We start from the raw sequence: 72,089 nt of genomic DNA on the forward strand, positions 1-72,089 counted from the left end.
GGGCAAACAATCGCCTAAACATCGTTTCCAAAGCTTGGAAAAGGCCTACCGTATGCGGTCAAGTCTGTAAAGACGCATGATGAGCCTAACAAATTAAGCAAGAATATAACTAGGAGCAATTATTAACCAGCTACAAAAATCAGTGGCGGCCACCACAATTAGTAAGGCCCTTTGAATCCCTTCGTGATAAAGCAGAATTCCGGAAACTGTTCGGCAAACAAATCGAACCGCTGCCTTACGTTCCCCTCAAAGCAGCTTCCACAGTTATGATTTTAGTCTGGGCACTGAAACAGCTCATATGAAATAATATGATGAAGGACAGCTTTGAAATTGAAAGTTGGACCAGTTGGACTGTGTACGGCCACCGGTAGATTGCACACAATGGACGAGAACTTGATGCATTTCTTAAATTTTTCACCAAAATAAACGGGAACGATGCATGCATGGGAATAATAAAGGGTAACCTTCACTGAACCCGGGTTCTTTATCACATAAAAAAACTGTGATGAAGGTTAGACTAGACTCCGGGTGCACCACTTCGCTCACTCGATAGCACTGTTGTTCAATCTCACCAGAGTCGTGCTTATCGGAAGCGGCCTCGTTCTTGACGGTTGAGTGGACCGTCTCCTTAGACAGGCTTGTACTTCTGGTGGTGTCGGACTGTGTTTCCCCATGCGCGACAGCGCTAATTGTGCTTAATTTGTCCGACAGTGAAATCAGCTACCCTGCTGCTCATGCCGCTGGTTGCACAAAAAAACACAAGGCTACTGGCACTGGTTAGGCTACGTCAACGACCAAGCTGCCAGAAATGTTGCCAGACGTACGTTTTCTCGCCAAACTAAACAAAGAAACAGCAGATCGGGTGCCGGCCCCGCGGAATTCCGCTATAAACATTCAGGCGAAACAATTTTTGCCTAAAATTTCGTCTGTTGCAGCCGATAGTCTGCTCTAGCCGGGTCCGTTATGAGAGGAGTGGAATCCATTTTAAATGAATGTGGACCAAACAAACCAACAGATGGTCTGTTGTAACTGAAAGTCCATTGTTGCCGGATCCGCTGTAACGAGCATGGACTGTATGTAACTGTATATTTATGCACGTATTATTGCAGGCAGCATGTGTAGTCTAAGTGCCAAAAGCTTGTGTGATATGCAGACATTACTTATACTTTACTCCTGGTGTTCCACCAAGTGTCATGCATGTAAGCGGTGAGAACGCGCACATCACATTGCACACAATGCAGATGTTAGGCCATCAGGAAGCAGAAAAATTAATTACAATCACTGTGCATAATGTTTTGGTGACGCGTTATTGCCCCTGTCCTGCAGGACAGTCCTCGCTACTTGTGACTCTATATGATTGCAGTGCAGTAGCCACGCATTGGGAGAGCCAAACTACATGGATTTACACAAGCCGCAGAAAAATTATTGGGTGAACTTTTTAAGAATGTGAAAGCCTACTTGGGACTTTGTTGAACTGTTGTTGAAATTTGCGGCTGCAATCTGTCGCACATATTGCATTTTCCAAAGGTCGTTCCACGCAATCTCTATTGCCAGGAGCCTCCTTGTTTGTCTCCATCGATACATTTACCCTTCAAGGCGGCTTGTATAGGATGTGTGGCAGCCCCCCCCCCCTACTCCTTCGGTGTTCCACTTTCTTGGGGCGCCTTCAATTCCTCCTTCTCACAGCCCTCCTCCAAACCTCCTCCTGCACTGCTATTTCCCTTTCGTGGTACATGATCACCAGCTTGCACTTGCTCTGCCCATAGCTCCCACTTTTTGTACCTACTTTTTGGCACTTCACGCCGTGTGTGCTTGGTGCAGAGATATCTAAAGCTTTCACACTAATAAACCGTCAGATAACGAGTAAACGTTAGACTAAAGCTTTTAACAGTTACTACTACACGATCTGTGAGATGTACATGGTGCAAACTTAGATGAGTGCCTAGAGTGAGAGCGTTGTCTGGTCAAGCGTGGTGGTTATTGCTAGTGACGGAGTCAGCTCGAGTGTTGTAATGATGGCCAGGTGGACAATGGTTGTTCTGAGGTTTCATGCGGCCAGGAAGCAGCTCCTAGGTCCTGGTTAAGGTGGGAACGCATGGCCTCTCTTTAGTGTTACTGGACTCGAAGTTTTAGGACTGATGAAGAAAAGGCCCGCATGTGGTCATTGGAGGACTAGACTCAGCACATTCCAAACACCCGAAGGCTGTTAACTTTTATAAACCACTCCTTATTGTACCAGAATTATTCGTCTCCTCTTCACATCTCACTTTTGCGCCCAGGGACTGGTGCATTTCAGTCATCCCAGATTTTTAAGACATGCGTATACTTCTTACATAATATTAGCCCCCACATTTTTCTGTTTCATCTCCAACAGTGCACAGCAGGGGTGTAGCCAGGAGGGGGGCAGGTGTTGTGCTGTCAGAATACCCCCCAAAATTTCTGGCCTTAATTTTGTGCCTGTTTGTACCCGAGCGATGAACGTGAAAAAACAATACAAAAAGAGGGCACACAGACACAGCACTGGAAAAAGCTCTGTGTGTGCCTGTGTGCCCTCCTGTCATGGACCACCTACAATCCATGCCGCTTGCAGGCACATTTACTGTGCACTTACACGTAATTTTAATGTGAATGTGCAATTTTTTATGTTAGAAATTCTAGTGCGGGAAAGTGTATGTAATGGGCAGGTATACCTGCTCGAAAACTTTTGAAATCTTATGATTAATGATACGCAGCTGCTCCGGTGAGCACCGATTTGTATTCACAACACTGTAATTCCGCATTAAGGAACAGCAAGAGACAATACAGGATGGCTACCCATTACCAAATGTACTACATAAAAGAGTAGAAATTTCATAAGCGTGACCTGCACGTGGGTACCTTATCTGGGGTATGTGTAAACATGGATGCATACAGTGCAATAAGGGAAAAAAGAAAGCCACCTAACAATCTACACGAGGCACGGGGCAAGGGGTCAATTGAGTGAAATATACAGCAAAAATGACAAAGGCTGAGTGAAAGAGGTCTCTTTAATGCCATCCTAACCTTTATGCGTTGCGTATTTCAATCATGAACACGGGCTGACTTGAAAATGATATCACAAAAAGATCACGCACCCGTATATATTTCAGAGATCGTGTTTCTAGCACATGCATGGTCAGAGAAATATAATATGTACCTTAGAAACCCAAGCGTGTTTGAGAAACAAACTGAGATAGACACTAACAAATGAATAAGTGCCCTTTGCATTTTGGCATACAAGAATGATTTAAGATCACCCAAAATCTTACGTTGTCATCAGGAAGTCTGCGGCTTGGGATTATGATGCAGATTAACACTGCTCTGAAGCAGGCCTGGGTTTCTAGATTTTTTTCCCAGTAACCAGCTACATTCTGGTTGCGGGAGTTTTACAATGAACTTAGGGGTATAATCTTTTCATAACATCATAAATAGACATAAGCACACGTTTTTTGTCTTTTCACTTGTCCCCATCTGTCGGCACCCTGTGTGCACCATCCTTACAAACATATTCTGAACCGCAAAGGTAACTTGCCCATTTAAAATTGCAAACTCACATTAAGATGTACATAAAGTGTCCTATTTGCTTTTTACGTAATTAGGTTTCACTATTGAGATTGTATACGTTGAAGTAACTAAGTTAAGGGTGCATAGTAATAGAGGGTAGCAAATTAATGTAGACCACATGGGGTGGGAATCTTTAACGTGTGCGAGATTTCAAGACAGGTATTTTTGTTCCACACCTGCATCCCAAAAAGAGCTGCGGCCCCCGAGAACCGATCACGCGACATGTCGAAAGTCTTGGCTCCTGAGCCATACTTACCCGAGTAGAATTACATGTGCCATAAACAATTATGCATCATAAAAATTATGAAACCAACACTGAAAAACAATCACTGTTAATAAAATTATCATACATGCCCTGCTATTAATGTTATCCAACACTACTATACTTACCAGCAGAAATGAAACTGTCCAAAAATTTTTAAAAAGATTTTTTTTATGTTACAACTACTTCGTAAAAATTGGTGCAGATGACAATTAAGCAGCTTAAAATAAACTTAATTACCGCAAAAACGAAGCCCCGTAACATCTACGCTCTCATTTTTTCTTGGCTGCGTCAAACCCCAGCTACAGCTTTCTCGCATAACCTGGATGCTTAGCGGTGAAGGCTGAGTCAGGACGCAGCAGGGGGAACAAAACGTGCAGCTTGCGTAAAGGGCATGCTGCAACACAGAACGCGCTATCCAGACTACTGCATCAGAACTTCCCACAACGCAATTGTTTAATTAATTTCGCCTCGTAGAGGCTACACTCGCGAGTAAACTAAGCTGCCTCTTGTTCGCTGCCAACTGGCTGTTTACAAGCTGCGTATACATTATTTACAGTAACGTCATGCTCTTTATCTCAAGAGACGCGATGCGCCAGCGCATACCTTATTTACTATAACGCCGTGCTCTTTATCTCAAGGGACGCGATGCGACGACAGTCTTACCTCGCGGCTCCAAGCTGCCTGCGCGAGGGTTAGCTCGCGACCTACTTCAGTCAATGGTTCGGCGGCATTAAAACGCTCGCGAAATCGACAATGTACACCAGCCAAACAATTCGAAGTCATCCACGTTCACGGGAGACTTCTTACCGTTGAAGAAGTCTCGTTGCTCCAGCGTTTGCAGCGGTCAAACAAATCCCGGAACCATACGTCGTTGATGAACCTCGCAGCCATGGGGCCCGCAAGCACTCCGGAAGGCACGGACGCCGCGAAACGTTTTTCGTTGGGATGTCTGCGCATGCGTGCCTCGCTCCGCGATCAGCGGCGCGGCGCCCGCTTGGTGCTCCGGTCACGTTGCGCCGAGAAGAAAAGTAGGCGTGAGAAATTTGATGAAAATGTTGCCGAAATAAAGTGAAAATGCTGGGTACGGTGCTCACACGCTATGGCAATGTCTGCTAATAACTGAATGAAGCAGAAATAAGGTGACGGAAGGCCTGAACGTCCGTATTTTGAAGATACGCTACGGTTATCCTAAGCGGGAAAGTACGGTTTCGCGGTGCCTACGGCGCATTTACGGCTACAATGGCGTAGTTTACTGTAATTTTGCGGTGCGGTAGCGGTTCGGCCGGCTGAGCAAAATCAAGGCCTACTGCTCTCGCCGCGGCATTTGTAAAGCGCGAGCGTGAAGTATAGCCACTCCATACGCGAACCAAGGAAGCGATCAATAATAAATAAAAACACTCGGTGGGGGGGAATTGAACCGCCGACTACTCCACGATAAGCAGAGGTGAACGCACCACACCAAATCCAACGACGTGCAGCGAAGTCTAATCAGCGGGTTTTGATTCCGTCTGGACGGACCGCGGCACGCACGGCGGCACAAGGTCGGTCTCGCCTGGACGAAAATTTATAGCATTCCTTATCGTTTCATACACACGGAACGCTAGAGAATGACTGACTTGAAAAACTTGAAATTAATAAAAAGTTGCACTTACGCGGGTTAAAAGTCACGAAACTACGCCCCACACGTGAGGCTCACTTATTGCTATGGGTTATTAAAAAAAATAATAAGGCCACTGTTCCTAGTTTCTTGCTCTGCGATCAGTGCTATAAATACTGAACCGTACAGGTAGGTTTCGGTGCCCGTTTGTAATCACGCGACATGTGCTACGCGTTGTGCAAAGTGTTCGTATACCTGTACTATGCCTCATCCGATTGTTGTCCATTGTATGCGCTGTGTGTTGGTGTATACGTTGTGTGTTGGTTTAATGCCTACAATACAGTGTATGCTGCTGTTATGTTGTGCTGTGTTATGTTCCTTCCAACACTGTGCGCTCGGCAATGTATGACTCGTACTGTATACAGTGTATAGAAGCCCGTACTTACGCAAAAGGAGTGTTGCTTGCGTGTAGACATAGAGAAAAACGCCTCCACGAAGGCGCCCACTGATCATGATGCTTAGTAGCTGCGACTCTTTTCTTTTTTTTTTTCGCTACTTTTACCTCACTCACGGTGTAAGAATATTTAGGTGTGGACACTCGCCGGCCGCCGCGGCGGAGAACGCGGCCGGATCGTGTTCGCCCTTAGTACATGCGCAGACCGCAGCGGCGCGGGGGCGCTGCGAATGAGGGGCCGGCTATCGCATGCGGAGTAGCGGGCGCAGCTGCGGTGGATGCGCGACGTGCTTGACTTTCCGTGTCATTCACGCTGTGTATCTGTGTTTTGTGCTGGTAGAGTGAGGAGTAGACATTATGATTCAGCTTCCACGTTGTGTTCGTCACCGATCACTGCGGCACCAGCCGCAGTGAGCGTTGTGGAACTCACGCGGTACAGCAAGGCGATGCAGTGCGCGGATACCGCGGCCCATGTGCTTTTTTGATGGCAAATCCCTGCGAACGGCACTTGTAATGCATTGTGTCTTCTCCAGGAAGGCGACTTGTGTTTAAAAATGTGTTTAAAAATGTGTTTAAAAATATTTTTTTATCTTTATGCTGAATGTATACATGGGTAATCAGGGGCCTAGACAGAGCAATGCTATTAACACACCGAATCGTTATATTAAAATGTAAAAACAAAGATAACAAGAGCGTTGGTTTGTTTAGAAGTATGGTATCTTCAGAGCCATGTACGTACCCGTATTTTAGTGCAGATATTACGTCGATGAAACAAATAACACAGACATTACTAAAGCAGAAAAACTAAAATTGTTTAGCCGCAGGATCTATTTCTTTTTATTTTGTTACCTGTGGCGTATAGCAACCCCCGAAAATAATTTCTGGATACGCCACTGTGGGAAATAATAGACACCGCAATGCAAGGCTTCAAATTTGGACCAAATGGGATTATTCAAATCATACAGAACACACGCACCAATCGAATTCTTTCGCTGATGCCGCAGTCACTGTTACACTCCAGACTTTTGATATTGTGATCCCTGATCAGTAAAATCTCAAGATATCAAAAGCCTGGGGGTCGCAAGGTCCACGGACGAAATAATTGAGGCTTCCGCAAATTTTGACAAAAAAAAAACCGTGCATAGATAAGGACAAAGAAAGGAAATACAAACACGAGATCTTGTACATTCCTTTATTCACCCTGTGTACGTGCAGTTTTTTGTCAAAATGGGCGAAAGAACCAGTTAGCCCAAGTTCCAAATTTATTAGAAATAATTGAGGCTACCGATGCTGGTATCTTCCATGTGTTTTAAAAGAAGCATTTACACAGGCACACCACATGCCGTATGCCATGGGAGCGATGTGGTTAAGTTTATACAGCCATCGCGGGCCCAGTTTTTACTCGCTGCACATTTTGGTTTAAGATAATACGTTTATAAAGCTGTATAATTTGCCGTGACCCTACTAAGTTCGGTGGAGAATTTTGTGGTCCAGGAAGTCGCCTTACCACGCCGACTGCAGTTATTCCAAACTGACATCCGCCAATCCCAGTTTAGAGTCGCGTCAGTATTTTATGTCTGGGCGTGCACGCCTGTGTTTCCGTGAGATAGACAACCGGTCAGCACCGTCGGTATCGTCGTGAAAGCTGCGCTTGATAGAGAAACACTTGGGAAATTTTCACTGACCATTTTCGCGTCGACTAGGCAGCACAGCACTGCAGTACCTTAGCCATTAAAATGTTGCATATGTATTGTCTTGGTTTAGCTTCGTTCCGGGCCCTCGCGCGTACAACGGCGCAGGCGTCCCGCTACACAGCAAAACAGCGCGGGTTGTGTGCCTAGCTATGGAGGTAGCATTTCTGATACAGGCGAAATACGAAAGCGTCACTGACGTCTCTGGACAGGTTAAAGAACCACAGTTGGTCGAATTTTACCATATTCTCTACACGGCGGGCATTCTCTACACGGCGGGCTTGGGCGATATACACCGCTCAATCAACATTTTATGCTACGCGTAGGCTCTTCGGCCCAAAATAGCGAGTGTGTGCGTTTGAGACAACTTTTTATTTTAAAAGGCCGCAAAGTAACTACACTCTCGTGAGTCGTGCGGATGAGCGAAAAAAAATTATTCGCAATAGAAGCGTTTCGACAACGATCTCGGAAGGGTCGCACGACCGCGTTCTCGCTGCTGTTCCGCGGACTGCTGCAGTTTCTGTGAGTAAAAATGAAAGCTGCCCAAAATTATTTGCTGTCGACAGCATTTTCAATCTGTCTGCGCCTATCTGCAATTAAAAAACTTGACGTACACACCGCTCCACCGAACGATCCAACAGCACCTGCATTACGGCTGCCGTAGCTCGGCGAGCAGACAGGCCCTCGTGGCGGAGCGCACTCTGGCGGCGTTCCGGAGAAGCGCCTAGAGCGGCGAACAAGATCTGGCCGCGCCGCCGCGCGCAGTGTCAACACCTAAATATTCTTACACCGTGACCTCACTAGATGGCAAGCAGTGTCATCTATGCGTCATCATTCTTCTATTATGTAGTGACATTCTGAGCCCGATGAATCCGTGAATCCGTTCTGCGCGCCGCTTTTTGCGCTGAGATTTACGATTGCAGACGATCCGCGTTTTGATGCATCGGTTGTAGCAAGGTAAGGCGACTAACAACAACTGGTTGTTCTCAAACGGCCGCATTGGATGCTTGTGATCTCGTGTGCGGTGAACGGCGGGGTTACGAGCATTTAGGAAATAAAGGCGGCATTTTGAAAGAAATCGGTATGACTTCTACTATGTTTACGGCGGCGCGTTCGCTCTGAACGCGTAGGCGGGGCGCGCAGCGAGACGAATGCATGAAGTCGCGCATATAGGATTGGCGGCATCGCGTGCTAACCGCAGTTCTGGTGCTCGGTAGATAATTTCTTGGTTATTTTAGCGCATTTTAAGCGCACACAACCACAGTAACTTACGTATTTCTACTTCCTCGATCCTCAAACCGATCAGCTCGCTAGGCCTATCTCGCATAACGAGCCTTGCTCGGTTGACGCTGCCACGGTAGGAACGCTCCTCCATTAGCTCACGAAAGGGCGAAATCTTCCTGCACTCTTATGGGTAGAAACGCGCTCCTCCCTCTTAAAGGGCGAATCTTTCTACCTCTTAGGGAGAAACATATGATACATTCCTGTTTCACCCCTAAGGTAGAAACTACCACACCCTTTTTTCATAGAGTGTAAGCCATGTCGTCATGGGGGTTCATGGGAAGACCTCCCTTTTTGGCTTGGGCTTGGCATGCCAATTGGATTCTTAAGCGGTTTTCGGGGTTTGCATTCTTCACTATGCATTAACACGTTTACGAGCTAGAAGTGAGCCGAAATCCTCCCTGTTCTGCGGTAGCCGTGTTCGGTGAAACAGCATGCAGTGCGTGATCGCACCTGAAGTTGCTCATGCCGCAGTCGAAGGACGCATGACTGAGCGGGTAATATGCCCCGCGAATATTGTAGCCGACGAAAAGAAGAAACAAAACGTACCTCGACGAAGACAAGATACGACCACGGGGATACGACAGATACGGGCGCTTGCATGCGTCCAATCCTGTCATCATGCACGACTGTTTAACGCCACGTTTTCTTTTTTCTTGTTCAACTAGTTGGCGGTCGGTGCACCGGTTCACCACGAAGGCAATGTTTTAATAGGCACGCTCAAAAAACTTTCCAAACTCTTCAAGCAATTCCATATTTGCAATAATGGTAAAATTAATAAAATCAGAGTCTCTAATAAGTTTCCCTCCCAAATATTAACCTTGTTCGTAACTACAACCTGCCCTGCGGAATAGCAGGCACAACCATTCCGGCAAAAATACGCTTTACTTCCTTTTTCCTTAGTGGAGGGCGCTGCGGTCGCCACGGCGAGCAGACGTGTGTTGCGTAGGCTCCGTAGATTATGCCCATTTGTGCAGTGCGCTTTCATCTCATCGAAGAATTTCCGCTACAGAGCAACGCGCATTGACCCAAGGAATCGACTGACACCAAATTCGGTGAGGTGCAACGAATTCTCTTCTCTCCACCGACGAACAAAGTTTCCCAGGCGCGGACGGCCAGCTAAGCCTAACCTAGGCCTAGCGCGAGCTCGGTTCGGGGCACGCCGGCGGCAGCCGCCGACGCGACGCAATGGACACCACCCCCCAAGAGAACGCGACGATGGACACCAACAACAACACGGAGACCAAGCACGACTCTCAACCATCGAACGTGATCGTGAACTATAACGAGGGAAATACAGCGGTGGCGGTCGCCGGCACTGACCTGGCGCTAACCGACACAGAGGGCTGGCAGGTGGTCGGCAGACGCCACCGACAGCGCGCGGCCGACGCGGCAAAAGGTGAGCCGGCCTCAACCACTACTCTCGCAGCCCCCGCGGCGAGGCAAGCAAAATTTGTTAAAATGATAACCACTAAGAATAGCAAGGCAGCGCGCATGCCTCGAACGCTGCCGAGAGAGGATATCAAAGTAGTCATCAGGCCCCGCGGCGGACTTAACGTGGGACGTACTGAGGTCTCAAAGCTAATGGCCGCAATTTTCGCGGCGACAGGCACAACACTCCAAGAGTCACGAGAGGATACTATATGTACTAATGTAGCACAAAACATCATTGTAGTAAGCACCCCGCAAGAGGCAAGGGCCGACAGATATGCACGAATCAGTCTACTAAAAATCAGAGACAGAGAATATGAGGTCCACGCATACCTCTCGGCACCAAACGGCACCACTAAAGGGCTCATTAGGGGCATATCGTTAACCGACTAACATCAAGAAATTCAGGACAATATAATACATGAAGCCAATCCGCTAGCACTAGAAGCACATAGAATAGGGAACTCAACCACGGTCATTGTAGCTTTTGAGGGCACCAAAGTGCCCAATTATGTAAAATACGGTGCAATGCTAGTCAAGTGCAGCCTATACCGCCAGCACTTTGAAGTATGCCACTGCTGTGGCAAGGTAGGACACAGAACCGATGTATGCACCTTCCCGGGCACAAAGGTATGCTTTGCGTGTGGGGCGCCAAACCCAAGCCCCAGCCATGAACAAGAATGCAAATCGCACTGCAAACTTTGAAACGGAGCACACCCCACCGGAGTCGCGGGTTGCAGGAACCGCTATAAAATCCCCTACGTGGTGACGCGCCGCCGCTGGGAGCGGAACAACAGCCGCCATTAGGTTTCGCGCAACTCCCGCAGCTGCAGCCGAGCGGCGCAGGGGCACAGATTGCGAGCGCTGACGTCCGCGCGGCAGCAACCGGCAGCGCTCCAATGGCAGACGGCGCAGCCCATCCGGACAACAAAATCACTTGCAAAAGCCAATTCGGGGAAGGCGCTGCGTCGTGGGCTGAGGTGGCGCGATCGCGAACGAATCGAGGAGCCGCGCAGCACCAACAGCGGGCGGGCGCACCCCAAGCCAGCCCCGTAGTGCTACAACTTCGTAAAGAAAACGAACATTTAAGGAAGCAACTAGAAGAGCAGGACAGGCGCCTACAGGAGATGAATAGAAAGCTTGACCTGCTCCTCTCCAACCGAGGCCAAGAACAGGGATCAACGCCGGCGCAACGCCAAGTGACAGTGCAAACGCTCGAGCAGCCCACCGAAACACCAATTGAAGAGCCGCTCGAAGAAGAAACGCAAGAGGAAACCGCAGCTGCCGCACCCGAACCTAGAGCGAAGAGGAGACGAGCGACCGGGGCGGAAGCTCAAGCAAATGAGACACGCCTTCAACATCTCGAGGAATGCTTCACCCACACAGAAGCCTCCCTCACTGCAGAAAGAGAATCGACCAACATAAGACTAGCAGCACTAGAGGCATAAACGGCTGACATCGCTACCCGACTGACCCAAGTGGAACAAATGTTCCAGACAGTACAGAATACACTACTCAAAATACAAGCGGCCATGGCAAGGCAAATAGTTGTACCCACCACCAGCACCCAGACCGCCGCCCGACATGGCCCGAGCAACATCAACGCATGAGCTAGCTGTGTGGCAGTGGAATTCGAATGGTCTGCGCGGAAAAAAAGCACTACTACAACAACACATCATACAGTCCAGCCGGCGACCAGACATAATCCTATTACAAGAAACGCACAGCGAAGATCCCCCACGCCTGCCGGGTTACGGGTTACCGCTCATACGCTAGCCCACCCAGCGCGCGAGCGGTTGGGAAGGGCGCTGGGCAGGAAGTGTGTACTCTAATAAGGAAAGGACTTAACTACATCGAACACGATCTACCCAACAACAGCGCTCTCGAACTCCTGGCAGTCGAAGTCGTCACAGGACGAAAACAAAAGCAAAGCACTTTCATCTTCAATATCTATAGCAATCCGAAGCAGCATCAACAAAGATTTCGGACCTTCATACACAAGGTGGAGCAGCTAGCAGAGGACCACACCGTGCTACTGTGCGGAGATTTCAATGCCCCACACAGCATGGGGATACTCGAAAATTACAGCAAAAGGACGTAGCCTGCTTGAGGAAACCACTGAAGCAGGCTACCAACTCCTGAATGACCCATCAGTACCTACGCGACATGGCACGTCCGTGCAACGCGATACAAACCCGGACCTGGCGTTCAGTAAGTCAGCCGGCTTTCAGTGGCGAAACCCGGGCGAAACCTTGAGCAGTGACCATTGTATCCTAGAGATCACAATACCCCTGCACGGCAGAACGCCAACAACCCGCAAACAGACCGTAACAGACCGGCACAAATACAGAGAAGCCCTCACTGACCTGCCGACGGAAATCAACGACATCAAGACATGGACGCGCGCTCTCAATGCGTCAGCGCGAGCAGCCACAACAAAAGTGGAGACAGACGAAGATACCCCGCACGTAGACAGTCGATTGGCACACGTAATGGAAGCAAGAAATTCACTAAAGAGCAGATGGAAACGTAAGCGGCACAACCGCAAGCTTCGCAAACGCATCGCTACGATTAATCGGGACATTGGGAAGCATCGGGACTCTGTAAGCAACAGTGGCATGCGGTCTGCCAAGAGGCGGATGGCCAAGTGCACAAGAGCCGCACTTGGCAGCTGCTACGCCATTTGCTTGACGAAAATAATACGAAAGGAACGCAACAGCACGCCCTAGCACGCACTCTATACAAAGCACAGAAAGCGCTTGGCGAAGCAGAGGTCTGCAGACGCCTAAATAACAAATACCTCCCGTCCACCCCGGCGGACCCCCTCCCGAACTACACAGGTGCCTCAAATGCTCAACTGGATGCAGGCATCGAGGAATGGGAGGTCCGCGCAGTGCTTCAAACAATCAACTGCAAGTCAGCACCGGGGCCAGACGGGGTAACGAATAAGGTGCTACGCAATCTCAACGACGCTGCGGTAGCGGCGCTGACGGCATACTACAACACATGCTGGCGCACCGGCAAGCTACCCAGAAGCTGGAAGGACGCAAGAACAGTGCTGATTCCGAAGCCAGGCAAACCACCGAACATCGAGAACCTGTGACCCATTTCTCTAACATCCTGTATGGGGAAAGTGATCGAACACGTGCTAATGAATCGCTGGCAGGCGTTCTTGGAAGCAGGACTCTACCCAGATACGATACTCTGCTTCAGGGCCAAGCTCAGCACACAAGACGCCATGCTCCTCAATCAGCATGAAGTCCTCGACCGACCAACACACACCCTGGACAACCGCGCCGTGCTGGGCCTGGACCTACAGAGCGCGTTCGATAGAGTTCATCACTCAGCCATTCTTCGACAAGTATCACAACTAAATATGGGAGAACGCACCTTTGCCTGCATTAAAGACTGCTTAACGGACCGTACTACAAGCATCATTGCTGACGACATAGAACTCCCAAGCAAAAGCCTCGGAAGCATCGGCACGCCGCATGGTGCAGTGATCTCGCCGCTGCTGTTCAACCTGGTCATGATCAGGATAGCTAAACGCCTCCAAAGCCTCCCGAACGACATCACTCTCTGGATGACAGGAGGCAGCGACGGCGAGATCGAAGCATCGCTGCAGCAGGCAATAGACGAAATAGAAGACCAACTCCAGGGCACGGGACTCGTATGTGCACCGGGTAAATCCTAACTTCTCATCATACCACCACGTGGAACAACGGCACAACATGGCCAACCAGATATCAACCTACGGACGAAAGACGGAGGAAACATCCCGCACGTTAAAACACTCCGAGTGCTTGGACTCCACATTGAAGCTTCACAACATAATGGCACCAGCATTGCCAAAATCGAAACGAAGATATCCACGGCCTTACGACTCCTGAGGAAGGTATCCACAAGACATGCAGGCATGAAGGAAGCTACTCTGCGGAAATTGGTGCAGTCGTTCGCAATCAGCCACGTAGCCTACGTCGCGGCCTTCCACAACTGGAAAGCGGCGGAGCGCCGGAAGGTTGACGCACTCATACGCAAAGCATATAAAGTAGCATTGGGCCTCTATTCACACAGAAGCACCGAACGACTCCTAGAACTAGGAATACATAACACACTAGCTGAAATCGCAGAAGCACAGCGCACCACGCAACTTGCTCGACTAGCACTCACCAAAACAGGTAGATCTACACTATTCAGACTAGGACTCTGCAGGGGGCTGCGGGAGAGTGGGGGCAGGTCGCCGCTGCCGTGCGGGCTGCTGCGCTCTTTGCAGGTCCCACCGGTTCCACGACACATGGACCCAGAAGCGGATCGGGAGCGCCGGCTAGTGAGGGCCAGGACTCTCACGGCCACACATACATCAGACATATGCGCCTACTATGTCGATGTCGCCACCTACCCGGGTCGGCCGGGTACGTATGCTGCGGCCGTGATTGCGGCGACTTCCGGGAAGCTGTGCACGGCTGGCAGCGTGCGGGCACGGGACCCAGTACAGGCCGAAGAGCTAGCCATAGCGCTGGCGCTCGCGAACCCGAACTGCACAACGATACTGAGCGACTCGAAAAGCGCGATTATGAACTTTGCCAAAAACAACGTGTCTCCATGCGCGGCCAGGGTGTGCGGGGCCCTCACACAAAGAGCAATGCCGGTGGTGCTTAAATGGTTCCCGGCGCACATGGGACCAATGGATACAGGAGAGAACCGCAACGAAGGGGCAGATCGGGCGGCGCGTGCTCTCACTAGCCGCAGCGCAGACCACAACCCCCGACCCGCGGAGGAAATCAACGACGAAGACATGGAGCCAATTACCTCCTACAAAGACGTGATGAGCGGGTACCGTGAAGGTAGGCAGAAGTACCCGCCGCCTCACAAACAGCTCACCAGGCAAGAGGCAACGATGCTACGGCAACTACAAACTCGCGCAATGTGGACACCTGTAATCGCAAAACATGTGGGCCCGGACTTATACACAAGCGACGTATGTGCCGTGTGCGGTGCCGATCGTGCCACTATGGCGCACATGTTATGGAACTGTGCAGTAGAAGACAGTGCTACGGACGTGCTACCGCCACGCCTAGCAAGTGCTGGAACACATACCGATCTTAACGCACAGCGGGAGGCTGTCCAGTTAGCGCTGGCGGCCCTCAAACGCCAGCAGCCGACGGCGCTGCCCCCTCACCGGGGCTCGGGCGCCTGTAGGTAAAGTGCAGGCCTTAATAAAGTTGTCTCTCTCTCTCTCTCTTTTTTCCTTAGTTTTAAAACAGCCTTTTTTTATTTTCCACTTACGTAATTGCACACTATTCATCGCGTTTTTGGAGCACTTTGTTTACATTTGCGGTCACTAAACGTTTCAATCCAAGCCAATGATGAAACTAAGGCGAGCGCGATGTATAATGGCGGTCCATGAAGACACAGACGGCCTTGATGTGAGCCGCATAGACGCTAGCGCCAGATTTCTCTCTAGTGTATATTGTAAGGAACTCTATCGTTTCAGGCAGTGGGCGTGCGAGCACTCCGAAAGCGGGAAATTTGACATGCGTTGAATTCGTCAGGGGAGGAGTGAGACAGGGAGGCGATGAGCGTGATAGGTGGTAGCAGCACGCGCATAGCAGCGCCACAGCCCATTATGGCGAATCACTGATCTGCACTTCCGACAGCTTTCACGTTAACTGGGACGGCTTTAATTTTTAAGGCGGGATCTTTCAGAAATTTCGGCCAAGACAACCATTGCCTCTTCACACTGTTGACGGTGAAGCCTGGCACATAGCTGGTCTGCCCACTTTTCCTCCGCGTCGGGGCCATCAAAACGAGCAGGAATGTACAACACAGCATGAATAACAGACGTCTTACTGCATGAATTTATAAAAAGAACAATGCATCCTCGCGAACTCGGCGGCGGGACTGTGCGGTTCGGGTGGAACTGGTAAGGACTTGAGTTTTTGTTGAGGGACGTGGAAAGGGGTGAAGCATCTGAAACTGTTGGTTGCGAACGGTCGGTGTGGCATTTGTGCGGCAGTAAGATCGGAATGGACGTAGGAACTGATCTTGTGACTGATATGGGCGGCTGTGTGTGCGGGATTTTGTGCTTTCTTTTGAACCCCTTTGTGGGGGAAGGGACTTTGTGCGTGGGGGGGAGGACGGGTTGTAACTTCGATCTGTGGTTAGAGGGGGCTTTATTTAGATATCGTGTGCTGTGGACTTTCTGCATGCACAGGGACAGGACATTTCCGTGAGGGCGTAGTGGCTTTTGTGATGCTTTTGGTGGATGAGTATGAGGCACCGGACTTCCTTTCGCTGTGGAGTGGGGTGTGGGCCGGTTTTGTGTAGGGCTGTTCTCAGCAGACCGAAGCAAGGGCCTCCATTTTCTTTATTTCTAAAAGACTTTGGAGCCTCGGCTCCCTGTTCATTTATTTTTAATTGGAATTATCCTGCTATAGCTTAGCTGATGCAGGTTTGTTCCGGTTAGGGAACGTTTGTTAAGGAACGTTTATTTCTTAGTTCTCAGCCGAGCCACAAGCGGCAAGGGAAAGGGCGTCTGCACCCTGGTGAGGAAGGGACTGAACTATGTGCAGAGGGAAGGCAACAAGATCTCGCTGATCAAACACACGATTATCAAAGTAACAACCGGAAAGAAGAGAAATGAGAGCACATTCTTCGTGAACGTTTACAGCAGCCCAGAGTACAGCAAACAAAAATTCAAGGCAATCCTACACAAGGCTTGTAATACCGCCGGAAGCAAAGACAACCTAGTCATCTGCGGAGACTTCAACGCTCCGTGGCAGGCCTGGGGCTACGCCAAGACAGCGGCAAAGGGACGCGATCTCCTGACCGATGCCACGGACGCGGGCCTTACCGTCGTAACAGACCCGGCGCACTCGACGCGGATCAGTACCTCGGTCAGCAGGGATAACACCCCGGACCTCACCTACAAGAGGACGCCGAAGACGGGCCGAGAGCCCGAATGGACCAACACCGGCCAAGACCTGAGCAGCGATGAATTTATTATTAAGGTGACGGTGCCACTCAAGGAGACATCGGAAGAAAAGCGGGTCCACAAGATCACGGCATGGGACCTCTACCAAAGCCTGTTACCGGCCGAAGAAGAGGAGATCCGGGACGTGGACGAGTGTACAAACGAAATCTTACAGGGACTTTAGGGGGCAACCAAGCAAGTTCAGACCGAAGAGGATATAGACAGAAGAGGAGATAGACAGAATTGACAGCCGCTTAGCGCACTTGCTAGAAGCTAAAAGATCATTTCAAGAACGGTGGCGAAAACAACGCACCACCTGCACACTGCGGAAAAGAGTGCCCGAGCTGAATCGGTGTATCGAAAGCACTGCCACACGCGTTGCCGGCAGCAGTGGTACCAGATGTGCAACGCAGCCGACAGCCAAATGCACAGCGGAAGAAAGGGGGCCATGCTCCGTCACTTGATCGACGAAACGAAAACGAAACCACACCAGAGGGACCTACCCTAAACAAGGCTTCCCGAGCTACGAGAAGTACGCAACCGAATTAACAACCAGCACCTGCCAGCAAGCCCCAAGGAGTGGCACCCAGACTATCGGGGACCAGCAAACGAACGATTAGACAGGGACATGGCGGTCTGGGAGGTGCAGGTGGCGTTACACAAGCTCAACTGCCAATCCGATACGGGCCCGTACAGGATCACCAACAAAGCACTCAAGAACCTAAAAGAGGCAGAGATTGCGTGCCTGACGGCCCTCTTCAACAAATGCTGGAGGGAGGGAGGTTACCCAAAAGGTGGAGGACGGCGAAAACCATGTTCAAACCAAAACCCGGGGAAGACTCCGAGCATGAAAAACCTCCGCCCTATCTCCCTGACATCTTGCATCGGGAAGGCGCTGGAGCACGTCTTGAATAACCGCTGGCAAAAGTATTTAGAAGACAACGACTTGTTCCCAGAGCCGATGATCGCCTTTAGAAGCACGTTGAGCACACAGGACGCTATGATACAGCTCAAGGCTGAAATCGTCGACGACGAGACGAAGACGCGTAAAAACAAGTCCATCCTGGGGCTAGACTGCAGAGTGCATTCGACAAAGTCAAGTGCGTGGCGGTTTTGTCCCACATCAGCGAACTAAACACGGGAGTACGGACGTACAACTACATGCGCGAGTTCCTGTCAGAACAAACGGCAGGAATCCATGTTGGCGACATGACGCTCCAAGAGAAGGAACTCGGCAGCGCCTGGACCCCTCAGGGTCTGTGATTTCACCGCTGCTCTTCAACCTGGTGATGATTGGGGTCAGCCGGCGCCTGAAGGCGCTCGCGGACGTGCGCTACACTATCTATGCCGATGACATCAAGCTGTGGGTACCGGGTATTCCCAAAATTTCACTGCCAGAGCATCCACGTGTCGTGTCTCTTCACTCGATGAAGAACGGTAATTTACCGGGGTCACTGCCTGCGTCATTGGCTACCAAATCACCATTATTAACAAAAACAACGCGTAGATTTGAGCTTAGAAAATAAAATATACACTTAGAAAAAGAACTTCAGCAATAACAAAAACTAAGAGATAGACCTGCTGGGGGTCGAACCCAAGCCGTCAGCGCCAGTACTGAGTACTTTAAATTGAAGCCACAGAGCCCCAACGGTGGGCTCTTTTTAGAAGGCGCTCAAAAGAATAGCGCCCGCAGTGACATCACACATGTCACGTGGGTGCTCTGTGTAGCGAAGCGTTTGGAAACAGGAATACAGGGCGGCAGCAACGGGCACATAGACTCTTCACTACCGCAAGCGTTGGAAGCCATAGAGAGCCAACTTGACGGATCGGGACTGGCCTGCTCCCCGAGAAACTTAGAACTTTTGCCGTTGCCACCGAAAGGCGCAAGAAGGAACACTGCGGAAGATGAAGCCGCGGCAAAAGACAAGATCGTCATCCGGACGAGTAACACAGGTGATCCTTGAGGTCGGGAAGGTCTGAGTGCTGGGTATGTTAGTTGAGGAACATTGCACGAACGGCGAAATCATCAATCCCCTCACGGCCAAGGTCCCCGCGGCCACATGGCTCATAAAGAGGGTCGCCAACAGAAAGGCTGGCATGCGAGAGGATAGCCTGCTACGGCTAGTTCAAGCGTTCGCCATGAGCCACGTGGCGTACGTCGCTGGCTTCCATAACTGTCGGTTGGACGAGCGCAACGAGATCAACGCGATGATAAGGAAAGCCCACAAGACCGGACCCGGACTTCTCGACTGCAAGACCACCAAGAAGTTGCTGGGACTCGGCGTGCACAGAACGCTCGAGGAGATCAGAGAAGCACAGCGAGCCGCCCAAATCGAGAGACTCAAGGAAACCAAGACGGGCACGGCCATCCTCGCCAGGTTGGGTCTAGACCCCGGTACGAGCGAGGAAGAGCTATGCGGACAAGAAGAGATACCCGACATCAGGAGGGGAATGTGGGTCTACCCCATTCCCCAGAACGTGGACCCTGAAGACAGCGGGGAACGGCGGAAGGCTCGAGTCAAGGCCATGGTCGAGCTGCACGCCGGGAGTCCGGGCACGAGGTACGTGAACGCGGCAGAGTATCGAGACAAGAAGACGAACATAGCGGGGTCATCGACGCCAAGACTGCCTCAACAGTCACCGCGGCAAGTGTCCGGCTACGTGAGGCGAGATTCGGCGAAGGGGTGGCTGTAGCCTAAGCCATTGGGGACCCAAACACCAGGACCATTCTCACGACTTTAAAGACGCCGTGCGGAACTTCGCCAGAGGAAGAGTGTGTCGTGAAGCAGTGCGGTTGCTTGCCTCGCTGGACTCCGCGAAGAGAAGTGACAGTGCAGTGGTTCCCTGCACACAGGGGGAGCGAGGTGTCAGAACAATATGTGAACCACAACGAGATGGTTGAACTCTACCGCGTGAGTGTTTACGGGCCGCGCGGCTGGACGTAACCTGTCTGCAGAACTGTGGGGGAACAAACGGCAGGATGGGAAGATATGAAAAAATCACGACACACTATAGGATGAGAAGGAGAGAAATGGCGCCGCCGAACCCCGGCCTGGCCAGGGAGCAAGCGGTAGTACTTACGCAGTTGCAGACGGGTTCGTTACTGACCCCGGTCATCATGAAGCACGTGTCCCAAGAACAATACGAGGACGATACGCGTAAAGTGCGCCAAAGTGCATGGGCTACGATGGTTCACATCCTGTGGGACTGGTCGGCAAGACCTACAGAAGCGTCAATAGAGAGAAAGGTCTCGCCATGGTACCTGACCGCGGCGCGGAGCAACGACAGGGATGTACCAGTGCAGGCCGCCCAGCAGATCCTGGCGGCACTTGAACAGGAGCGTCCGAGCGAAAGCACAGAGGGCCCGGCCGCCCAGCGCGGGCAGGCGAGAGGACCTCGAGAGGAGTAGCGAAAGAGCGGCCTAGTAAAGAGCCCAGCCGGGAAGACGTAGGGCCGCGTCACGGCGCTTCAGTAACGGACGCCGCCTGCACGCGATTATATTGAAGTCTTCTACTCACTCACTCACTCACTCACTCACTCACTCACTCACTCACTTACTCACTCACTGTCACTCACGCAAACATGGCCACCGACGCACCGCAATTATTGATGTGACAATGCAATTGCCGCGGCCTCAATGGCAAAATAGCGGTTATTAACAGCAAATCAAATGCGCCAAGAACGTACCGGGTGTAATATAACTACAAGGAACCCTCACTGACGCTACGACACTTCCCTGATACAAAGCACACACAGGCCGAACCGCGTCTGCAAGCTCACGGAAAGCGGCTTCCTTTCATCGTTCCCGAGCTCAAAGGTACCAGGATACAACATACCTTCCTCGAACTCACCCCCGACAAGAAAAGTCGATACAGCATATTTATACTCAGCATCTACAGCAATCCGCGACACAGACACCAACGCTTCAAGACGCTTTTACACAAGGAATGCAGGACAGCGGACCGGCACAGACTCCTAGTCGGAAGGGACTTCATCGCCATGAACCCGGAATCGGGCTGGAAGCTCACTACGGCCAAAGGCACAAACCTGATGCAAGACGCGCACGAACTAGACTTCGTGCCCATCACGGGCCCGACGCACCCGACGAGAATCGGACACTCATTATCGGGGACAGCACGCCCGACCTAACGTTCATCAAAAAACTGGCACACACCCGGCGACGTGGTACAACATGTTCACCGACCTGGGCAGTGACCACGTGATCATAACAGTACGAATCCCCACACCGAGGTACGCCGAACTACCAAACGCAAGATGAAATGTACGGATTGTGCCGACTCCACAAAGCTACACGACTCGCACCAAAACGATGCCCCGGAGCGAATTGCGGACATCGACGCCTCGCGCCGATTACTTATGAGCAACGTCGAAGCCGCAACTAAAGTGGTAGATACCGAGCTAGTAATCCACAGAATGGACAGCAAACTGGCACACATGATAGAAGCCAAAATATCCCTGCTTGAGCAATGGAAAAAATATCCTCAACCGCAGACTTCTCAAGACAATTGCGGAACTAATTCGAAGCATGGAATAAAACTGCCGCAAACTTTCCAAGCAGCAATAGAACGCATTCTTCAACGCCATCGAAGGGCAGATGCAGAACGGGAAAGCGTAGTGCATACTCAGGCACCTCCTGGACGAGACGAAAAGCAAGACGCACCAGGCAGACAAGCTCTTACTCGAGAAAATGATGACGCGAGGAGAAAACGATATTCGAGCACACCTCCTGAACAAATGCTTACCCTGCACATCATCGACACAGCGTGGCCTAAACGCCGGAACAGCTACCGAGCTCCTAGACAGAAACATATGCATCGAGGAAGTCAGAACGGCGCTTCAATACCTCAATAACAGACCGGCACACGGACCTCGCCGCATGACAACCAGGTCACTCAGAAGCCTCGATGGCCGCTCGATAGAGGCGCTATCAGAATACAACAAATGCTGGAGAGCGAGTAAACGTTTCCGCCAGTGGAAGAAGACCAGGATTATACTAGTAATCCCAAACCTGGCGAACTCCTGGACCCGGATAACCTCAGACCAATCTCTTTGACGTCTTGCGTCGGCTAGGCCCTCGAACACATCCTCCTCAGCCGATGGAGAGCGTACCTAGAGCCAACCGAAACCTAGCCCCCTCACCCTATCCTCGGCATCACAGCGCACATGGGCAACCAGGACGCCATGCTCCAACTCAAGCACGAGTTACTAGACGGCCGGACCAACGACACCAAAGCTGTACCCGGACTATATCCCCAAAGCGTCTTCGACCACATAGACCACACAGCAATCCTGAGACAGGTCTTGGAACGCAACCTTGGAGAGCAAACCCAGAACTACGTCAAATACCTTTTGAGCAGGCTGTCGAACAGGAACCGGAACTGAACCGGAGACCGGTACCGAACCCGAATTTTTCCGCCATTTTGCAACTGAACCTGAACGAGAACGAGTCTAAGGAACCGCTCCGAACCGGTTCCAGGCTTGAAAAATAAGTTTTAGTTTTTGATTATAGTTGTCTGCCTTGCGTCTGAAGATATTTTTACCACTCGCCCGACAGCGCCACCAAATATTATGTATTGTCTGTAGTCCCACAACCCGTCAGTTTTTCTTCCATTATTGCCCACAATTTATTCTAAATTTGTCGGTATATACTATCAGTTTGTGTTATATACTGCCGATTCGACCATTTCCCCCAATCTTATTTTGCATTTAGAAGAAGTCAAGCTTGAACGTACATTCCGAGGAAACATACCATTGTGGTTCCCATGTACAGCCTTCCAAAGTTTTAATAATATAGCAGGAGCGACTACAGATCGGCATGCCAGCGCCTTATCACGGTGTTCACCAGCAAAATAGGCGAGGGTACGCGCATGCGCAGGCAACTATCTGTTCTGGGAGCGTCGTCGGCTCCGCTGTTCTACTCAGGGCAACGCACCCCCTGTTTTTCTTACCTAGCAAGGCCGTTTTGCTACCGCCAAAATAGCGTGGGGCACAACGTCATTCAGATGCAATGGCTGAGGGTGTGCCACTCTCAAGGAAACAGCGGGGCAGACGACACTCATACAGCAGATGGCCCTATGCGCGTGCGGGTACTCTCGCTTATTTCGCTGCTGAATACCGTGATAAGGCGCTGACATGCCGGTCGGTCATCGCTGCCGCTGTATTATTAAACATTTCGGAGGCTGTACGTCGTGTTTAATATTGTGGGAAGTCTTCAATGTGTTATTAATTCGAATGCATCCCAGCCCCTTTATAGAGGCCTTCAGAAACATCATCAACTGCTGGAGTGTTTTGAGCAGGGCTTGTTGGCACTGTTTCCTGATGGCTAACAGCGAAAAAACTGGGCGAAGACAGAAAATGGGAGGACACAAACAGGCGGTGTTGTTATTCGCAAATTCTTGTGCACTGCTCTCAAACCCTGCTCACAGAACATACCTACCAGTAAAACAACGCAGTGGTCCTCTTCTTCTTACAAAAGAAATTTCAGGTCATTGTTCCCCAGATAGTCCACCTTGCTATTCCAGCTGAAGCTTTTTTCGGGCCTATGTAGACCGCACGGCGGCATCCGTGCCTTCCCCGATGTAGCTCTGCTTGTCACCCTCCAGAACATGACGAGTGATGGAGCGGACCACAGGCAACCTCGGATAGTGAGCCTACAACTACGTGAGAGGCCTGACCGACAGAGTCATTTTTCTAGTTCCGGGAGACATAACAAAAGGTAGGAGTGTTGTAAGGTGGGCCAGTTGGTACTGTTCCATTGCGGGTAACAGCGCTAAAACTGGACGAAAACACCAAAAGGGTGCGACACAAACAAGCGCTGACTTTCAAGTGACTTTATTGAAAAAACACACAATTCTATACATATGTCGCATCATCACAGAGCATGCGCGAAACGAAAAGAGAAAGAAACACGCTAGCTGCTGAAACGGCAGTACGGAATATAAAAATTACATTTCAACCTATGCCCAGATAAGAAATCTCTTTTTCATGCAAAAGAACAGAAGACTGGCTGACACAATCCGTCGACCGATTAATAATTTGCGCTGTCTCGACCAGCCTCTATAGAAAGCCCACTGACAGGCATCAGTATCTGCACTTCGAAAGCTGCCATGTTAAACACAATAGAACTAGTATACCATACAGCCAAGCTCTTCGTTTCAAAAGAATATGCCCTGAGCAATCAGATTTTGTTGATAACTGCGGCAAACGCCGGGAATGTCTAATCAAGCAAAACTACCCTCAAGAAATAATTGACGATGCTCTGAAGCGCGCGGACTCCATGGACCGCAAAACGCTTCCCGAACCCCAGAATAACACAACGGCTGATTCACAACCCAATCTCGTTCTCACCCACTCTGCGTCTGCGCCGAAAGTCACAGGTATTTTAAAGAAGCATCATAATATCCTTATGCAAAGTCAGCGACTTAGAAGCAGTTTTAAAGAGCCAGCGCGCGTAGTCTATCTCCATTCAAGAAACCTACGGGGCATGCTGACCTCTTCCACGATCGCATCGCCATCTTCGCATGGATGTTTTCCTTGCCAAAAAGCTCGTTGCAAAGTGTGCGCCCATATGACCACGTCACTAACGGTAAACAGCACAGCTTCTGACTTTTCCTTAAAAATTAAAGGCGATTTTAACTGCGATACGTCGAATGTAGTATATCTCCGAGAGTGCTCAGTCTGCGCACTCCAGTATATCGGCCAAACCGAGACGTCTTTCAGGCTCCGGGCGCACCACCGGGCGCACGCACGTTCCTCTCCTGGGCTTCCTTTATCTAAGCATGTAAATATTCCCGGTCACTCTTTCGAAAAAATTAGGGCTACTATACTGGAATCAGGTTTCCGTTCGCATCACGAAAGGGAAGTAGGGAAGTGCGTGAGTCTTTTTTAATTCATAAATTTAACACAGTCAAACGCGGTATCAATGAAAGTGTAGGAACGTTAACGTGCCTCTTGCCCTTATATGCTGGCGTCATTGCATTATCCCTATTGGAACCGTAGAAGCAGAGCCACCATTTTCAATGCGGCTTTACCGATTCATTTGTTTGATTACGCGAACGGAAGCGATATGAAATCTTTCCAGAAACCATGACATCTTTTCTTTTTTATACTTTTCTTTTTCATACTGATCCTAATGTGTTTGCGTATTAAGTGCTAAGGTGTAATCCCCGAACGTTATCATTTTCTTTCTAAAGGGTAGTTGTTGATCCTCCCTGATCCATTCCGATATTCCGTACAAGTTCTGTATTTGAAAACGTCATGTTAATTCACACGTGTACAAACACCGCGTGTGTTCTTCTTATTTTATTATTGTTGATTTGTATCTGCAAAGTGGCAAGACTATTCGTCAGCCTTTATCATTTCGTGCCGATATATTCAGCGCGCTCAATTTTACTCTGACGAAGACCGGACCCCGGTCGAAACGTTAGTTCAATCATCGTTTTCATACGTGTGTCTACACTCTCGTATATATATATATATATATATATATATATATATATATATATATATATATATGGGAACTGGCCCACTCGTCTCGCGGTTCCATTTTTGGCCGATGTCGGGGAAATGGGGAGAAGAAGTTAGTGGCTTCTAATCTTATAATTACTGCCAGGTTGACCTCTTCAGAGTTCGGGGGGTCATCTGCTTTTGTTAGTTTGCAGGTGGTGGTTTAAAAGGTTTTTTCTATTTTAACACATGTTCCTCTGTCCCCGTCTTATTTCCCTTCTTGTTGCAAAAAAAATTCTCATTTTTATGCTGGGTAAGGAGTTTCTTTTCAGGTTTATTTTTTTCTTCTCCTTCCAAGAAATATTCGTCACACTTTTTCTGTGGAGGGGGTTTTCTTTTGTGTTTTCTTTTCTTTCTTTTTTTTGCGTTATCTTTTGAAGCTTTTTGCCTGCTTCTGTATATATCTATAAATAGGGCAAAATGTTGGCCTCTTGTTTGTTTGCAGGTGGTGGTTGAAATTGGCTTTTAGGTTTGAGCACAACTTCCGGTTTCTTTTTTGCTTTTCTTCTGTTTCTAAAAAATATTCGTCACACTTTTTTGTGTGAGTGTGTGTGGGGGGGGGTCAAATTTTATGTCCAGCCTTGACTTTCGCTCCCGTATATAGGTGATATGAAGACTAACAAAACGAAAGTTACCCAGCTTGACAACCATCGTTTGTCAGCAGGCATGCAAACAAAAGATCAAAATATTCAAAAGCGAAAACACAGAACAAAATCACAAATCCCAATACAGCGCCGTCACTTAATTACCAAAAATTAAAATAGATGTATTAGAACAAACAGAACGGGCAAACTAAATCTAATATAAAGGACTCACGTAATTAGCTGCACAAAGAAAAAAAATAAGATACGCTGTCTGGCTGGCGCGTTCCTCGAAGCTGACAAAGGAAACGTTACGGGTGGTGAAAAAAAGGAGGAGTGTAAGAATGTTTCCGCATAAAATGAGAATTATACAAGCGTCTGTACTCTTTCATTTGAACATGATAGACGAAAAACGTAAATTGTGACGAGTTGGCCGAGGCTCAAGTTGCTCTAGGTTACGAGTTTCCCTAGTGCGAGATGGCCTATGACGACTGGCCGTATGGGACGAATTTACCTATGACGAGTTGGCTGCGACGAGTTCTCCTAGACCCTATATATATATATATATATATATATATATATATATATATATATATATAGATACGGGACGAGGGACTCGGTAAAGATACATATCAAGGTTGCAGTCGTCATTGCCAGTGCTATTCGGCTTTTTTCGAAATATTTAATAGGGCCGAATGACGTGTGCTTGTCACGTTTCTTTGATTCATTGATAAATAAGCGAAAATATAAGTCGAGAAAAAATCCGCCGTTTTTCCGGGAGCGGGACTCGAACCCACATCTCCGCATAACCGGTGCGGTGCGTTAACCAATTACGCTATCCCTGCAGCGGCTTCTCTCTCGACTTTTAAAGCGGGGGTTTATATTTACAAGAGCTCTGAGGCCGGTCAACTAGCGCCGCCCCTCGACTACCGCGGGAGACGTAGAACGTCTTCTTTTCCCAGCGGCCGCCACGTAGAACGTGGTCGGAGGTCGGGGTTAGCAATTGGCATATCCGAACTGCTGGAGCCAGTGCCTCGTAATGCATGTAGCAGAACAGAGAGATACGGGACGAGGGACTCGGTAAAGATACATATCAAGGTTGCAGTCGTCATTGCCAGTGCTATTCGGCTTTTTTCGAAATATTTAATAGGGCCGAATGACGTGTGCTTGTCACGTTTCTTTGATTCATTGATAAATAAGCGAAAATATAAGTCGAGAAAAAATCCGCCGTTTTTCCGGGAGCGGGACTCGAACCCACATCTCCGCATAACCGGTGCGGTGCGTTAACCAATTACGCTATCCCTGCAGCGGCTTCTCTCTCGACTTTTAAAGCGGGGGTTTATATTTACAAGAGCTCTGAGGCCGGTCAACTAGCGCCGCCCCTCGACTACCGCGGGAGACGTAGAACGTCTTCTTTTCCCAGCGGCCGCCACGTAGAACGTGGTCGGAGGTCGGGGTTAGCAATTGGCATATCCGAACTGCTGGAGCCAGTGCCTCGTAATGCATGTAGCAGAACAGAGAGATACGGGACGAGGGACTCGGTAAAGATACATATCAAGGTTGCAGTCGTCATTGCCAGTGCTATTCGGCTTTTTTCGAAATATTTAATAGGGCCGAATGACGTGTGCTTGTCACGTTTCTTTGATTCATTGATAAATAAGCGAAAATATAAGTCGAGAAAAAATCCGCCGTTTTTCCGGGAGCGGGACTCGAACCCACATCTCCGCATAACCGGTGCGGTGCGTTAACCAATTACGCTATCCCTGCAGCGGCTTCTCTCTCGACTTTTAAAGCGGGGGTTTATATTTACAAGAGCTCTGAGGCCGGTCAACTAGCGCCGCCCCTCGACTACCGCGGGAGACGTAGAACGTCTTCTTTTCCCAGCGGCCGCCACGTAGAACGTGGTCGGAGGTCGGGGTTAGCAATTGGCATATCCGAACTGCTGGAGCCAGTGCCTCGTAATGCATGTAGCAGAACAGAGAGATACGGGACGAGGGACTCGGTAAAGATACATATCAAGGTTGCAGTCGTCATTGCCAGTGCTATTCGGCTTTTTTCGAAATATTTAATAGGGCCGAATGACGTGTGCTTGTCACGTTTCTTTGATTCATTGATAAATAAGCGAAAATATAAGTCGAGAAAAAATCCGCCGTTTTTCCGGGAGCGGGACTCGAACCCACATCTCCGCATAACCGGTGCGGTGCGTTAACCAATTACGCTATCCCTGCAGCGGCTTCTCTCTCGACTTTTAAAGCGGGGGTTTATATTTACAAGAGCTCTGAGGCCGGTCAACTAGCGCCGCCCCTCGACTACCGCAGGAGACGTAGAACGTCTTCTTTTCCCAGCGGCCGCCACGTAGAACGTGGTCGGAGGTCGGGGTTAGCAATTGGCATATCCGAACTGCTGGAGCCAGTGCCTCGTAATGCATGTAGCAGAACAGAGAGATACGGGACGAGGGACTCGGTAAAGATACATATCAAGGTTGCAGTCGTCATTGCCAGTGCTATTCGGCTTTTTTCGAAATATTTAATAGGGCCGAATGACGTGTGCTTGTCACGTTTCTTTGATTCATTGATAAATAAGCGAAAATATAAGTCGAGAAAAAATCCGCCGTTTTTCCGGGAGCGGGACTCGAACCCACATCTCCGCATAACCGGTGCGGTGCGTTAACCAATTACGCTATCCCTGCAGCGGCTTCTCTCTCGACTTTTAAAGCGGGGGTTTATATTTACAAGAGCTCTGAGGCCGGTCAACTAGCGCCGCCCCTCGACTACCGCGGGAGACGTAGAACGTCTTCTTTTCCCAGCGGCCGCCACGTAGAACGTGGTCGGAGGTCGGGGTTAGCAATTGGCATATCCGAACTGCTGGAGCCAGTGCCTCGTAATGCATGTAGCAGAACAGAGAGATACGGGACGAGGGACTCGGTAAAGATACATATCAAGGTTGCAGTCGTCATTGCCAGTGCTATTCGGCTTTTTTCGAAATATTTAATAGGGCCGAATGACGTGTGCTTGTCACGTTTCTTTGATTCATTGATAAATAAGCGAAAATATAAGTCGAGAAAAAATCCGCCGTTTTTCCGGGAGCGGGACTCGAACCCACATCTCCGCATAACCGTTGCGGTGCGTTAACCAATTACGCTATCCCTGCAGCGGCTTCTCTCTCGACTTTTAAAGCGGGGGTTTATATTTACAAGAGCTCTGAGGCCGGTCAACTAGCGCCGCCCCTCGACTACCGCAGGAGACGTAGAACGTCTTCTTTTCCCAGCGGCCGCCACGTAGAACGTGGTCGGAGGTCGGGGTTAGCAATTGGCATATCCGAACTGCTGGAGCCAGTGCCTCGTAATGCATGTAGCAGAACAGAGAGATACGGGACGAGGGACTCGGTAAAGATACATATCAAGGTTGCAGTCGTCATTGCCAGTGCTATTCGGCTTTTTTCGAAATATTTAATAGGGCCGAATGACGTGTGCTTGTCACGTTTCTTTGATTCATTGATAAATAAGCGAAAATATAAGTCGAGAAAAAATCCGCCGTTTTTCCGGGAGCGGGACTCGAACCCACATCTCCGCATAACCGGTGCGGTGCGTTAACCAATTACGCTATCCCTGCAGCGGCTTCTCTCTCGACTTTTAAAGCGGGGGTTTATATTTACAAGAGCTCTGAGGCCGGTCAACTAGCGCCGCCCCTCGACTACCGCGGGAGACGTAGAACGTCTTCTTTTCCCAGCGGCCGCCACGTAGAACGTGGTCGGAGGTCGGGGTTAGCAATTGGCATATCCGAACTGCTGGAGCCAGTGCCTCGTAATGCATGTAGCAGAACAGAGAGATACGGGACGAGGGACTCGGTAAAGATACATATCAAGGTTGCAGTCGTCATTGCCAGTGCTATTCGGCTTTTTTCGAAATATTTAATAGGGCCGAATGACGTGTGCTTGTCACGTTTTTTTGATTCATTGATAAATAAGCGAAAATATAAGTCGAGAAAAAATCCGCCGTTTTTCCGGGAGCGGGACTCGAACCCACATCTCCGCATAACCGGTGCGGTGCGTTAACCAATTACGCTATCCCTGCAGCGGCTTCTCTCTCGACTTTTAAAGCGGGGGTTTATATTTACAAGAGCTCTGAGGCCGGTCAACTAGCGCCGCCCCTCGACTACCGCGGGAGACGTAGAACGTCTTCTTTTCCCAGCGGCCGCCACGTAGAACGTGGTCGGAGGTCGGGGTTAGCAATTGGCATATCCGAACTGCTGGAGCCAGTGCCTCGTAATGCATGTAGCAGAACAGAGAGATACGGGACGAGGGACTCGGTAAAGATACATATCAAGGTTGCAGTCGTCATTGCCAGTGCTATTCGGCTTTTTTCGAAATATTTAATAGGGCCGAATGACGTGTGCTTGTCACGTTTCTTTGATTCATTGATAAATAAGCGAAAATATAAGTCGAGAAAAAATCCGCCGTTTTTCCGGGAGCGGGACTCGAACCCACATCTCCGCATAACCGGTGCGGTGCGTTAACCAATTACGCTATCCCTGCAGCGGTTTCTCTCTCGACTTTTAAAGCGGGGGTTTATATTTACAAGAGCTCTGAGGCCGGTCAACTAGCGCCGCCCCTCGACTACCGCGGGAGACGTAGAACGTCTTCTTTTCCCAGCGGCCGCCACGTAGAACGTGGTCGGAGGTCGGGGTTAGCAATTGGCATATCCGAACTGCTGGAGCCAGTGCCTCGTAATGCATGTAGCAGAACAGAGAGATACGGGACGAGGGACTCGGTAAAGATACATATCAAGGTTGCAGTCGTCATTGCCAGTGCTATTCGGCTTTTTTCGAAATATTTAATAGGGCCGAATGACGTGTGCTTGTCACGTTTCTTTGATTCATTGATAAATAAGCGAAAATATAAGTCGAGAAAAAATCCGCCGTTTTTCCGGGAGCGGGACTCGAACCCACATCTCCGCATAACCGGTGCGGTGCGTTAACCAATTACGCTATCCCTGCAGCGGCTTCTCTCTCGACTTTTAAAGCGGGGGTTTATATTTACAAGAGCTCTGAGGCCGGTCAACTAGCGCCGCCCCTCGACTACCGCGGGAGACGTAGAACGTCTTCTTTTCCCAGCGGCCGCCACGTAGAACGTGGTCGGAGGTCGGGGTTAGCAATTGGCATATCCGAACTGCTGGAGCCAGTGCCTCGTAATGCATGTAGCAGAACAGAGAGATACGGGACGAGGGACTCGGTAAAGATACATATCAAGGTTGCAGTCGTCATTGCCAGTGCTATTCGGCTTTTTTCGAAATATTTAATAGGGCCGAATGACGTGTGCTTGTCACGTTTCTTTGATTCATTGATAAATAAGCGAAAATATAAGTCGAGAAAAAATCCGCCGTTTTTCCGGGAGCGGGACTCGAACCCACATCTCCGCATAACCGGTGCGGTGCGTTAACCAATTACGCTATCCCTGCAGCGGCTTCTCTCTCGACTTTTAAAGCGGGGGTTTATATTTACAAGAGCTCTGAGGCCGGTCAACTAGCGCCGCCCCTCGACTACCGCGGGAGACGTAGAACGTCTTCTTTTCCCAGCGGCCGCCACGTAGAACGTGGTCGGAGGTCGGGGTTAGCAATTGGCATATCCGAACTGCTGGAGCCAGTGCCTCGTAATGCATGTAGCAGAACAGAGAGATACGGGACGAGGGACTCGGTAAAGATACATATCAAGGTTGCAGTCGTCATTGCCAGTGCTATTCGGCTTTTTTCGAAATATTTAATAGGGCCGAATGACGTGTGCTTGTCACGTTTCTTTGATTCATTGATAAATAAGCGAAAATATAAGTCGAGAAAAAATCCGCCGTTTTTCCGGGAGCGGGACTCGAACCCACATCTCCGCATAACCGGTGCGGTGCGTTAACCAATTACGCTATCCCTGCAGCGGCTTCTCTCTCGACTTTTAAAGCGGGGGTTTATATTTACAAGAGCTCTGAGGCCGGTCAACTAGCGCCGCCCCTCGACTACCGCGGGAGACGTAGAACGTCTTCTTTCCCAGCGGCCGCCACGTAGAACGTGGTCGGAGGTCGGGGTTAGCAATTGGCATATCCGAACTGCTGGAGCCAGTGCCTCGTAATGCATGTAGCAGAACAGAGAGATACGGGACGAGGGACTCGGTAAAGATACATATCAAGGTTGCAGTCGTCATTGCCAGTGCTATTCGGCTTTTTTCGAAATATTTAATAGGGCCGAATGACGTGTGCTTGTCACGTTTCTTTGATTCATTGATAAATAAGCGAAAATATAAGTCGAGAAAAAATCCGCCGTTTTTCCGGGAGCGGGACTCGAACCCACATCTCCGCATAACCGGTGCGGTGCGTTAACCAATTACGCTATCCCTGCAGCGGCTTCTCTCTCGACTTTTAAAGCGGGGGTTTATATTTACAAGAGCTCTGAGGCCGGTCAACTAGCGCCGCCCCTCGACTACCGCGGGAGACGTAGAACGTCTTCTTTCCCAGCGGCCGCCACGTAGAACGTGGTCGGAGGTCGGGGTTAGCAATTGGCATATCCGAACTGCTGGAGCCAGTGCCTCGTAATGCATGTAGCAGAACAGAGAGATACGGGACGAGGGACTCGGTAAAGATACATATCAAGGTTGCAGTCGTCATTGCCAGTGCTATTCGGCTTTTTTCGAAATATTTAATAGGGCCGAATGACGTGTGCTTGTCACGTTTCTTTGATTCATTGATAAATAAGCGAAAATATAAGTCGAGAAAAAATCCGCCGTTTTTCCGGGAGCGGGACTCGAACCCACATCTCCGCATAACCGGTGCGGTGCGTTAACCAATTACGCTATCCCTGCAGCGGCTTCTCTCTCGACTTTTAAAGCGGGGGTTTATATTTACAAGAGCTCTGAGGCCGGTCAACTAGCGCCGCCCCTCGACTACCGCGGGAGACGTAGAACGTCTTCTTTTCCCAGCGGCCGCCACGTAGAACGTGGTCGGAGGTCGGGGTTAGCAATTGGCATATCCGAACTGCTGGAGCCAGTGCCTCGTAATGCATGTAGCAGAACAGAGAGATACGGGACGAGGGACTCGGTAAAGATACATATCAAGGTTGCAGTCGTCATTGCCAGTGCTATTCGGCTTTTTTCGAAATATTTAATAGGGCCGAATGACGTGTGCTTGTCACGTTTCTTTGATTCATTGATAAATAAGCGAAAATATAAGTCGAGAAAAAATCCGCCGTTTTTCCGGGAGCGGGACTCGAACCCACATCTCCGCATAACCGGTGCGGTGCGTTAACCAATTACGCTATCCCTGCAGCGGCTTCTCTCTCGACTTTTAAAGCGGGGGTTTATATTTACAAGAGCTCTGAGGCCGGTCAACTAGCGCCGCCCCTCGACTACCGCGGGAGACGTAGAACGTCTTCTTTCCCAGCGGCCGCCACGTAGAACGTGGTCGGAGGTCGGGGTTAGCAATTGGCATATCCGAACTGCTGGAGCCAGTGCCTCGTAATGCATGTAGCAGAAGAGAGAGATACGGGACGAGGGACTCGGTAAAGATACATATCAAGGTTGCAGTCGTCATTGCCAGTGCTATTCGGCTTTTTTCGAAATATTTAATAGGGCCGAATGACGTGTGCTTGTCACGTTTCTTTGATTCATTGATAAATAAGCGAAAATATAAGTCGAGAAAAAATCCGCCGTTTTTCCGGGAGCGGGACTCGAACCCACATCTCCGCATAACCGGTGCGGTGCGTTAACCAATTACGCTATCCCTGCAGCGGCTTCTCTCTCGACTTTTAAAGCGGGGGTTTATATTTACAAGAGCTCTGAGGCCGGTCAACTAGCGCCGCCCCTCGACTACCGCGGGAGACGTAGAACGTCTTCTTTTCCCAGCGGCCGCCACGTAGAACGTGGTCGGAGGTCGGGGTTAGCAATTGGCATATCCGAACTGCTGGAGCCAGTGCCTCGTAATGCATGTAGCAGAACAGAGAGATACGGGACGAGGGACTCGGTAAAGATACATATCAAGGTTGCAGTCGTCATTGCCAGTGCTATTCGGCTTTTTTCGAAATATTTAATAGGGCCGAATGACGTGTGCTTGTCACGTTTCTTTGATTCATTGATAAATAAGCGAAAATATAAGTCGAGAAAAAATCCGCCGTTTTTCCGGGAGCGGGACTCGAACCCACATCTCCGCATAACCGGTGCGGTGCGTTAACCAATTACGCTATCCCTGCAGCGGCTTCTCTCTCGACTTTTAAAGCGGGGGTTTATATTTACAAGAGCTCTGAGGCCGGTCAACTAGCGCCGCCCCTCGACTACCGCGGGAGACGTAGAACGTCTTCTTTTCCCAGCGGCCGCCACGTAGAACGTGGTCGGAGGTCGGGGTTAGCAATTGGCATATCCGAACTGCTGGAGCCAGTGCCTCGTAATGCATGTAGCAGAACAGAGAGATACGGGACGAGGGACTCGGTAAAGATACATATCAAGGTTGCAGTCGTCATTGCCAGTGCTATTCGGCTTTTTTCGAAATATTTAATAGGGCCGAATGACGTGTGCTTGTCACGTTTCTTTGATTCATTGATAAATAAGCGAAAATATAAGTCGAGAAAAAATCCGCCGTTTTTCCGGGAGCGGGACTCGAACCCACATCTCCGCATAACCGGTGCGGTGCGTTAACCAATTACGCTATCCCTGCAGCGGCTTCTCTCTCGACTTTTAAAGCGGGGGTTTATATTTACAAGAGCTCTGAGGCCGGTCAACTAGCGCCGCCCCTCGACTACCGCGGGAGACGTAGAACGTCTTCTTTTCCCAGCGGCCGCCACGTAGAACGTGGTCGGAGGTCGGGGTTAGCAATTGGCATATCCGAACTGCTGGAGCCAGTGCCTCGTAATGCATGTAGCAGAACAGAGAGATACGGGACGAGGGACTCGGTAAAGATACATATCAAGGTTGCAGTCGTCATTGCCAGTGCTATTCGGCTTTTTTCGAAATATTTAATAGGGCCGAATGACGTGTGCTTGTCACGTTTCTTTGATTCATTGATAAATAAGCGAAAATATAAGTCGAGAAAAAATCCGCCGTTTTTTCCGGGAGCGGGACTCGAACCCACATCTCCGCATAACCGGTGCGGTGCGTTAACCAATTACGCTATCCCTGCAGCGGCTTCTCTCTCGACTTTTAAAGCGGGGGTTTATATTTACAAGAGCTCTGAGGCCGGTCAACTAGCGCCGCCCCTCGACTACCGCGGGAGACGTAGAACGTCTTCTTTTCCCAGCGGCCGCCACGTAGAACGTGGTCGGAGGTCGGGGTTAGCAATTGGCATATCCGAACTGCTGGAGCCAGTGCCTCGTAATGCATGTAGCAGAACAGAGAGATACGGGACGAGGGACTCGGTAAAGATACATATCAAGGTTGCAGTCGTCATTGCCAGTGCTATTCGGCTTTTTTCGAAATATTTAATAGGGCCGAATGACGTGTGCTTGTCACGTTTCTTTGATTCATTGATAAATAAGCGAAAATATAAGTCGAGAAAAAATCCGCCGTTTTTCCGGGAGCGGGACTCGAACCCACATCTCCGCATAACCGGTGCGGTGCGTTAACCAATTACGCTATCCCTGCAGCGGCTTCTCTCTCGACTTTTAAAGCGGGGGTTTATATTTACAAGAGCTCTGAGGCCGGTCAACTAGCGCCGCCCCTCGACTACCGCGGGAGACGTAGAACGTCTTCTTTTCCCAGCGGCCGCCACGTAGAACGTGGTCGGAGGTCGGGGTTAGCAATTGGCATATCCGAACTGCTGGAGCCAGTGCCTCGTAATGCATGTAGCAGAACAGAGAGATACGGGACGAGGGACTCGGTAAAGATACATATCAAGGTTGCAGTCGTCATTGCCAGTGCTATTCGGCTTTTTTCGAAATATTTAATAGGGCCGAATGACGTGTGCTTGTCACGTTTCTTTGATTCATTGATAAATAAGCGAAAATATAAGTCGAGAAAAAATCCGCCGTTTTTCCGGGAGCGGGACTCGAACCCACATCTCCGCATAACCGGTGCGGTGCGTTAACCAATTACGCTATCCCTGCAGCGGCTTCTCTCTCGACTTTTAAAGCGGGGGTTTATATTTACAAGAGCTCTGAGGCCGGTCAACTAGCGCCGCCCCTCGACTACCGCGGGAGACGTAGAACGTCTTCTTTTCCCAGCGGCCGCCACGTAGAACGTGGTCGGAGGTCGGGGTTAGCAATTGGCATATCCGAACTGCTGGAGCCAGTGCCTCGTAATGCATGTAGCAGAACAGAGAGATACGGGACGAGGGACTCGGTAAAGATACATATCAAGGTTGCAGTCGTCATTGCCAGTGCTATTCGGCTTTTTTCGAAATATTTAATAGGGCCGAATGACGTGTGCTTGTCACGTTTCTTTGATTCATTGATAAATAAGCGAAAATATAAGTCGAGAAAAAATCCGCCGTTTTTCCGGGAGCGGGACTCGAACCCACATCTCCGCATAACCGGTGCGGTGCGTTAACCAATTACGCTATCCCTGCAGCGGCTTCTCTCTCGACTTTTAAAGCGGGGGTTTATATTTACAAGAGCTCTGAGGCCGGTCAACTAGCGCCGCCCCTCGACTACCGCGGGAGACGTAGAACGTCTTCTTTCCCAGCGGCCGCCACGTAGAACGTGGTCGGAGGTCGGGGTTAGCAATTGGCATATCCGAACTGCTGGAGCCAGTGCCTCGTAATGCATGTAGCAGAACAGAGAGATACGGGACGAGGGACTCGGTAAAGATACATATCAAGGTTGCAGTCGTCATTGCCAGTGCTATTCGGCTTTTTTCGAAATATTTAATAGGGCCGAATGACGTGTGCTTGTCACGTTTCTTTGATTCATTGATAAATAAGCGAAAATATAAGTCGAGAAAAAATCCGCCGTTTTTCCGGGAGCGGGACTCGAACCCACATCTCCGCATAACCGGTGCGGTGCGTTAACCAATTACGCTATCCCTGCAGCGGCTTCTCTCTCGACTTTTAAAGCGGGGGTTTATATTTACAAGAGCTCTGAGGCCGGTCAACTAGCGCCGCCCCTCGACTACCGCGGGAGACGTAGAACGTCTTCTTTTCCCAGCGGCCGCCACGTAGAACGTGGTCGGAGGTCGGGGTTAGCAATTGGCATATCCGAACTGCTGGAGCCAGTGCCTCGTAATGCATGTAGCAGAACAGAGAGATACGGGACGAGGGACTCGGTAAAGATACATATCAAGGTTGCAGTCGTCATTGCCAGTGCTATTCGGCTTTTTTCGAAATATTTAATAGGACCGAATGACGTGTGCTTGTCACGTTTCTTTGATTCATTGATTAAAAAGCGAAAATATAAGTCGAGAAAAAATCCGCCGTTTTTCCGGGAGCGGGACTCGAACCCACATCTCCGCATAACCGGTGCGGTGCGTTAACCAATTACGCTATCCCTGCAGCGGCTTCTCTCTCGACTTTTAAAGCGGGGGTTTATATTTACAAGAGCTCTGAGGCCGGTCAACTAGCGCCGCCCCTCGACTACCGCGGGAGACGTAGAACGTCTTCTTTCCCAGCGGCCGCCACGTAGAACGTGGTCGGAGGTCGGGGTTAGCAATTGGCATATCCGAACTGCTGGAGCCAGTGCCTCGTAATGCATGTAGCAGAACAGAGAGATACGGGACGAGGGACTCGGTAAAGATACATATCAAGGTTGCAGTCGTCATTGCCAGTGCTATTCGGCTTTTTTCGAAATATTTAATAGGGCCGAATGACGTGTGCTTGTCACGTTTCTTTGATTCATTGATAAATAAGCGAAAATATAAGTCGAGAAAAAATCCGCCGTTTTGCCGGGAGCGGGACTCGAACCCACATCTCCGCATAACCGGTGCGGTGCGTTAACCAATTACGCTATCCCTGCAGCGGCTTCTCTCTCGACTTTTAAAGCGGGGGTTTATATTTACAAGAGCTCTGAGGCCGGTCAACTAGCGCCGCCCCTCGACTACCGCGGGAGACGTAGAACGTCTTCTTTTCCCAGCGGCCGCCACGTAGAACGTGGTCGGAGGTCGGGGTTAGCAATTGGCATATCCGAACTGCTGGAGCCAGTGCCTCGTAATGCATGTAGCAGAACAGAGAGATACGGGACGAGGGACTCGGTAAAGATACATATCAAGGTTGCAGTCGTCATTGCCAGTGCTATTCGGCTTTTTTCGAAATATTTAATAGGGCCGAATGACGTGTGCTTGTCACGTTTATTTGATTCATTGATAAATAAGCGAAAATATAAGTCGAGAAAAAATCCGCCGTTTTTCCGGGAGCGGGACTCGAACCCACATCTCCGCATAACCGGTGCGGTGCGTTAACCAATTACGCTATCCCTGCAGCGGCTTCTCTCTCGACTTTTAAAGCGGGGGTTTATATTTACAAGAGCTCTGAGGCCGGTCAACTAGCGCCGCCCCTTGACTACCGCGGGAGACGTAGAACGTCTTCTTTTCCCAGCGGCCGCCACGTAGAACGTGGTCGGAGGTCGGGGTTAGCAATTGGCATATCCGAACTGCTGGAGCCAGTGCCTCGTAATGCATGTAGCAGAACAGAGAGATACGGGACGAGGGACTCGGTAAAGATACATATCAAGGTTGCAGTCGTCATTGCCAGTGCTATTCGGCTTTTTTCGAAATATTTAATAGGGCCGAATGACGTGTGCTTGTCACGTTTCTTTGATTCATTGATAAATAAGCGAAAATATAAGTCGAGAACAAATCCGCCGTTTTTCCGGGAGCGGGACTCGAACCCACATCTCCGCATAACCGGTGCGGTGCGTTAACCAATTACGCTATCCCTGCAGCGGCTTCTCTCTCGACTTTTAAAGCGGGGGTTTATATTTACAAGAGCTCTGAGGCCGGTCAACTAGCGCCGCCCCTCGACTACGCGGGAGACGTAGAACGTCTTCTTTCCCAGCGGCCGCCACGTAGAACGTGGTCGGAGGTCGGGGTTAGCAATTGGCATATCCGAACTGCTGGAGCCAGTGCCTCGTAATGCATGTAGCAGAACAGAGAGATACGGGACGAGGGACTCGGTAAAGATACATATCAAGGTTGCAGTCGTCATTGCCAGTGCTATTCGGCTTTTTTCGAATATTTAATAGGGCCGAATGACGTGTGCTTGTCACGTTTCTTTGATTCATTGATAAATAAGCGAAAATATAAGTCGAGAAAAAATCCGCCGTTTTTCCGGGACGGGACTCGAACCCACATCTCCGCATAACCGGTGCGGTGCGTTAACCAATTACGCTATCCCTGCAGCGGCTTCTCTCTCGACTTTTAAAGCGGGGGTTTATATTTACAAGAGCTCTGAGGCCGGTCAACTAGCGCCGCCCCTCGACTACCGCGGGAGACGTAGAACGTCTTCTTTTCCCAGCGGCCGCCACGTAGAACGTGGTCGGAGGTCGGGGTTAGCAATTGGCATATCCGAACTGCTGGAGCCAGTGCCTCGTAATGCATGTAGCAGAACAGAGAGATACGGGACGAGGGACTCGGTAAAGATACATATCAAGGTTGCAGTCGTCATTGCCAGTGCTATTCGGCTTTTTCGAAATATTTAATAGGGCCGAATGACGTGTGCTTGTCACGTTTCTTTGATTCATTGATAAATAAGCGAAAATATAAGTCGAGAAAAAATCCGCCGTTTTTCCGGGAGCGGGACTCGAACCCACATCTCCGCATAACCGGTGCGGTGCGTTAACCAATTACGCTATCCCTGCAGCGGCTTCTCTCTCGACTTTTAAAGCGGGGGTTTATATTTACAAGAGCTCTGAGGCCGGTCAACTAGCGCCGCCCCTCGACTACCGCGGGAGACGTAGAACGTCTTCTTTTCCCAGCGGCCGCCACGTAGAACGTGGTCGGAGGTCGGGGTTAGCAATTGGCATATCCGAACTGCTGGAGCCAGTGCCTCGTAATGCATGTAGCAGAACAGAGAGATACGGGACGAGGGACTCGGTAAAGATACATATCAAGGTTGCAGTCGTCATTGCCAGTGCTATTCGGCTTTTTTCGAAATATTTAATAGGGCCGAATGACGTGTGCTTGTCACGTTTCTTTGATTCATTGATAAATAAGCGAAAATATAAGTCGAGAAAAAATCCGCCGTTTTTCCGGGAGCGGGACTCGAACCCACATCTCCGCATAACCGGTGCGGTGCGTTAACCAATTACGCTATCCCTGCAGCGGCTTCTCTCTCGACTTTTAAAGCGGGGGTTTATATTTACAAGAGCTCTGAGGCCGGTCAACTAGCGCCGCCCCTCGACTACCGCGGGAGACGTAGAACGTCTTCTTTTCCCAGCGGCCGCCACGTAGAACGTGGTCGGAGGTCGGGGTTAGCAATTGGCATATCCGAACTGCTGGAGCCAGTGCCTCGTAATGCATGTAGCAGAACAGAGAGATACGGGACGAGGGACTCGGTAAAGATACATATCAAGGTTGCAGTCGTCATTGCCAGTGCTATTCGGCTTTTTTCGAAATATTTAATAGGGCCGAATGACGTGTGCTTGTCACGTTTCTTTGATTCATTGATAAATAAGCGAAAATATAAGTCGAGAAAAAATCCGCCGTTTTTCCGGGAGCGGGACTCGAACCCACATCTCCGCATAACCGGTGCGGTGCGTTAACCAATTACGCTATCCCTGCAGCGGCTTCTCTCTCGACTTTTAAAGCGGGGGTTTATATTTACAAGAGCTCTGAGGCCGGTCAACTAGCGCCGCCCCTTGACTACCGCGGGAGACGTAGAACGTCTTCTTTTCCCAGCGGCCGCCACGTAGAACGTGGTCGGAGGTCGGGGTTAGCAATTGGCATATCCGAACTGCTGGAGCCAGTGCCTCGTAATGCATGTAGCAGAACAGAGAGATACGGGACGAGGGACTCGGTAAAGATACATATCAAGGTTGCAGTCGTCATTGCCAGTGCTATTCGGCTTTTTTCGAAATATTTAATAGGGCCGAATGACGTGTGCTTGTCACGTTTCTTTGATTCATTGATAAATAAGCGAAAATATAAGTCGAGAAAAAATCCGCCGTTTTTCCGGGAGCGGGACTCGAACCCACATCTCCGCATAACCGGTGCGGTGCGTTAACCAATTACGCTATCCCTGCAGCGGCTTCTCTCTCGACTTTTAAAGCGGGGGTTTATATTTACAAGAGCTCTGAGGCCGGTCAACTAGCGCCGCCCCTCGACTACCGCGGGAGACGTAGAACGTCTTCTTTCCCAGCGGCCGCCACGTAGAACGTGGTCGGAGGTCGGGGTTAGCAATTGGCATATCCGAACTGCTGGAGCCAGTGCCTCGTAATGCATGTAGCAGAACAGAGAGATACGGGACGAGGGACTCGGTAAAGATACATATCAAGGTTGCAGTCGTCATTGCCAGTGCTATTCGGCTTTTTTCGAAATATTTAATAGGGCCGAATGACGTGTGCTTGTCACGTTTCTTTGATTCATTGATAAATAAGCGAAAATATAAGTCGAGAAAAAATCCGCCGTTTTTCCGGGAACGGGACTCGAACCCACATCTCCGCATAACCGGTGCGGTGCGTTAACCAATTACGCTATCCCTGCAGCGGCTTCTCTCTCGACTTTTAAAGCGGGGGTTTATATTTACAAGAGCTCTGAGGCCGGTCAACTAGCGCCGCCCCTCGACTACCGCGGGAGACGTAGAACGTCTTCTTTCCCAGCGGCCGCCACAAAGAACGTGGTCGGAGGTCGGGGTTAGCAATTGGCATATCCGAACTGCTGGAGCCAGTGCCTCGTAATGCATGTAGCAGAACAGAGAGATACGGGACGAGGGACTCGGTAAAGATACATATCAAGGTTGCAGTCGTCATTGCCAGTGCTATTCGGCTTTTTTCGAAATATTTAATAGGGCCGAATGACGTGTGCTTGTCACGTTTCTTTGATTCATTGATAAATAAGCGAAAATATAAGTCGAGAAAAAATCCGCCGTTTTTCCGGGAGCGGGACTCGAACCCACATCTCCGCATAACCGGTGCGGTGCGTTAACCAATTACGCTATCCCTGCAGCGGCTTCTCTCTCGACTTTTAAAGCGGGGGTTTATATTTACAAGAGCTCTGAGGCCGGTCAACTAGCGCCGCCCCTCGACTACCGCGGGAGACGTAGAACGTCTTCTTTTCCCAGCGGCCGCCACGTAGAACGTGGTCGGAGGTCGGGGTTAGCAATTGGCATATCCGAACTGCTGGAGCCAGTGCCTCGTAATGCATGTAGCAGAACAGAGAGATACGGGACGAGGGACTCGGTAAAGATACATATCAAGGTTGCAGTCGTCATTGCCAGTGCTATTCGGCTTTTTTCGAAATATTTAATAGGGCCGAATGACGTGTGCTTGTCACGTTTCTTTGATTCATTGATAAATAAGCGAAAATATAAGTCGAGAAAAAATCCGCCGTTTTTCCGGGAGCGGGACTCGAACCCACATCTCCGCATAACCGGTGCGGTGCGTTAACCAATTACGCTATCCCTGCAGCGGCTTCTCTCTCGACTTTTAAAGCGGGGGTTTATATTTACAAGAGCTCTGAGGCCGGTCAACTAGCGCCGCCCCTCGACTACCGCGGGAGACGTAGAACGTCTTCTTTCCCAGCGGCCGCCACGTAGAACGTGGTCGGAGGTCGGGGTTAGCAATTGGCATATCCGAACTGCTGGAGCCAGTGCCTCGTAATGCATGTAGCAGAACAGAGAGATACGGGACGAGGGACTCGGTAAAGATACATATCAAGGTTGCAGTCGTCATAGCCAGTGCTATTCGGCTTTTTTCGAAATATTTAATAGGGCCGAATGACGTGTGCTTGTCACGTTTCTTTGATTCATTGATAAATAAGCGAAAATATAAGTCGAGAAAAAATCCGCCGTTTTTCCGGGAGCGCGACTCGAACCCACATCTCCGCATAACCGGTGCGGTGCGTTAACCAATTACGCTATCCCTGCAGCGGCTTCTCTCTCGACTTTTAAAGCGGGGGTTTATATTTACAAGAGCTCTGAGGCCGGTCAACTAGCGCCGCCCCTCGACTACCGCGGGAGACGTAGAACGTCTTCTTTTCCCAGCGGCCGCCACGTAGAACGTGGTCGGAGGTCGGGGTTAGCAATTGGCATATCCGAACTGCTGGAGCCAGTGCCTCGTAATGCATGTAGCAGAACAGAGAGATACGGGACGAGGGACTCGGTAAAGATACATATCAAGGTTGCAGTCGTCATTGCCAGTGCTATTCGGCTTTTTTCGAAATATTTAATAGGGCCGAATGACGTGTGCTTGTCACGTTTCTTTGATTCATTGATAAATAAGCGAAAATATAAGTCGAGAAAAAATCCGCCGTTTTTCCGGGAGCGGGACTCGAACCCACATCTCCGCATAACCGGTGCGGTGCGTTAACCAATTACGCTATCCCTGCAGCGGCTTCTCTCTCGACTTTTAAAGCGGGGGTTTATATTTACAAGAGCTCTGAGGCCGGTCAACTAGCGCCGCCCCTCGACTACCGCGGGAGACGTAGAACGTCTTCTTTCCCAGCGGCCGCCACGTAGAACGTGGTCGGAGGTCGGGGTTAGCAATTGGCATATCCGAACTGCTGGAGCCAGTGCCTCGTAATGCATGTAGCAGAACAGAGAGATACGGGACGAGGGACTCGGTAAAGATACATATCAAGGTTGCAGTCGTCATTGCCAGTGCTATTCGGCTTTTTTCGAAATATTTAATAGGGCCGAATGACGTGTGCTTGTCACGTTTCTTTGATTCATTGATAAATAAGCGAAAATATAAGTCGAGAAAAAATCCGCCGTTTTTCCGGGAGCGGGACTCGAACCCACATCTCCGCATAACCGGTGCGGTGCGTTAACCAATTACGCTATCCCTGCAGCGGCTTCTCTCTCGACTTTTAAAGCGGGGGTTTATATTTACAAGAGCTCTGAGGCCGGTCAACTAGCGCCGCCCCTCGACTACCGCGGGAGACGTAGAACGTCTTCTTTCCCAGCGGCCGCCACGTAGAACGTGGTCGGAGGTCGGGGTTAGCAATTGGCATATCCGAACTGCTGGAGCCAGTGCCTCGTAATGCATGTAGCAGAACAGAGAGATACGGGACGAGGGACTCGGTAAAGATACATATCAAGGTTGCAGTCGTCATTGCCAGTGCTATTCGGCTTTTTTCGAAATATTTAATAGGGCCGAATGACGTGTGCTTGTCACGTTTCTTTGATTCATTGATAAATAAGCGAAAATATAAGTCGAGAAAAAATCCGCCGTTTTTCCGGGAACGGGACTCGAACCCACATCTCCGCATAACCGGTGCGGTGCGTTAACCAATTACGCTATCCCTGCAGCGGCTTCTCTCTCGACTTTTAAAGCGGGGGTTTATATTTACAAGAGCTCTGAGGCCGGTCAACTAGCGCCGCCCCTCGACTACCGCGGGAGACGTAGAACGTCTTCTTTCCCAGCGGCCGCCACAAAGAACGTGGTCGGAGGTCGGGGTTAGCAATTGGCATATCCGAACTGCTGGAGCCAGTGCCTCGTAATGCATGTAGCAGAACAGAGAGATACGGGACGAGGGACTCGGTAAAGATACATATCAAGGTTGCAGTCGTCATTGCCAGTGCTATTCGGCTTTTTTCGAAATATTTAATAGGGCCGAATGACGTGTGCTTGTCACGTTTCTTTGATTCATTGATAAATAAGCGAAAATATAAGTCGAGAAAAAATCCGCCGTTTTTCCGGGAGCGGGACTCGAACCCACATCTCCGCATAACCGGTGCGGTGCGTTAACCAATTACGCTATCCCTGCAGCGGCTTCTCTCTCGACTTTTAAAGCGGGGGTTTATATTTACAAGAGCTCTGAGGCCGGTCAACTAGCGCCGCCCCTCGACTACCGCGGGAGACGTAGAACGTCTTCTTTTCCCAGCGGCCGCCACGTAGAACGTGGTCGGAGGTCGGGGTTAGCAATTGGCATATCCGAACTGCTGGAGCCAGTGCCTCGTAATGCATGTAGCAGAACAGAGAGATACGGGACGAGGGACTCGGTAAAGATACATATCAAGGTTGCAGTCGTCATTGCCAGTGCTATTCGGCTTTTTTCGAAATATTTAATAGGGCCGAATGACGTGTGCTTGTCACGTTTCTTTGATTCATTGATAAATAAGCGAAAATATAAGTCGAGAAAAAATCCGCCGTTTTTCCGGGAGCGGGACTCGAACCCACATCTCCGCATAACCGGTGCGGTGCGTTAACCAATTACGCTATCCCTGCAGCGGCTTCTCTCTCGACTTTTAAAGCGGGGGTTTATATTTACAAGAGCTCTGAGGCCGGTCAACTAGCGCCGCCCCTCGACTACCGCGGGAGACGTAGAACGTCTTCTTTCCCAGCGGCCGCCACGTAGAACGTGGTCGGAGGTCGGGGTTAGCAATTGGCATATCCGAACTGCTGGAGCCAGTGCCTCGTAATGCATGTAGCAGAACAGAGAGATACGGGACGAGGGACTCGGTAAAGATACATATCAAGGTTGCAGTCGTCATTGCCAGTGCTATTCGGCTTTTTTCGAAATATTTAATAGGGCCGAATGACGTGTGCTTGTCACGTTTCTTTGATTCATTGATAAATAAGCGAAAATATAAGTCGAGAAAAAATCCGCCGTTTTTCCGGGAGCGGGACTCGAACCCACATCTCCGCATAACCGGTGCGGTGCGTTAACCAATTACGCTATCCCTGCAGCGGCTTCTCTCTCGACTTTTAAAGCGGGGGTTTATATTTACAAGAGCTCTGAGGCCGGTCAACTAGCGCCGCCCCTCGACTACCGCGGGAGACGTAGAACGTCTTCTTTTCCCAGCGGCCGCCACGTAGAACGTGGTCGGAGGTCGGGGTTAGCAATTGGCATATCCGAACTGCTGGAGCCAGTGCCTCGTAATGCATGTAGCAGAACAGAGAGATACGGGACGAGGGACTCGGTAAAGATACATATCAAGGTTGCAGTCGTCATTGCCAGTGCTATTCGGCTTTTTTCGAAATATTTAATAGGGCCGAATGACGTGTGCTTGTCACGTTTCTTTGATTCATTGATAAATAAGCGAAAATATAAGTCGAGAAAAAATCCGCCGTTTTTCCGGGAGCGGGACTCGAACCCACATCTCGGCATAACCGGTGCGGTGCGTTAACCAATTACGCTATCCCTGCAGCGGCTTCTCTCTCGACTTTTAAAGCGGGGGTTTATATTTACAAGAGCTCTGAGGCCGGTCAACTAGCGCCGCCCCTCGACTACCGCGGGAGACGTAGAACGTCTTCTTTTCCCAGCGGCCGCCACGTAGAACGTGGTCGGAGGTCGGGGTTAGCAATTGGCATATCCGAACTGCTGGAGCCAGTGCCTCGTAATGCATGTAGCAGAACAGAGAGATACGGGACGAGGGACTCGGTAAAGATACATATCAAGGTTGCAGTCGTCATTGCCAGTGCTATTCGGCTTTTTTCGAAATATTTAATAGGGCCGAATGACGTGTGCTTGTCACGTTTCTTTGATTCATTGATAAATAAGCGAAAATATAAGTCGAGAAAAAATCCGCCGTTTTTCCGGGAGCGGGACTCGAACCCACATCTCCGCATAACCGGTGCGGTGCGTTAACCAATTACGCTATCCCTGCAGCGGCTTCTCTCTCGACTTTTAAAGCGGGGGTTTATATTTACAAGAGCTCTGAGGCCGGTCAACTAGCGCCGCCCCTCGACTACCGCGGGAGACGTAGAACGTCTTCTTTTCCCAGCGGCCGCCACGTAGAACGTGGTCGGAGGTCGGGGTTAGCAATTGGCATATCCGAACTGCTGGAGCCAGTGCCTCGTAATGCATGTAGCAGAACAGAGAGATACGGGACGAGGGACTCGGTAAAGATACATATCAAGGTTGCAGTCGTCATTGCCAGTGCTATTCGGCTTTTTTCGAAATATTTAATAGGGCCGAATGACGTGTGCTTGTCACGTTTCTTTGATTCATTGATAAATAAGCGAAAATATAAGTCGAGAAAAAATCCGCCGTTTTTCCGGGAGCGGGACTCGAACCCACATCTCCGCATAACCGGTGCGGTGCGTTAACCAATTACGCTATCCCTGCAGCGGCTTCTCTCTCGACTTTTAAAGCGGGGGTTTATATTTACAAGAGCTCTGAGGCCGGTCAACTAGCGCCGCCCCTCGACTACCGCGGGAGACGTAGAACGTCTTCTTTTCCCAGCGGCCGCCACGTAGAACGTGGTCGGAGGTCGGGGTTAGCAATTGGCATATCCGAACTGCTGGAGCCAGTGCCTCGTAATGCATGTAGCAGAACAGAGAGATACGGGACGAGGGACTCGGTAAAGATACATATCAAGGTTGCAGTCGTCATTGCCAGTGCTTTTCGGCTTTTTTCGAAATATTTAATAGGGCCGAATGACGTGTGCTTGTCACGTTTCTTTGATTCATTGATAAATAAGCGAAAATATAAGTCGAGAAAAAATCCGCCGTTTTTCCGGGAGCGGGACTCGAACCCACATCTCCGCATAACCGGTGCGGTGCGTTAACCAATTACGCTATCCCTGCAGCGGCTTCTCTCTCGACTTTTAAAGCGGGGGTTTATATTTACAAGAGCTCTGAGGCCGGTCAACTAGCGCCGCCCCTCGACTACCGCGGGAGACGTAGAACGTCTTCTTTTCCCAGCGGCCGCCACGTAGAACGTGGTCGGAGGTCGGGGTTAGCAATTGGCATATCCGAACTGCTGGAGCCAGTGCCTCGTAATGCATGTAGCAGAACAGAGAGATACGGGACGAGGGACTCGGTAAAGATACATATCAAGGTTGCAGTCGTCATTGCCAGTGCTATTCGGCTTTTTTCGAAATATTTAATAGGGCCGAATGACGTGTGCTTGTCACGTTTCTTTGATTCATTGATAAATAAGCGAAAATATAAGTCGAGAAAAAATCCGCCGTTTTTCCGGGAGCGGGACTCGAACCCACATCTCCGCATAACCGGTGCGGTGCGTTAACCAATTACGCTATCCCTGCAGCGGCTTCTCTCTCGACTTTTAAAGCGGGGGTTTATATTTACAAGAGCTCTGAGGCCGGTCAACTAGCGCCGCCCCTCGACTACCGCGGGAGACGTAGAACGTCTTCTTTCCCAGCGGCCGCCACGTAGAACGTGGTCGGAGGTCGGGGTTAGCAATTGGCATATCCGAACTGCTGGAGCCAGTGCCTCGTAATGCATGTAGCAGAACAGAGAGATACGGGACGAGGGACTCGGTAAAGATACATATCAAGGTTGCAGTCGTCATTGCCAGTGCTATTCGGCTTTTTTCGAAATATTTAATAGGGCCGAATGACGTGTGCTTGTCACGTTTCTTTGATTCATTGATAAATAAGCGAAAATATAAGTCGAGAAAAAATCCGCCGTTTTTCCGGGAGCGGGACTCGAACCCACATCTCCGCATAACCGGTGCGGTGCGTTAACCAATTACGCTATCCCTGCAGCGGCTTCTCTCTCGACTTTTAAAGCGGGGGTTTATATTTACAAGAGCTCTGAGGCCGGTCAACTAGCGCCGCCCCTCGACTACCGCGGGAGACGTAGAACGTCTTCTTTTCCCAGCGGCCGCCACGTAGAACGTGGTCGGAGGTCGGGGTTAGCAATTGGCATATCCGAACTGCTGGAGCCAGTGCCTCGTAATGCATGTAGCAGAACAGAGAGATACGGGACGAGGGACTCGGTAAAGATACATATCAAGGTTGCAGTCGTCATTGCCAGTGCTATTCGGCTTTTTTCGAAATATTTAATAGGGCCGAATGACGTGTGCTTGTCACGTTTCTTTGATTCATTGATAAATAAGCGAAAATATAAGTCGAGAAAAAATCCGCCGTTTTTCCGGGAGCGGGACTCGAACCCACATCTCCGCATAACCGGTGCGGTGCGTTAACCAATTACGCTATCCCTGCAGCGGCTTCTCTCTCGACTTTTAAAGCGGGGGTTTATATTTACAAGAGCTCTGAGGCCGGTCAACTAGCGCCGCCCCTCGACTACCGCGGGAGACGTAGAACGTCTTCTTTTCCCAGCGGCCGCCACGTAGAACGTGGTCGGAGGTCGGGGTTAGCAATTGGCATATCCGAACTGCTGGAGCCAGTGCCTCGTAATGCATGTAGCAGAACAGAGAGATACGGGACGAGGGACTCGGTAAAGATACATATCAAGGTTGCAGTCGTCATTGCCAGTGCTATTCGGCTTTTTTCGAAATATTTAATAGGGCCGAATGACGTGTGCTTGTCACGTTTCTTTGATTCATTGATAAATAAGCGAAAATATAAGTCGAGAAAAAATCCGCCGTTTTTCCGGGAGCGGGACTCGAACCCACATCTCGGCATAACCGGTGCGGTGCGTTAACCAATTACGCTATCCCTGCAGCGGCTTCTCTCTCGACTTTTAAAGCGGGGGTTTATATTTACAAGAGCTCTGAGGCCGGTCAACTAGCGCCGCCCCTCGACTACCGCGGGAGACGTAGAACGTCTTCTTTTCCCAGCGGCCGCCACGTAGAACGTGGTCGGAGGTCGGGGTTAGCAATTGGCATATCCGAACTGCTGGAGCCAGTGCCTCGTAATGCATGTAGCAGAACAGAGAGATACGGGACGAGGGACTCGGTAAAGATACATATCAAGGTTGCAGTCGTCATTGCCAGTGCTATTCGGCTTTTTTCGAAATATTTAATAGGGCCGAATGACGTGTGCTTGTCACGTTTCTTTGATTCATTGATAAATAAGCGAAAATATAAGTCGAGAAAAAATCCGCCGTTTTTCCGGGAGCGGGACTCGAACCCACATCTCCGCATAACCGGTGCGGTGCGTTAACCAATTACGCTATCCCTGCAGCGGCTTCTCTCTCGACTTTTAAAGCGGGGGTTTATATTTACAAGAGCTCTGAGGCCGGTCAACTAGCGCCGCCCCTCGACTACCGCGGGAGACGTAGAACGTCTTCTTTTCCCAGCGGCCGCCACGTAGAACGTGGTCGGAGGTCGGGGTTAGCAATTGGCATATCCGAACTGCTGGAGCCAGTGCCTCGTAATGCATGTAGCAGAACAGAGAGATACGGGACGAGGGACTCGGTAAAGATACATATCAAGGTTGCAGTCGTCATTGCCAGTGCTATTCGGCTTTTTTCGAAATATTTAATAGGGCCGAATGACGTGTGCTTGTCACGTTTCTTTGATTCATTGATAAATAAGCGAAAATATAAGTCGAGAAAAAATCCGCCGTTTTTCCGGGAGCGGGACTCGAACCCACATCTCCGCATAACCGGTGCGGTGCGTTAACCAATTACGCTATCCCTGCAGCGGCTTCTCTCTCGACTTTTAAAGCGGGGGTTTATATTTACAAGAGCTCTGAGGCCGGTCAACTAGCGCCGCCCCTCGACTACCGCGGGAGACGTAGAACGTCTTCTTTTCCCAGCGGCCGCCACGTAGAACGTGGTCGGAGGTCGGGGTTAGCAATTGGCATATCCGGCCTCAGAGCTCTTGTAAATATAAACCCCCGCTTTAAAAGTCGAGAGAGAAGCCGCTGCAGGGATAGCGTAATTGGTTAACGCACCGCACCGGTTATGCGGAGATGTGGGTTCGAGTCCCGCTCCCGGAAAAACGGCGGATTTTTTCTCGACTTATATTTTCGCTTATTTATCAATGAATCAAAGAAACGTGACAAGCACACGTCATTCGGCCCTATTAAATATTTCGAAAAAAGCCGAATAGCACTGGCAATGACGACTGCAACCTTGATATATATATATATATATGTGTGTTTGTGTGTGTGTGTGTGTGTGTGTGTGTGCTTCTGCGCAGTTTGAATAAGCAGGACTACATCACTGAGGCGGAAAGACAGCTCAGCGATACTTCTTTCTATAAACCAACTGTCACCGATCAGACTCCGCAATTTAAGAACAAGGTAAGCCAGACACTGATTGCGCTCGTCAAAGACAAAAAACTTTCGGAAAAAACTGCAGCCTCACTTCAAGTTTTAAGCCCAGTTCCAGGACAGATTTTATATGTTGCCTAAAATGCATAAAGCAGGAAATCCAGGCAGGTCAATCATCTCCGGTATAGGGACAGTAACAGAAATGATCTCTAGTTTTATCGATAGCTTAATCAAAGATATTCCTCCCACACTACCTTCATATGTAAAGGATACAAACCATTTTCTGGCTGATATTATAGATCTAGTTATACCGGAAGATAGCCTTCTAGTCACTCTCGACGTCGCCTCGCTATAGGCTCCGTGCGCTAGTGTTTCGAGCGAGATTGCAGCGCCACCTTACGGCGACTTTGTCGTTTTCCGGATGTGTCCGCTCGTCCGCGCCGGGTAGCCGTGCGGAGATTTCGGCGTCGTTGCGATAAAGTGGAAGTCGGAATGAGTACTTCTGTGTACTGCTGTGTTTACGGCAGTCACAACAGCTATAAAAACACCATGGGCAAGCTTCCGAAGATCAAATTCTATCGGTTCCCCTGGAAACCGTACGAAACGGACAGACGACAACGATGGATCCGAGCAGTACGACGTGCGAGGTAAACAGTGCCTTATTACGGATTCAGAAGTCTGTCATGCTGGGTTTTTTTTGCAATTGTGCTTTATATTTGGCGATCATCTGTCTCTTCGCGTCCGCGATCAGCCCAAGCGGGGACCTGTGGCAGCCAGTGCGTGGCGAAACACGCATATGCAGCGCGCACTTCGTCGGCAACGCCAAAAGCTCGGTCGCCATGCACTCAGCTTACGTCCCAACAATCTTCCCGGCGTGCTACGGTGGACGAGACGGCGGCCTGGGTGACACAAAACTGGAGAGATTCCAGAGGCAACTACCGCCGGCTGAACCACGGACGGTTTGGACGTGCTCCCGAGCACGTCTGACCGGCCGCGGCTAAACAAAATAAGCGTAAATGCGTGCGTTAATCATGTTTGGTAAATGGCAGTGTGAACGGCCTTTTTTTTTGTCGCAGAACGTCTTCTCCCCTGCACATTAGTATGACGTTTTGCTCATGTTTTGGCGATGCGTATATTTGTTCGTTCTCCAGCGTTCCGATGCTCATCGCTGCTTACCACTTTCTAGGTCTCAGCGTCGAGCTTCTGCCCGTGTAACAGCGGTTGCGTCGAGTACAGACATCGCGACAGATGCTTCGTTGCCGCAGGGAGATGGGACACGGGACTTTGCTGAAGATGCTGAAAGTGAACACTTGCTTTCCTTTGTTGTCAGTGAAGCAGCGTCAGCACAAGAAAGCACGGGCTCCATATATGTGGTGAGCCGCCTACTTGCTTCTTTTTATGATTACACTTTGCGAACGTCGGTTCCTGGTACTCTGCTTCCATTTTGCACCAAAATCACGGAACTTTGTTTGTTTATTTTTTCTCTAACTTTGTCATTTCATCTGTCACGAGTGAGGAGGCTTTCATTGTTGTCTTGTTGTTGAGGAGGCTTTCATTGTTATCCAAACTAAATTACTGCCAGTTGGTCTGGGGAAACACAACAATGTCAAACATAACAAAACTTCATATCTTACAAAAGAAAGCTGTGAGAGCTATCTCAAACTTGCCGCATGATGCTCACACTGCACCCATTTTTAAAGAACTTTGTATCCGTGCTGTTCCAAAATTTTATAATGACACGCTCCTCAAGCGTTACTACGCAGGAATGAAGCGAAACAACATTATCATCGATCAATTATCAACTATGAAACGAAACTCTCCTGTTCGTCATACTCGCCATGCTGACACATGGGTGATTCCCCTTACACGCACAAATTATGGTCGCCAGTTGCTCTCCTTTACATTGCCGTCATTCTTAACTCGCTGGGTACGTAGATATTCCTTTGTGTGAAACTGTTATTATAGAGTATTTATCATTTTTGTGCCTGAAATGTGTCTTCGCGCATGTGCTGATCAAGAATGTTTGCTGTATAAAGTTTCAACTGTGTGTATTAGTTTGTTACCGTTTCACATGCACGATTAGTTTTTTTTTTGTACATTACTACGAAAGGGGCACAGACCCCGTCAAGCCTTTTTTCTCTGGCTTTTTGTCTGTGCCCCTGGTATCTGTGTTGTTGTTGTTGATACCAAATAAAGTATGTTTCATGTTTCATGTTTCTTAAATCAACACACTTTTACTTAGTGGCACTGTGATTATCACACTGCTCCACTGTTTTTATTTTACTTTGGCAGCATGATTGCCGGTTTATTTGATTACCTTAAGAGGTGTCACATCAGCATGTGCAACATCTTTTGCAGATGACTCAGACCGACGGAGATTCGTGCAAAGGCTCCTGCAACATCTTCCTGTCGGTGACGTCGAATGGCACAGCATCGACCCAAGTGTGCCATGTTGGCAGTGAAGATTGCGCTACTCAGGTAGATGTTATTCCGAAGCGTACAGTAGCTTGTGGCGATGAGGAGCGAAGCTGTGTGTTTACTGGGTACAGGTCCCTAAATGAAAGGGAAGATTCCTTTACGGAACTTTGTGGCGTAAGTGCCAATGCATTTGCGCTCCTCGTGTCACTGTTGGCACCGCTAGTGGTTAGAAGTAGTGATGTGCCTATTTCTCAAAAGCTCGTTATTTTTTTAATGAAGATGAAGCTGGGCCTGTCTTTTGCCAGCATCGGTGTGTTATTCGGCATCCACCGGACAACTGCAAGTCGAATATTCTATTTCATATTGAGCAACTTGCTGAGGGCCATGGAGAGGTGGATACCTGAGCCACCGACCGCTGTAGTGCAGGTAGCCATGCCTCCTTGTTTTAGGGTGCACTACCCAGAGTGTCGGTTTATTATCGACTGCACCGAGCTAAGGACGGAGGAGCCCCCCACCATCGAACAGCAGAGGGCATTGTTTTCCCACTACAAGGGCAACTACACCTTGAAGTTCCTTGTTGCAATCCTCCCAAACGGAACGGTGACGTTTGTGTCCAAAGCATATGGGGGCAGAGCTTCGGATACATACATCACAGTGGACTTGGGTTTTCTCGACCGAGTGGAGCCGGGAGATGTCGTGTTGGCTGACAAAGGATTTCCTGGCATCAGGGCACCACTGCAAGGGCAAAAGGCCGTTCTAGTTTTACCACCTTTTTCGAAAGGCAATGCCCAATTCACACACGAGGAAATGCTACAAACGTATCACGTGGCTCAGGTTCGCATACATGTGGAGCGCGTCATCCAACGCATAAAATTGTTCAACATTCTAAATGTAAGGGTGCCAATTGACTTGGTACCCTACATGAGTGACATCATGCGCATGTGCTGCATACTCACAAACCTTCAGGCCCCGGTAATAAAGGAAGGTTCTGAGTGATGATGGTACGAGTGAAGAAAGTCCCCGTAAAGTTTTCATGTGCAGTATGCGACACGTTGTGGTTGATTGGTAGTGGGGCTTAATAAACTGAAGCTAGACCTGGGCTATCAGGTGCCTGCCAACGCCCATGCTACGAACTCGAAAATGCTGGGCGCCCTGCCAGTTTCATTACGCGAGGGACCCAGGTTCGATTCTGACCACAGGAGGCATTTTTTCTTGAAGCGCACGCTCCCAACACCTGCTTGCGGAATCATTGCCTCCACGCCACTTTCTCTCACACTTCTCGGCTAGCATGTGTCCCCTCTCCACTTTGCCCAGTGGAGTTTTTTTAACATTCAATATGGCGAGAGCTCAAGCTTGATCAGCTCTGCAGTTAAAAATCTCACCGAGTTCCAAGCATCCGTGCCCGACCCAACCCCGACCCAACGTTCTTTTGCTGAAGTGTCACAGGGGCCAATATTTGTTACACTCAACAGTATTTCAAGAAAAGGGCGGCGTCAGCCATGCCAAAGATTTAGCAAGTGATCAGTGGTGTAGCTTGTTAGTAGTTTGTACAAAACCGTTCAGTTCGACATGTGTTGTAAATAAATAAAAAAGCCTGGAAATTTTTCTCTCCCCCCCCCCTCACCTCTGGCTGTATTTCCTTAATACTGCCCTGGCAAACATGGCAGGTATGGGTAGCAATTACAACAGCCTTGAAACTGCTATGCTGTGGGTTCAGTTCCAGACACTGTAACACGCATGCCTTTAATAAAAGACCATTTATGAATGCTTGTGAGCTGCTTTAATTGTTTTGTTGATTCATGAACATTCCTTTTTAGGCAGCTTGGCTTTTCTCTGCAAAACAGAACATAAGCCACCTTGCATTGACTATTTACATCCTACAAAACAAAGGCAGCATATAAATATAGGCATTTTTTCTATCCTATAATACAAAATTGCAACGAGCGGAAAGAAGATTGCACGGTGAACATGACTTAGATACGGGTTTTTTTAGCCTAGGTACATCAGAACAAAGGAATGAGATGACTCTAAAGTACACGAACTTCACTGAAGTTTCGGTTTTCACTCATTTTTCAAACAGCATCCAACACTCCCAATGAGTGAAGTGAATGAGAACTTCACTGAATGAGCAATTCTATGGCATTCGACAAAGCGACAACAGGCACTGGAAGGACTAGTGATCACATTGCACTGGCATCATGCAGCCTGATGGATGTCAAAAACAAATACCAATAGGCCAGTTTACTTTCAATCTCCCCAGCCCACAATCAGCGGTAGTAGGTAATAAAAAAAACAAGTGTGGGGCAAGACAAATAAGGTATGGCTACAGAGTCCCTAATTTCTTTGCAGTGCAAGACTCGCTGCAAAAGTGCACGTACAAGGCAGCATGATATGCTTCACATGAATGCAAAAAAACAAAGGCACAGACAACTAATTCGTCATCTTTTGTGCTGATTTTCTATTGCTTGTGCCTCTTCAAAAGGATGGAGACAAAACACACTACTATGCTATTATGGCAGGATCAAACTAGTAAATAATGAATTCACAAGACTGATGGCTCAACAAAGGCAGTTTTCCAAGCGCATTAAATGTGCAGCTACGAAGAACTCGTTCCAGGAACACAAGAGAGTAGATCCCAAAATGGGGCAAGAAACAACATCCTGAAAGCCTCAACATGAAATGCCAAATGGGAAGAGGAATTACTAAAACAATTCACAAAAGGACTAGACTGGTCGCTTAACATAACAACACAATGCAAGTTAGGTTCATTCGCAAGATTGCCTGTTTAGAATTACACTGACACCACTTTTGACGCAAACTTCAGTCAAATAAGCTATGTAATTAGGAAAAAAAGAATGGCCATGTGACCCATTAGCTTATTTCCAACACTAGAACTTGTGACTTATTATGGACAGCCGGTTGCAATTGGCTGAGACCGACGAAATCCAATAGTTTGCAGAATGAGCTATTTGAAAGGGCACATTCTTTTCATAACAGCAAGAATGGTGAGGTTAACAATGGAAGTTACGAACAAACATGTAAACACAGAATAAAACTAGTATTTTTTCATGGCCCCTTTATGTCGTTCCATAGCATGCTGGGAAGCAAATCTGAAATGCCAACGTAATGCAGAAAGGATTTCTTTGCAGGCACACATTAATAACCTAGCTGGTCATTTCACACAGTGCACTACCCGTGCCATCAGAGGCAGAGTGCTGGCCTTTCTAGCTAGCAATGTCAGATCACTGAAGAAAAAAAAACCCTAACCGTGGTGTGTTTGACGCTTCATTATAGCCCGAATTAGGTAAGTGAAATAAAACCATTCCAGCTTGGGAACGTACTCGGCCAAAAAGGCATCATCTTTTTCAACCACAACTGCAATACTCTGCTGTGACGAGTACACGAATAACAGCGCACTGTTTAGCCTAAGTACATACAGCATTACCATAATCTGAGTGTAATACGCATGGGTTTTTTTCAATGTGAGCTGCCCATTCACGTAACCTATGAAAGACACGAAGCTTTCTTCTTTCTCCGGGTTCAAGAGCAGGCTGTCCTTGAGGAGGTACGGGCACTTGATTTCTACAAGTTGAGTTGTGCTGCCTGTTGAAATGATGCCGTCTGGGCTGCAGCAAAGCCATGGTTGGTCGGGGCCGATGACCAGGCCAACCTGTTAAAAAAGTGAGAACAGCACAGAGTGAGCTTTTACAATTTTTGCGCGCTTAGGGCAATGAAGACGATACTAAACAATGTGCCGTTCTAAACATCACGAACCAAAGATAAATCAGCACACCTCCAGCCCTATTTGTGGCCCGTGCCCTTGAAACGACACATTGATCTGTATTTACCTGTTGCACGGGTATGCCGAGTGCCACCTCCAGCTCCTGCCTCGCAATGTCTTCCGTATCCATCCCTGCAGCGGCACATGCAGCAAGAAATATTTCGTAACCATGAGAAGTAAGTGCTAGTAAGAAACTGAATAAAGTGCACTTTAAATTAAAAAACAACTGGTGTAAATTTATCGTGTGAGGTGGCGTGGGACCAAAACGGCTTGTGTGACGCCATGGAGGAGGAGGCTAGAATCTCGTAGGTTCCTCTGCGAGTTTTCACTCTGTGAGCATTCGAGCTTCTTATACGGACCTGCCGTTCCATGTGCCACGGACCTGCCGTTCCATGTGCCACCTGCATAAAAAAAATTTCTTGATGAACATGGTGTGTAAACAAACTATTTTAGTAGAAAAAAAAGTAAATAACAAACCTCCGTACTGCTGCCTGGCCCTTTGTTATGAAGGCTATTTCAACAATCTCATCGAGATTTTTTTTACGAACTTGTCGTAAAACATTTTTTCTTTTTTTGTCAACGTGACATCCATGTGCAGCTGCCTCACCCTGAGTGGGGAGGTTGCAGCCACCTCCATCATGACGCACAGGCGTCGCTCACCGCAAATCATAGTTGTTATGAAATTCTGGTAGGAGCCGTTTTCTTCAGAGGGCAAAATTTGGCCCTCTTCCTCGACTGGGCTGTCTTGAGGTTGTAGCACACAGGCTAAAGAACAGGTTACACCCGGGAACGCCTGCAGAACTGCGGCTGGATCCACAGGCTGGAGGGTAGGTACTGGTAGTGGCCGGCCTGCACCAAAGTTTAGACGCTAAGGGTCGATCGCAGTAGCGGGCGCACAATACGGCTAGCGCCTCGCAGGCGTCGTGAGTCACTCCCCCCTAACCAACACTCCGTTGTTAGCAAACAACCGTGCAGTGCGCCACACTGCTACCGTCGTGATATGCGTGCCGTACTCTTGAAGCACGACAACAAAATAAGACGCCGAGGAAATTGCCGTACTCGCTCGCGGCCCGAAATCTCACTCCTTCCCCGCGGTTTGAAGCTTCACCCTGGCTCCGTTTCCTGCCCTTGCATAACATAATCTTCCCCCTCCGCTTTTAACTTCTCCCCCTGCGCCCTCATTTATTGCCTACTTTCCTTACAGCCAAACTGCGTTAATCAAGCACTCCGCCAGCACCGGGTCGATGCGGGCGCGCTGTCTGGGCGCATTGGCCTACGTGAACGGCATTGCACGGCGCCTGACTGTTGCCGCGCTCCACGAGTACGGCACGCACAGAACGACGGCCGTCTTCGGGCCGCAAGACGGACGACGCCTGCGAGGCGTCAGCCGCAGGCGTCGTCCGTCTACGATACAAACGTAGGAATGCTGATAAACAGCCTTACTTGGAAAAAGCTCCTCGACAGACTTCTTCGCGTCAAGCGCAGGTCGAGATGACGGCTTCCTCCATTCACACGGCACGTCCGTGCACGAAACGACATCGTGCTCGTTGATGTAAATAGCCACCGCGGCAGCATGCTTGCACCAGCCGCGGCAGCCGGCTTTACAACCGCAGCTCCCCCCGACTATCTGTCTTGGGTTCGCTGAAATCTTGATAAAATGCAGCAGTGTGTTAGAGTGTTTAGAACGAAACTCATTCCCAATTATATTACTCACCTCCAACCGAACGTCGTAGTCGACACCTTTCATTTGCGCGACGCACTTTCCGAGAACGTCAGACGGTCCGGCCGCGCTCGCCAACTCTTCCCGGACGCCGTAAACACGGTTTGCGGCGAACAGCTTGCGACCACGCTTGACGCTTTTCTTCTTGAAAAACGTGTCAATATTGCCAATGCCTTTGAAGCCACAATACAGCACGCGTTCCCTAGAGCTGCTGGCCATTGCGCGGTAGCACTGGCCGTAGCTTCGCTTCGGCCGAAGGAGCACGGGATGCGCGAAGTTCGAACATCCGGAATATGCCCGGAGTGGCCGGAGGGGGCGCTGGTTGTTAGTCGCCGGTGTCGCCACCATACCAGCGCACGGAGGCTATATAGAAATATTCCACACACGGACGGCATCCGATCTGTCATCCAGGCATACAATGATGCCGCCCAAGACGATTCAATTGATGGTGAAAGTCTCGGCGTGCTTCTAAAGCTTGTCTTGGAGCTTAACAACTTTGCGTTCGACAATAAGCACTACGTGCAAATCGACGGGACCTCGATGGCAACAAAAATAGGACCCAACTACGATAACATTTTCATGGGCACATTGGAGTCGGAATTTCTAAGCAAGGCACAGCTTCACCCTCTTTTCTATCCAAGGTTCATTGACGATATTTTTCTCATTTGGTGCCATGGGACTGAAGAACTTCTAACATTTATCACCGCTCTCAACAACGCCCACGAGAGCATTTCATTCTCCCACTCGGATTCCGCATCTGCCATCAACTTTCTCGATGTTTCAGTGAGGGATATCGGACAACAAGCTTGTGACCTCAGTGTACAGGAAGCCAACGGACCGACACCAATACTTGCATTTCAAAAGCAACCACGTTAAACACTGTAAACTCGGCATACCACACAGTCAGTCTCTGCGTTTCAGAAGGATATGCTCTGACCCAGCTGATTTTGCCTCTAACTGTCAACAACTAACTAATGACCTAACACGACAACAACACCCACCGTCTGTCATCAGTGATGCTATTAGGAAGTCTGAGAAACAGGACCGCCGCCACCTGATAACTAACTCAAAAGCCAAATCTTTGAATACGACCCCCAACCTTATTCTAACATATGCCGCTTCGTCCTCCAGCGTAAACTGCATACTCAGAAACCACCACAACATTCTACTTCAAAGCGAAAGGTTGCGAAGTGTTTTCCCTGAGCCTCCCCGCGTCGTGTACCGACGTGCGAGAAACATCAGAGATATTCTAACGTCATGTAAGGTCAACACCCCCAGTTTCACAGGCACCGGACCTTGCAATAAGCCCACGTGCAAACTGTGCCCCATGATGACTAAAGCCTCTGTCGCCACCAGCACCACGTCTTCATTCTCTTTCCAGATAAGAGGAAACTTTGACTGTGACAGCGCAAACATTGTCTACCTTCTTGAATGCACCATATGCCACGCCCATTACGTTGGTCAAACTGAGAATCCGTTTAGAATGAGAATCAACAACCACCGAGCACACATAAAGTCCCTACCACACCTTCCCCTATCTAAACATGTAAATAATCTAGGCCACCCTTTCCACGCATTCACAGCCACAGTGCTTCAGTCCAATTTCAAAACGCATTATGATCGTGAAGCCCGTGAATCGTACCTTATTTACATGTTTAACACTGTCTTGAGCGGCATAAATGAAAACACAGGCCGATTGTCTTGCCTGCCCAATCAGGCACCGGAGGAGGCCGATGCCGCGAGCAACTGAGAAACTTTGTTCTGAAAGAGAAGCGTTCTTACGTTTTTTTTTTTATTTGTGTACATATTGTACTTTGTACTGTGTCAGTGTATTGCTTGTGTGTAGTTGCCGTACCACATAGGCACGAATGTACATAGATTTCACCATAGTACCCCTTGCTTTATAAATTATTTTATTTGTATGATTATTGTTTTGTGTCCTTTTGCACTGAACAATTTCTACCGGGTAGATAAAACCGCTTGTCTTTTCTGTGGTGATATTCTGTTTATAGTTTTTTCTGTGTGTCTGTATGGGGGTATGTAAAGAAATATGATCTTGCGTGAATGCTCTTGAAAAACTTCATGTGGCACTGTATATCTCCTTTTTTCTATGTGTTTTAGCCTTATGTCCATTTATTTTCGGTATTTACGTGATCAAGCTTAAATTAGCGTTACTTTGCATTGTATTGTCTTTGCATTGCATTACCTCGTGGACGCCTCGTGGATGGCTGCCACGTTTTACGCAGGAAAACGTTTCCGCGATTTCACGCCATGTGAAACCACGTGTCGCTTGGTCTTTTCTTCGAACCTCTTTCATCCCCGCATCCCCCCCCCCTCTGCGGTTTCCGCGCCCCTCCCGCTAATCCCAATCCCCCTCTTCCTTCCCTCGTTTTCTTTTTTCTTTTTTTCCTTTGTTTGTGTGTGTTGTTAACGCTTGCACTAGGCATCCGTAATTACCTCTGGGCTCCTCCCACCCTTTTCTCCTCACCGGTCAATTTCCTCTGGCTCTTTGCATATTTTCTGTATTTTTGAAACTCTCACACCCTGCAGGTTGCCCTACCAGGCACATGCCGCCAGAAACAGGTCAACAAACGAGCTAAAACGAGCCCCTCCTTAGTTCTCACCTTATGGCTTTCCCGTCGTGACTTCAGTACCTTGCAATGCTTTCCTCTTATCCTATAGCTTCACCTGCCTTGATTAGGCCGCCTTTCCCCTCTGTTCCCCGGCAGCACTCCAACAGCCGCCCCCGCCCCCTTTTTTTTTCTTCCACCCCTTGCGTTCTGCGGCTTCGTATGCTTTTTTTTTTGTTTCGCGTTTTTTTGCTTGATACATCATCTTGCCCCGCCCACAACTGAAATGTATTGAAACCCAACTGATCTGCAATATTTGTATCTTTGAAAAAGACCGGCCCCCGGTCGAAACGTTAGAATAAATGTTGTTATGCTTTTCAGTTTCACTTCTCTATCGTACAGCTAACCTCATAGCCAGGAACCTTTTCTCTTAACTATATATGTATATATATATCTATATTGTCAAGAAGACAGCCGACACGCCGGTAGCCGGTTGAGGCTGTTTAATTGCAGGAGCGAAGCCGATGGATAGCGCAGGTCTGAGCGTTGCGATCACCAAGCGCGTTTCTGGCGCATGCACGTCCTGGGGTTCATCGTCTTCCCTGACACCTCTTTGGAGCATATCCCCGTGTGGGGATTTGGCATAAACCTATATGGGCTCTGCTGGTGAGGCACATACCCCGATGTCTGAATGGCATGTTGGGTCTATTGCATTTGTTCATTACCCTCGTTACAATATGTATATATGCATATATATATATATATATATATATATATATATATATATATATATATATATATATATATATCGCACCAGACCGGTATTCTGGAGGTCGTGGGTTCGGATCCCACCTGGCGGGCATTTTTTCTTCACTTTCTTTCTTTCTTTCCAAATTCTTAATCTGTTTCAATGATCTACCACATCCTCCCCTTTGCTTTCCGAGGTTTTCTCGACTGCCAACCCTTATTTCTGTGTTATATATATATATATATATATACGGTCGAACAAAAGAAGTTTCCAATGGTCCAGAAAAAATATCAAAAAGTAGAGTCCGACGCAAGTCTCGAAAAACAAAAACGAACATGTTTACTAACGTTTCGACTGGTGGTCCAGTCTTCATCGGAGTAACATTTACAGTACACTGCAGAACGCTTTTATAGGTGCGTGTGGAGAGAGGAGGAAGTTGCGCTACAGTGCGCCCTCTTTGAAAGAAATCATACGTCATCATTCAGCAAAACAAGAAAAAACGCAAGACATACACATGAGAGGGAATGCACTGCCCTCCCTCTTTTTTGGGAGAAAAGGTGCGCTACAATGCGCCCTGTTTAGAAGTAGTTATTGGCAAGTGGTACAACAAAGAGAAAAGAAAAATGCAAAGGGGCGTCTAGGAAGGAGGTAATTTGGCGCCTCTCCTCATAGGAATTAACAGAAGAAGCGGGGGCGGGGAAGAGAAAGGAGTAAAGGCGGCAGAACGAGATAAGGAAGTGGGGAACGCGCGTCAGCACGTCATCGCTTTTCGTCTTAGGAATGTGTCAACAGAAGAAGCGGGGTGAAAGCGGCAGAACGAGATAAGGAACTGGGGAGCACGCGTCAGCGCGCCTTCGCTTTTCGTCTTAGGAATGTGTCACGTGAAGCCGGCGCTATGTGGCTAAGCCGGCGCTAAGAGGCTAATTGAGTGAACCTGGAGGGATAAAGCCGGCGCTGGTATGCCTAAAAAGAGGATTGGTCACGCAAGAAGGGAACGGAAGAAAGGCGAGTAATTATTGTGGCAAACGTGTCAACGCGCCCACGCCTTCGTTCAGCCCAGAGGATGCGGTTTTGAACTTAAATATGAGATATGATTCGCGAACTTCGCGTGCGTGGTTGCTGTTGAAATTGGATTCAATTATTGTTACCTTCAAATTATTAAATGAATGACCCGGGATTCCGACGTGACGGGACAAAGGAAGGTTAGGAAGAGACTTGGCGTGTGCCCTATGATTGTTGAACGTTAATCTAAAAGCGTTCGCCGTCTGGCCAATATATTGCAGGTGGCAGGTATTGCACTCGAGCAGGTAAACTACGTTGGCATGTCACAGTTAAAATTTCCCTTCAGTTTTACAGAGAAGTGCGAGGCGGTGCTAGAGACGGTTTTTGTTTTCGTCATGTGGGGGCATAACGTTGTCAGGTATGCCCCCACATGACGACGTATGCATACACATACACATGCATACACATGACGACGTATCCATACACATGAGGTATGCCCCCACAGAGTATCGTTAGCTCCTCCGCGTAAAGTCGCGTTAGGGTGGGTAGTTGGGTCGTAGTTGCGTTGGTGTTGGTTTGGGGTAGAGAGAGGAGAGTAAAGTCGCGTTAGGGTGGAGCGAGCGTCAACCAAGGAAGGAAGGAGCAACGCAGTGACTGAAGCACGAGCGACCGCTAGCCACTTTATCTTTGCAGCGCGCGCAGTAGAGGGAGAGCAGTACGGGGGGGAGAGTGCGCATGCGCAAGCAGCGCGCGCCCTTCCACGCCCCACCGCGCTGCTATCACGCACCTGTTACGCCGAGACCGCGACGGAGCGAACGGGCTGACTACGATGCATGCGCGCACCAGCTGCTGTTGAGAGAGAGAAGGGAAGGATGAGAGGCGCACCTGCTGCGGACGCGGAGCTGTGGACGCCGTCCGACGCAGGAAGAGGCGAGGACAAGAAATGCTCTGCATTTAAAAGACGGAGCAGAGCTCAAAATATTTTGTTTGCAGGCAAGCAAGGTTGTACTGCTACCTATTTGTGGAAAAGAAGCCATACTCGGTCAGCTTTGTTTGCTGCACATGAAGCTGGCGCACTGCTTCTTAAAGAGCATCTATAGTGGCTTCACCTAGCTGAGCGAAGGGTCCTTGGTGTAAACAAAATTCCTGGGAGACTATCATGTGTTGAGCCTCCTGCGAAGGTGCTACCCGAGTAGGCTATGCTACCACGTCGTCAGAGTTGTCACTGCCACCGCTGTCCGCAGCGCGTATCGGCGCAACAATCGCATTTTCAGTGAGGCACTCAGTCGTTTCCAAAACATCGGCCCTGTCGCCTGATCCGCGCGAAAACGGATATAGTTGAAGAGGCATACAGTCAAATTTAAAGCAGCGGTCGCGGTTACGGGGCCAAAGCAATGGCATCGGGAGGGGTGTTTCGAAGGAGAACTGTTCCCCTCCTTCTCTCTCTTCCTCGTAGGCGGCGCGTGTTAACTCCTGTTTTGAGGGGTGGACAGGATCCGAGGCGCATCGCGGCGCGTGGTGTGGCCGTGGTTGGCGTGGAGAGTCGGCGGCAGCTCGCATTTTCGGTGCTTTCTGTAACCGCATTCAATCGTTATATCCGATATCGCGCCACTGGTGCATTCTAATAAGCAGCTTATTTTCCTATGGAAAGCCTACAAAAGCAGACGGTGCCATAGATGTTTATCGCTATATGTATCGCGATCCATTGTTATAAACTGTGTCGTTATAAGTGGACTCGACTGTAAATTAGTATTTTGACGTCGTCACGAATTTCGATAAGTGAGTTAGCCCTGGCCAATCCCCCCTTGTGGGTACGCTCCAAAAACATTGAGGGTATCATCATCATCATCACCACCACCACCATCATCATAATCTCTACGCTTCCAAGGCACGGCGGCGGCGGCGGCGGCGTGCCTGTTCAAGGGGCTGGGGAGCGTGGTGAGCCTTGGCGATTTTCTGCTTTGCCGTGATTTTGAATCGGTAATCGCGTAACTTTCCATCTCACTGCATCGCCGCGTAACCCGCGTGCTGGTTTTTGGGGGACCAGAACTGGGCAGCATGTTGTAGTCCGTGTTAGCCCTTCCCTAGCCCGCGCCTCTCTGTCCTTCGAGCGTGAGGTCGTGTCTTTGGGACTGCCGCAAGTGCGTGCCTCTGCACATAACTTCCTTCGCGCGAGTGCGATGAGCTGTTAACCCAACTCATGCTCAAGCTTTGGAGCGCTTCTCTGGGGCGGTGATTATGAATAGACTGTCTTTATACGCACGACGTCGTGAAGTCTGGCGGAAGCCACTATACGCACGACACGATTGACGCGCGAACGCGGCAGCCAAAGCAACCGGCCTCGCGCTGTTGCTTCGCCCGTCCCAATCGCCCTGATAGAGCGTCTTGCCGAATTTCCAATCGGGTCTATCGCCCTTTTCCGTCGCACCACGGGTACCATACCACGGATCGCGAAGCCGATGGTTCAAATTACAGCCGTACAACGCTCCTCGAAATGGGTTTTCGTATAGTTTATCGCGCTCCGTGTCGCAATACAAAAAGCGCAGCTGATGTTATGGAGGCAAAGGAAGACGTAGAACCGGATAATGCATTTATTTCACCTACGATTGTAGCTATGCAACTTATTTAACATGATCTGTGCCACATTACGTCCTTGACACACCGACCATATAACTAATTGCCGATGGGAAATTTGGGGCTCTTAAATAACGTTCAGCTCCCTAAAAATAACCTAGGTTATAATTTTCACGTATTTCTTATCTCGGCTTACAGTCTGCATAGTCAATGCAGTTCAAAAGCGCTCGGGTTGCGATCGCATCGAACCCACAATGGATGGCGGTGCTGTTATCCAGCCTCCGAATTAATACTGTGGGATGGAAGCACCTGTCGTATATCTAGAATTAACACTGATATGGAGGATTACGTTGACCGATAGCCTAAACGATTCGGCAAATTCTTCTACTCATGCGCTTTATGAAAGTTACAGGTTCAAGTTCAGTTACAACAAATGATAAAAAAACGAAGTCAGAAGCACCCCCAGTTTATTTTATTCTTAAACGGATTTCGGAGGCCACATGCAAGCCAATTTTCACCATTTCGATATGAATGCCCACGATACGTGTTGATCAATGAAAACAGCTTTCATGTTTGCATTGGGCATTACCCATTTACGTGCACTAAATTTAGAAACCAAATGTGCAAGGAACGTTCCAAGAACTGCTTGGTTTATGTATACGTCGTGAAGGAACTTCCTTCATGGGCGAAGGGTTCGCGAGCCTGACCCCCCTCGACGAAATGACACCGGCACGCAAGAAACAGAAAGAACCAGTTTATTCCGGACAATAAAACAAAACGACATGCGTAGAAGTATCGGCGTGTAACATAACAGTCATGCGATTGCTCTGCTGAGCACGAGGTCGCGGTTTCGATTCCCGGCCGCGGCGGCCGCGTTTCGGATGGAGGCGAAAAGCAAAAACGGCTGTGTGTACGAGATTTCGGCGCACGATAAAGATCCCCAGGTAGTCAAAATAAATTCGGAGCCCTCCACTACGGCGCGCCTCATCGCCTGCGTTGCGTCCGCGCGTTAAACCCCACAATCAATCAATCAACAGTCATGCGAGCAACCGCGACACTCAACAACAAACTGCAGCGATCATTCCTAAAATAATAGGGCGCTTTAATTAACACTCACGGCGATGTCCGAGTCTATTGTCCGATTCTGTTATCGTGATGTCCGAGTCTGTTGTCGCGTTTGTGTACTTCTGCAGTTTCTTTTGCAGTCGTTAAAGTCGTACACTTAGCCGCGAATTGACGACGTCCACTGTTTTTGTAGCTTTCACTATGAAATAAAACATCCCCCTCGCGAGGGGCACGATCAAATGCAGAGCATTTCTGCGGGGGGGCGCGCCTGCAAGTCGTATGGAGTACGTATTGGTTGTTGTTGTTGTAATTGTTGTCTTCCAGCGTAGACATTGTCGATGAAGTCGATGGTGAAACGTGCCCTGAACCCCCTGCCGCGGCTATGACGCAACGTGGAGCGGCTATGACGCAACACAATCCAACACAATCCACTTTAATCCAATCCGAATCCAAGCCAATCCAAGCCAATCCAATCCAATGCCCCTCGCGAGAGAGTGTTATAGCGCCGAAATCGCCACCACGCGAACGCGTGATGCTGACGTCACGATCACGCCACAGATGTTAGCGACCGCAGCGCGCGCGAACGACATATGTGGTTTAAGCGCGAACCAACCGCGGCGAGAGAGCGCGATGCGAGCGCCCCACCTGTTCTTGCTCGCGAACCTAACGCGGCGAGAGAGAGTGTTGCGCACGTCCCCACCTGTTGTGCGCCCGAACCGAACGCGGCGAGAGAGGGCGTTGCGAGCGGAGAGAAGGCGAGGAGGACGCGGGGGAGAGGGTGCACCTCTGGCCGACGGTTGAATGAGTCAAGGATATAAGGCACGTTCGTAACCTTCCGTTCTGTGTCGGCTTTGTGGCTCAGTTGGTAGAGTACCGTGCACCTTGCGCTCCGCCCGCAAAGTCGTAGGATCGAAACCTGGCGCCGGCAAGTATTTATATAGTGTAGGGGGAGCGATGCGGACGCGGACTACGGACGCCAACGCGGGTGACATCGTGAGTTACTGAAATGCTCTGCATCTAAAAGGCGTTGTTCCGGAGCTGAAATTCTCTAAACGCGCGATCGAAATCGCGAAAGCAACTAAATCGTGCCCCAACTTCGAATGCCATGCCACCTCCGTCGAAGCCGCCATGGCATAGAGAAAGAAATACTGGCCACGGGGCTTGGGGGAACCCGCCACCCGTATGATGAGGGCGCTTTCAGTTTTCACCAACTGCCGCGTTGGCGCCTCAGTCGCGTCGTGCGTATAATGGCTTCCGCCAGACTACACGACGTCGTGCGTATAGTCAGTCTTATGAATAAATCTTCATTTATCAAGCTTGGATGTGGTCAGAGTACCCACCCGGTGGGTGGCGTCTCTGTAGTGCTGGACGCCCCGGTCTATCGCGGCTGGCGGTCGAGTTCACACTAGACTCAATTGTCTGAATTCCGGGGCGGCTCCGCCCACTACTCGTAGGAGGAGGATGGTATTTGGCCAAGGTGGGGGGGGGGGGGTGTATGGGCGCTCCCTTGACTGCTAGTGGAGTGTGTATGTTGCATCGCAGAACTTTTAGGTAACTGGGGCATTGGGTGGGGTGAATTGGACGTATTAGGGTGCATGGGGCCCTGGAAGGGTGTCGGCCTTGACTCTGGGGTGTAAATTAAGCCTGGTGGCATTGCCAATTATTACGTGTTTTAAAGCGAAGCTTTTTATCTCTCCAAGACAACGGATCTTTCGTGGTGTGCGGGAATATAAATTCCCAACGCGGCAGAGGCGGCAGTTGCGGGGGGGAGGGGGGGGTGGCGGAGGGCTTCACTCACGGAGCACACTGTAGATGGCGCAGCGAATTAACCCAGCGTTCCCCGCGCGGAGGTGCCTGGTCGCCGGCGGGTGCGTCGTCGGTACGGCTATAGTACGGCTTTGTCGTCTACCTTAGCGACGGTGGTTTTCGGCTTGTTTTGGCGCTGCTTCACGTCCATTGTGCTCTCCCTTCGCACGGCTTAACTTGTTCGACAGCACCTCCTTGGTAACCCGCACCCGACGGAATTAAGTGGTCGTACGGCAAAGATAGGTTAAGGGTTGGTTTGAAGTACGAGAATAATATTCAAGAAGCATTTACTGTAGAGCTCGCAAGTAGATCACGTTCTTACAAATCTAGCGAAAATTACGGGAATTCTATGCCATTTGAGGTATATTTTACCCACTCGTCTGACGTTACTCATCCACAACTCCCTTTTTTCAATCCGGATAAACTACTGCTCTCTGGTCTGGAGCACAACTTCTAAATCCAATATAAACAGAATTCTTCCGTATCAAAAAAAGCGCTTCGCCATATCGCAAACGGTCCATGGGATGCACCCACACACAATCGTTTCTTAAATTACACGATACTGCCATTCCCGCAGTTATACAACTACAGGCTTACTGTTGTGTACAAAACTAGCGTTAAAAATAGCAACCAGGCATTTCTGTCTCTGTGTAATCTGGAAACAGCTTTGGCGGCCTCGTACAGTTTTCGCTGTCAGGCAAAGTGGGTGATACATTTTGTTAGAACACACCAAGGGTTAAGCAGGGTTGGAAACCGTATGATGCAGGTTACTGAATGAATATATTTAAAAAACATAAATATCTTGACCACTAGTAATTCAGCCCTAAAATTAGAATTACAAATACGCCATCAATAAGTTTGTGGCAGTTGAGGTTATGAAGACTATATGTAAGTATTAAAATGCAGTATTCAAACCACGGGGACCCCTCATGATATGTGTGCATCCACGGTATTTATTAGAGTTCTTTCTTGTCAGTTGAATTGTTTTTGTTAGATTAAATTCTTGCTACTGTGTACTGTGGTAGTGTGGCATCATTTAGACGTTTTTTATGTTTTTGACTTCATCTGGCACGTTTTGGATTCCTTTAGTATTGACTGATGTACTTAGCAAAGAACTTTACATGTTTTATTTCGTTCTTCATTGCTGTCATAAATTTGTAATGGTGACGAGATAAGCATCTCTATCGTTTTATACGCGTCGTTTTCATTCTGTAAATCGCATGCATGGCTTTTTGTTACCTAGGAGATAAAACAGTTGTATGTTTTATATGTTTTTTTTTCGGGTTTAGATTACTGAATCGGCTTTGTGTTACTTAGAAAAAAAATTCTGTATGTTAGTGGAGTTGTTCTCTATGTGTACACCTCGTCAAGCTGTCGCATGACAACCTTTTTCTCCCTGTTTACCTGCATTTCTGTGTATTAGGAAGGCTAAAAAAAATAAACAAACTTCCACCTTCCAACTTCCAAATGTTGAAACCACATACAGGCATCTGGCTGCTAGAGAAACGCTACCTTTTTGCGCACTGCTTGCCACGATATGAACACAGTTCTTAAAAATAACAATTCGATTGTGTTTTAAGAGGTATTGCAAAAGGCGGAAGGAGAAACTGGTTCTGATAAATAGCTATATAAAAAATTCCCTCAGGTTTTTGGCGATTCTCGTACTTACTAAACTATCTAGTGTTAATCTGTATCAATGGGAATCACAAAGTTCTCATGCCGAATTGTTTCGGCATGTGTTTCGGATTGTCGCGCAGTGGTGTAGCCCCGAGCTAGCACATCAGTATGGCGAGGTTCCGCTGTCTCACTCTTCGGAACACGCTCCTCTCCGTTTCCTTTCTGCCGACGCATGGCCGGCTACGGCGGCGGCGTCCACCGCTCTAGCCCGACCGTGGCAGACGCTGCTGCGTTCGGGACGCCGCCGCCTCAATTTCCATGTAAAGACTGGCAGAATCTCTCGTTTCACTCTTTGTAGAACCACGTGTGTGAATTCAAGTGACGCCGCATGCGCAAGTGTTGTGGGTGTCGTTTAAAGCTTTGCTTTCCAACCACCTTCACAGTGTGGATTGGAGCCAATTTTTTTTCGCGAGGTCACAGAGGACGTCTCTACTGCGGTGATGTTTTCACGAAGGATTTGCGCTGCACTCGCGTCATCGGTGTTGCGATGGCACCTCGGTGATAACGTAAGCAGGCACTTGAAGATCCAAAACCCAGCACTGCAATTACAGCAGTGGCAGGCTAATCACAAAAGGTCTGCTGCCTTAAAGACTCGGTGACAGGCTCAAAAATCTGTTCTGCACCTGGACGCGGTAGTTCAGTGGATAACGCAATCAGTTACCGAACACAGCTGTTTTCTTCAAACGCCCAGAAGTTACCGTGTCTACAAACTTTTGTCGCGTGTTAAACGTCCATGCGTAATCGAAATTAGTTTTTCGAGGCCTTCTATTTGCCGCGCGTCTTCGCCGAACTGTTCATCAGACGGGCAAGGAGCTGACCTAATTGTGTTCATCTTAGTTCGTAATTATACCCTTAACATAAACGTATTTTAAATACTTTATCGAGCGACTTGTTTATAATGCCGTTCATGAGCTGAAGGTTTCACCGATGTCCGTGATATTTGTTTGTAATTGTTACATTTCAATGAAAAGCGATTTTAATGCGCTTAATTAAACATCTTTCGATGCCAGTTGTTCGTGCATCGGGCAGATTGGCGAACACGGCTTGATTGATTGTGGGGTTTAATGTGCCGAAATTTATACCTGGTTTAAAAGCGACGAAGTAGTGGAGGGCTCCGTACTAGCTTTGACCACCTGCAGGGGATGTTTAACGTGCGCCGAAATCTCAAACACACGGGCGTTTTCGCCTCCATCAGAAAAGCGTCCGCCATTGAAAGTGGCATGGCTGGTCCTCCTCGATTATCAGTCCCGGTGCCATGTATCCGTAAGAGACCATTGGTCCCAAGGCAGTCCTCGGACAACCAGCGGACCGTCCGGGACTGGTAAATCGGGGAGGGCCGCTATGGGTATATTTCCAAGATGGCGCACAAGAGGTCGTTCCAAGATGGCGCCCAGTAAAGATGTGTGTGCGTTGTGCTCTTGCGTTTTTTACG

The 72,089-nt window shown here is 49.4% G+C and overlaps 1 protein-coding gene across 1 annotated transcript; it reads left to right on the forward strand.

The window, feature by feature from the left end:
* The first annotated feature begins 20,461 nt into the window (after positions 1 to 20,461).
* LOC144167876 (uncharacterized) lies at positions 20,462 to 54,801 on the forward strand. The gene is made up of 2 exons (XM_077697020.1): positions 20,462 to 20,659; positions 53,655 to 54,801. The coding sequence occupies exons 1-2, from the start codon at positions 20,462 to 20,464 to the stop codon at positions 54,708 to 54,710; spliced, it is 1,254 nt and encodes a 417-aa protein (XP_077553146.1). The 3' UTR covers positions 54,711 to 54,801.
* The last annotated feature ends 17,288 nt before the right edge of the window (positions 54,802 to 72,089 follow it).

This window comes from Haemaphysalis longicornis, unplaced genomic scaffold (genome assembly GCF_048455015.1).
Source record: "Haemaphysalis longicornis isolate Haplotype H1 unplaced genomic scaffold, Haemaphysalis longicornis Haplotype H1 scaffold_2, whole genome shotgun sequence".
Classification (NCBI taxonomy): domain Eukaryota; kingdom Metazoa; phylum Arthropoda; class Arachnida; order Ixodida; family Ixodidae; genus Haemaphysalis; species Haemaphysalis longicornis.

Coding starts and splice junctions, on each gene's coding strand:
- LOC144167876 (XM_077697020.1), top strand. CDS start 20,462: ATGGTTCACATCCTGTGGGACTGGTCGGCAAGACCTACAGAAGCGTCA. Junction 20,660..53,654: donor CGGCCGCCCAGCGCGGGCAG/GCGAGAGGACCT, acceptor CATCTTTTGCAG/ATGACTCAGACCGACGGAGA.